Genomic DNA, 72,089 nt, shown 5'->3' with positions numbered 1-72,089 from the left:
CTCACCTCCCGCAGAACTGCTGTAACACAGCCCACGTGAAGGGATATTATGAGATGGTTTCTGTGAAGGACCCAAGTCGAGGGCTTATGGAACTGAATCTTAATTCTGACAGCACGAAGTGTGAACAAACATTACCATGCTTTATTGCTCCAAATCTGTTGCTGAATTCCTTGTTTCTGTACGAGTCAGAAGCCCAATAAACAATTTCTGCAAGGTTCCAACAAGCACTTTGTCATCCCGGAGGTTCTGAATGATCCGTAGTCTTTCTCCTGATCCCAACCCCAACCCCAGGAATATACTTTCCGTCTAAAGCATTAAACCTGAAAGTCCGTCCATACCTCTTAGGGTCATCAGAGGCATTTAAGAAAAGAAGAGATGCTTGAAGTCCTATCCGGAGTGGAAACTGGCAGCCTTAAGATCAAATAATTGCAACAGCATCTCTCTGTGCGGGGAGCATGAACACTGAGGGAGGGGTCTGTATGCTTATTTTCATACCTATCTTCACGTAGCTTCCAATTTCAAGGATGGAGGGAGGGGCTTACTCTCAAAATGGAGTGACTGTCTCCTTGGGAACAAGTTGGACTGGAAATAGAAAGGGGGCCATATTCCTCTCCAGTGACGCTCTCCACCAAAGATGCTTAATTTGTCCTGGGTAGACAATCATCACCCCTTCTGAATCTGCACTTCTACCCCGTGTTAGCAAATAAGTGGTAGGATAGTCCCTTGAATGTGCGTGGGTGTGTTGAGTGTTCAAATCTGTACCAAGATTTTATGAACAGGCTACTCTATGCTCTGGTCCTATATATAGGCCGAGGCGCAGGGCCCCGCCTGAGCGGGAGGATGGAGAACGCTGCTTGCATTTATCACCCAGGCCCACACGCCCACACCCAACTGTCACAGAGCCTGAAATTCCTACCATTAGAGTTGCTACTTTTGGTCGAGGCAGAGGGCTTCAAGAAAACCCTTGCTCAAATATAAATATAACAGTCAAGAACGCTTCCGTGACACTCAGTTGCAAGCAGCATCCTATTTTTTTATTTTTCTATTGCAAATAAAAAAGGGCTGGGTGGTTTTAGAAAAAGAGACTGGGGAACTGGGATTCGTAACTTGACAGCGGTGAAAGCTGGCAGACATCACGTCCACTGAGCAATGAAGGCTGACATGATCAGTGATGTCATGTGGGTGTCATAAACCCTCCAATGACAGGATGTGATGAGAAGAGCACTTCACCCTTGTGGGATTTTTTTTCCCCAGATCCCACAACCCCAGTCCAAGCATGAGAAAAATATCTGACAAACTCAGTTTGGGAGACATTCTACAGGATAGTTGGCCACTACTCCTTAGGACAGTCAAGGTCATGAAAAACTAGGGAAGACAGAAACGCTGTCATAGATGGGAGGAGACTGGAGAGGCTGATTAAATACTATGTGGCCCCTTTGATTGGATCCTGGAACAGAAAAAGGGCATTAGTGGAAAAACTGGAGACATCCAAATAAAGTTGGGGGTTTAGTTGGTATAATGAATCAATGGGCCCGAGCAGTTCAAACCTGTGTTGTTCCAGGATCAACTCTACGTGTGGCTATTGTCCCCAGCCGTCTGCCCGGGACTGCAGTTCCATCTGAAGTGAGCCTCGCTAGCTGCATGAGTCCAGGCCAACCGGTCCGGGTGCTGGCAGGCAGTTAATGCCCTGTGCACCCCTCCTTGCATGCCAGGCTCAGTAGTGGAGCTCACTTGCCTGGGCTGTTAGAGTCATGCACAGCAGTACCTGATCATTCTCTGTCCTCCAGGTGACCAGCCCTGGTGGTCCAAAGTGTCACCGTTCATCAGGTAGTGCCTGCAGACTGGGTTGGGTCTTCACTATTTCAAGATCTCCCCTCCTTCCCTCCAACCAGCCTTGGAGCTCCACCCCTACCACCTTCTTCCCCTCCCCTTCAACCCATGGAGCCCTCCTTACCCCAGTTCAGTTGAGTCCTGTCTCCTAGATGACTGAAAACAAAGGCATCTAATGCTCCCCTGAGACAGAAGTCCAGATATCCAGAACACAGAACCTGGTCCCTCTGTTGGGAGAAGGAAAAAAAATACCTCTCACTCTTTCTGATGGGCTTACAGCTGAGAAAAATAGGCATAGTTCATTCTCAAGCTCGTGATTCTGCTCCATTAGATGTTCAGTATATGGCCTTGAACTCATAAATGGAGGGTGACACATGACACAGTAATGGGAAGAAGTGGCACCAGGTCCCGTACTGCCTTCCACCCCTAAGAGGGAGATGGAGAACAAAAAGACGGATAAGTTCTCTCTATAAATGGTGAGCCAGGAGCACTTGCCAGGATGTCAATGGGACTAGCCAACAGGAAGTACCATGGGTTCTTTACTAGCTTGGACTACTCCAAGGTGGGACCACTCCACATAGAAATAAGGCTCGCTGTGTCAGAAGAGTACATTTCTCATGAAATGTACATGAGAATTGTCTCCCTCGATATGAGTCTATACTAGACTGCCCTGTGAGGCTTCTGTCCCTCCTTTGCAGCTATGCATGAGCTCGCTCTAAGGGTCAGGTAGTCACAGAATCCAGAGTGCCTGCCATGCTTATGGCAGAACTGGGAAAAAGGAGACCCAGCCTCGAGGATTCAGAGATCATGGGGTCTGGACCACCCCAGGTGCTACTCCAGACAGAACAACGCCAACCTGAGCAAAAGCAACCAGGGTGCATTGGGGCGGGTAGTTCTAGAGCATGAACCCCCTTCCACTGGACGAGGTTGGGTTTCCCAAAAGAGATTGGGGCTGGGGAAGATTTGCATAGCAATCTCTGGAGAAGGAGGAACAACCTGAGAACCAGAGGAGCTGGTTAGGATTTGGGGGCATGCTGCCTAGGGTGGTGGGCACTGCAATCAGGTCAAAGATGATTCAGAAGTTGGTCTGGTCTGAGAGGCGTCACAGTGCAAGCAACAATCCCTTTGCTCAGGGAGAAGGCAGTAGCACAACCCCTAGGAACAGCTCAAGGATTGATTTTGGGGATTGTTGTTGACTGCATAGCCTCCAGGCTTCATTGTCTAGCCCTCCTGGGATTCTAGAAGTATCTAACACACTTGGATAAATTCCTTTCTGCTCTAGGGGCCAGACTTGGCCTCTGTTACTTGCCATTAAGAACCCTGACTGACACATGTTAACTCCTTTCATCCCAAATTTACGTAGATAAATCACCAGAAAATGATTCATTTGAGCCTAGAAACAGTAAATGAAAGGGACTTTAGCAAAAAGAGACTAAAAATGTGGTTTTGTTTCCTCCTTCAGCAACGTGTATTAAATAAGACCATCTTATATTACTTCGGAGCCTCAGAGACTCAGAAACCACTAGTAAGCACATGAAGAAGGTTTGTGAGTTCATTATAACACCATTTGCTAAGTTTGGCCTGTGGTTTTCCTCTCATAATGAAATGTGAAGAATGGGGAAGGTGAGCTCTGTCGTGTGTTGCTGCTAATGTTTTTAACCAAGGATCTGAAGTTGTTTGATATTTTTGGCTTCATAATGCCCATGTCCAGTCCCGTTTTGGACATAAAGTAAGGTTGGAGTCCAAAGGAAAAGTGTTTCTGGGCTACAAAATACTCTGTTGGTCCAAAGTAAAAGGTTAAATTCCAGAGGTCCCTCTTCTTCCCATTCTTTGGATTTGGCTTTTTTCATGCAGCAAGCTGTACTTTCCCATGGTTCTCTTGTTTTTCCTTCCCACCTTGGTGCCAGGAGCCAGTATCTGCCTCAGTTTATCACCGGGTTTTGCTCTGTGCTCTTGACTTCCTGTTCCTTCCTGGACCTCTGGCACTTCAGAATGGGGACTGGGCACCAGAAAGAAATCAAGGTGTTGCCACTCAGCTCTTGGACACCCAAGGAGGATGTAGTTCCATTTCCCATCTTGCCCACACCCCATCACATGACATTGAAGCCAACAGACAAGGTGTTCCCATGGCTGACATAGCAGACTTGGGTATTATGCTCCTCATTCAGTTTTGAAGTTTCAAAATTTGAGAGAGAGAGAGAGATCAAGGGCAGTGACAGTATTATTTTACCCTCTATGTACAAAGGGCATTCTTCAGCACAGGCTGGGAATCCCTACCAGTAACAAATACCAATGCTACTTTCTTTATGCAAGGACAGGTACAAACTTTTCTGGTCTCTGTGCACTCGTCTGTGTGTGTGCGTGCACGTTGTGTGTGTATGTGTGTGGTGTGTGTAACTGGTGTGGGTAACTGGTGTGTGTAACTGGCTTCTCATTGAACTCAGGTTTGCCTCACTGTATCAGATGTTCAACCTCTAAAACTGACAGAATCTGCTTTTTTTTTCCAGACTCCGTGTAGCCTGTGTGGCCCCAGGCTCAAACCCAGGATGACCTCCTACTTCTTCTGAACCTTCAGATCCTGAATAGCCGTCTGTGATTGCGGAAGGAAGAGTCAGGGGGAAGTTGTTGAAGGCAAGAGATATTTTCAGCGAAGCTCCCCAGAAACTACATAGGAAGACAAATTAGGGAGTCTTCTCCTGCTTAACGAAATTTCCTATAAAATTCATCGGGCCGACTTGCTATTTTGCATGATCTGTAGATAATGGATTACACTGACCGCATACCCAATGGAGTAAATGATTACGTAAAAAGGGGGTTGTTAGGGTGGCCCTAAATCAATATGATCGGTGTCCTTAAAAGTAGAGGACATCAGGACACAGAGAGCAAGGTAGACATTAGGCATGTGCTCACAGAGACAGCAATGGGAGGGCCCAGCAAGAAGGCGGCCATCCCTGATCTCGTCTGATCTCTGAAGCTAAGCAGGGTCGGGCCTGGTTAGTACTTGGATGGGAGAAGGCAGCCATCTGCAAGGCAAGGAGAGAGACCTCACAAAAGAAACAAACCTACCTGCACCTTGATCTTGGACTTCAGCATCCAAGACTGTGAGCAAATAAATTCTGTCATATTTAACTGCCCACCCAGTCTGCGGCATTTTGTTAATGGCAGCACGAGCAAATGAAGATAGGCTCAAAGTGGAGAAAACCCAGTCAAGAAGCAGCGTGAACTTTAGTCCACAGGCCCCAATGCGAAAATCCTTTAACAAATAAAATGATTTACCTAAGGGGAAAAACCCCGTGCTCAGAGCTGCTAATGTGTAATGGGGCTCTGATTTACTTACTATTTCTTCTCTGTCGAATCACCCAAGGGGTTATGCACGCACACAGACACAAAGAATATTCCCTTCATTTCGGGTGCCTTTGGTTCCATTTGTATCTACAGCAAAACGTTCCTTTGATCCTAGGCAGCACCGGGAAATGATTCAGGGTCCCCTGTAGCCACTTTCTATTCGCCCCAGAGGAAAGCTAAAACATCCCTCCTTATCTGCCTTGATTTACCCAATATTCACATTTCCTATTTGGGACACACACAAAGAATGACATTCTGAGAAAAACTCGACTTCTTCAGGTGGACCAAATTCCAATTAAAACAGACCCTCGACTAGGACTCACCGCCTTCAAGGGTAACTGAAGGGCATCCCTCCCACTGCTGGAGCAGGGGGCCACCATTTTACTTCTTAATGCTCTCCCCGCCTCCTCCTTACCCTCTGAGAGCCTGGAGCACCCTCTGTCACTTTGCATTCTGAAACGGAAGTGAAATCTGGGTAGGAGCAATGTTCTGTTCGACAAGCTCATTTCCCCTTTCCTCCCTGCCTCCGGAGGGGACACTCACCGAGTTCCCACTGGGCCTGACCTCTGGGGACACTTCTTAAAGCAGAGGGAACAAGAGCCCCTCAATCATGAAGACTGGTTTGCAACTGGTGGCTCAGGAGCCAAGGTCTATTTTGGGCAGAACCTGTCTCCTGCAGAAAGGGCTAGAATTTGTCACTGCTGGGGGGCGAGGGAGACAGGAGGAAGGACGCTCGATGACTTTCTAGCAGGCAGAGATCAGGCACTAGCTGGTTAAAATAGTAACTGCTGGAAGTGGCGGTGACATAATCCATGTGTGCGGCCACAGCCAGGGGTGGCGGCGGGGGCGGGGGTTGTCGGTGGTGGTAGAATCACATTCTGGGTTCTCCATTTCCACTCTGGCTACTGGTGGGCCTCCATGATGATTTTGTACCCTGCACAGTTCTAGAACCCAAACCTGAGTGTTTTGAGAATGTGGGTTTCTGTTCACTAATGTACGTGCCACATGCTAGCTGGATTTATCAAAAATATGCCTTGGTGTCTTCTTTGGGATCATCTTGGTAGTTGTCAGGATGATTACTGGGTCTTTGTCAATACATGCCCAATTGGCAAAGATTCCAATCATGCCCATAAAGATTAACCTCGAACCTCTGAGCTTCATGCCGAGTGAAGTCAGCAGCCCGTACAGACTGTGACATGGGGGCTCTCCCCACAATTCCAGCAACCAATTTAAGTCTGTGGGTCCCCAAGCACCATGAAATGAGGTATGGAGACCTGGAGTGGGGGGTGAGTATCCATCTTCTAAAAAGCCCCCACAGAAGGGTACACTACCCCTTCCCAATGCAGCACAACTGAGTCCTTCATAGGAAAAACCATATTTTTCACTCACCATTGAAAGCAAGTTTGCAAATTTCTGGGTAAGCCCCAATGTTATTCTCAAAGCTTCAGATATGCACCTAGCCACAAAAGCAAATGTTATATACATGAAATGGCAATGGCTCCTTGAGGAAATTTCCCCCACTAACAAGTGAGAAACCATCCAGCACGGGAAAGACTGAAATGAGTATGACTTTATTCACAGGGAGGAAAGCACGGAGCAGAGCAGGCTCCCAGGGGCGGGAAGAAGCGTGGTCAGCATCCGAGTGGGACTCCAGCAAGAGGTAGACCTCCAGCAAGGGACTCCAGCCAGAGGTAGACACTGGCTCTGAGTGCAGCCAGGGGGAGCTGGGGCTCTAGAATAGGAAAGGAGGCAGGGCAGTGGTTCCAGCTTTGGGGAATCTACAAGTGACAACCTGGGAGGGGACAAGGACTCGCAGCCGGACCAGAATGAAGTAGGCTCCTGGGGGAGCTGTTCCCAGCTCACTCTCCACTTCATGGCACCTTTTCAAAGCAGGGCCTGGACACCTGGTCACCCAGATGGGAGGCTCAGAAGGGAGGGGATGGCTGTTCCCCTACCTTTTAGCTCTCCAGCCTGCACTCTCCGCCCTTGCTGCCCTTGACTGGGCTGCGTTTCCAGGAACCCCTTATGGGAAGCAGGAGGAACCCAGGACCCAGCTCCCAGCTTACCAAGGCAGAGGGGTTCTTTAAGGAAGGAAATGAGTATTCGACATGTTGGCTAGTTGAATTTAAATTTTAAAAAATAATAATAAAAATAAAGAAGGAAGTGTGTATGGACTTAATTTGGAAGCCCCTGAATTTAATTTGTCCTTTATTGGAAAGTTGGATTTTCTCTCCCATTTTCTCCCCAAAGCCAAGAAACAGATCCTTTGCTGGAAATCTCCACTCAGAGAGGGAGCAAATGGCCACTGACGAAATCACATGCAGGTGGGGCTGGATGGACAGAAAATGGTTTACCAGCATCTCAGCTAACATCAGAGGCTAGTGGCTGGTCAGTAAGAGAACATGCCTGTGTCAGACAAAGGCCTTGGACAGATCTGAAACACACTGAGGCCTTTGGACAGAGGTGGGAGGAGGGGGGTCCAGTGGGAGAACATATTCTTATTTGCCACCTCTGAACCCAACTCCCTGTCACCTCGAGAAGGTGTCCTTTGAGACTGTGAGGGCCTGATCATGTCTCTTTACATGAATCCTTTTCAGGCCACATTCTCCAATCTCCAGTCAACATGTGCCATGTGGAAAGAGAGGGGGAAGACTTGATTCTTAAGCCAAGGGCCTCAACTAGCTATCTTTGGTTTCTCTCCATAAATTAGAACAATTAATCAGTTGGTTACAAATAATAGAGGGAAATTATTGTTACTATTAGCAAATTATATTGGATATAATAAAATTACAAATCATAAGGCAGAACTTGCTGGATTTCTGCTTCATGTGGTGGTGACCTGACATTACAGCAGCTCTTTTTCCAGAAGGATAGTTCCTTTCTACTTATACAGGCTGCTTGATCAAACCCATCCTGAACTCTCTCCAGATAGAATACAGCAGAGCTAGACCCCAGGAATAAAAAGAATGTGTTCCAGCTCAGACTTAGGACCTTATCTTTTAAAAAATGAAAATAAGACCAATTGATTAAATCTCTCAAGTTTAGTCCAAACTAGCCTCCCAAATTTTGGAGCACTAGAAACATTGCTCAATATCCCCAAAGAATGATTTCTGAGGTTAAAAAGTTAAGATTTGTATAGAAATAGAGTTGGGGGAGGCGCTTAAGAAGTGGATCTGCCCAATGTCAGGAGGAAAGATGGTGTCCCAGTGTGTTGGGTTCATCCTTGTTAACAAGTGTCCGGCAATGTGCCTAAAAGAATGTTGCCCCTTCTTCCAAACTTGAAAATAAAGTTTTCAAAAGTTGGAAAGCTTTTGATATTTTTGGTTTAGGGATTTGGGCAACAGTAGAATTACAATCCTGATCTATTAGATGATGTTAGGGCCTGCCGTCCAAAGTCACAGACTCTTCTGGAGGCTGAGTATGCGGAAGGGCAAGGACTAAAAGTCTACGTTACAGGAAGGTCCTGTCAGGATCCCGCAGACAGGCCACCCACCCAGCTATGAGAAGGAAAGCAGGATGCACCCAAGTCCTCTGAGATGATTAGCTGGTTTCATAACATTCCTCTGCCACCTAGTGGCGTTTATAGCATACACTTCAGTCCCACCGAACTTTCCAGGAGCTTCTATGAGGACCAATCTGCAAGGCTTTGATGAATTGTCTTTATTTTTTACCTAAGCAATTTCAAAAAATACCTCGTGAGGCTCATCAGAGAGAACATCAATGAGAATGGACTCTGGGCCTGTGCTGGTGTGTTGGGTGATGAGCCCAAACCACCTTGCCAAGGATTCTGTGCCTGATATCTGGTAGCGAGCGGGTAACAGCTTGTTCTTTCGTGATAACATGATCCACAGCACAAAGACCCCCCACACACACACACACACACTCTCTCTCTCTCTCTCTTTCTCTCTCTCCTTGTTACCTTTATAACTAGACGCAAGGAGTTCTACAAGAACTCTGTGACTATGCCTTTATGATTTGTACTACTTTGGGAATTCTTTTCTAAGGATAAGGCCAAGTCTTTAATTACATCATGCCATTTGCATGATTGCAGCCTTTCACCTACTGCCTATGACCTTGCAAATTTCCCAAGCTTGGAAAAGCCATGTTCAATGTCGGTGTCCTTAATTCTCTATGTTACAACAGCTAACATTTACTCAGTGCTCACACTCTGGGACAGTGCATGGAGCACCCTGTGCTCATTATCTCATTTCAATCTCATGACAATCTCTCTGTCATCATCATTTTGCATATGAGGAAAGAGGCAATTAGATCAAGCAGTTGGATCAAGTGATCCAACCCAGGAGGTCTGATTCCAGAATGTACACTCTACCCATTTCACCACAGCTTCCTTCAAGTTCATATCATATCTCTGCTGTTAAGAGTTTTTTGTTTTGTTTTGTTTTTTTAAAGATTTTTATTTATTTATTTGACAGAAAGAGATCACAAGTAGGCAGAGAGGCAGGCAGAGAGAGAGGAAGGGAAGCAGGCTCCCTGCTGAGCAGAGAGCCCGATGCGGGGCTCGATCCCAGGACCCCGGGATCATGACCTGAGCCGAAGGCAGAGGCTTAACCCACTGAGCTACCCAGGCGCCCCTGTTAAGAGTTTTTGATGGTGCAAAACCTCTTCTTTCATTTTTCATGTTGGTCAGTTTGTCCAAGTGTGTCACTCCCCACAAATACAAGTTCTTGCACCAGAAGAATGCCAGCTTTATTCCAGGAGATGGCTGTCCTATTTGCATTGCATATCACATGATGTCAAGAACTTCCTAGCACAAAATCAGTAGCCTGGAAATAAACAACACACAGAAAGACCTGTTGCACATTTCTGAAAAGCAGCTCTGGCTTAAGATTTCCCAGAACCATTCCAGGCAAAAAACTTGTCAGTGGGAAATGGCATGAGGAACTGAAAACAAGCCCAGATCTGAAGACGAACACTGAGCCCCTTGTATGTAAGTGAACAAATTAGGAACTTAACTTCACTGATGACTAAAACCCATTCTTTTGACGAAACTAGAAAACAAAACAAAACAAACAAACATCAAAACTCAAAACCTTAAGCAAAATGTGACAGCATAAAAATAATACTTCAATATAAACATTTTGATGTGCACATAGGATGGTTTCTTAATGATTTGATATAAACAAAATGATTCAGTTTTGTGCTTTTCAATTTTTTAAAGCCACTTGAAGTTTTGATGTTAAGTGTCACTAATTCTGTTAGATATTCTTGTCATCTCAGGGTGCTCCTTAAATCATCTGAAATTCATCTGTATTTAGAGAAAGTAATGAGAATGGTCAAAATTAATAATATTAAGGGGAACATACTCCAGAAAAACTTGTACTTCCATCATCTGAGGTTGTTTAAAGGTTTTTCATTTTTCCCCCATTTTCCTCTTTAATGATTAGGTATCAGGCAGTAATTTGACACATTCATGTGATTAATCTATAGATCTATTTGAATATTTTTTGTACTTTCTATGCATCACTTACAACAGATATTTGATCCATGTCCACTAATTAGGTTAGAATATGAAATGTTAATATGTCAGCAACTGTACTTGGCCTTGAAATCTTGGGTCTATCTGGGCAATATTTTTATTTTACAAAATGGAATGAAATTTAGAAATGATAAACCATACTCCTGTCCTACCCAATGAACATTAAAGCCCAGAGAGCTTTTATAGAATGGGTGCTGGCAAATCAATCAACCAAAGCAGTCAACATAAGAATCTTCTGTGTGTCATCATGATTTTTAGTAGAATATCTGCCAAGGGAGGAAACAAAAAATTTTCAAATATAAAAATATATTTATAAGTAGAATATATAACTTAAAAAATTTAACTTGAAGCAGTCCTAAGACAGTGTGGTTTTCTACTGTGTATTAAAATGTGATGACAAGGGGTACCTGGGTGGCTCAGTGGGTTAAATCCTCTGCCTTCAGCTCAGGTCATGATCCCAGGATCCTGGGATCAAGCCCCACATCGGGCTCTCTGCTCACCGGGGAGCCTGCTTCCCCCCTTCTCTCTGCCTGCCTCTCTGCCTGCTTGTGATCTCTGTCTGTCAAATAAATAAAATATTTAAAAAATAAATAAAGTAAAATAAAATAAAATGTGGTGATAAAACTGTTTCCTTTCAGTTAAAATGTGGCCAATTATCAAAAGGCAGTCCACCACCAGGACAGGTCTTTGTCTTTGTGGAAGCCAGAGTCTACTTCCATATCCTCCTAGCTAAGAAACTGTCAAGGAGTGGAAAGCTTTCCTAGAGACTCTAATACATGCAAGGAATACATGCCATTTTTGTATATTATAATAATCTAGATGTGGTTTTCTTTTTCAGTTACCTGTAGAGTAAATTGTACCTTAGGCTACACAACTTGATCTGAACTACCCAGAGAGAATGTGACCAGTACAGAGATTTATTGTGATCTTGTTTATGGGCCCGTGTTACTTTTTCCTTGGCATTGTGTAGTTGGTCTTCCAACTGCTTAGATGAGTAGTAGCTAAGAGAACACTGAATAATTTATAATTCACTCACTTTCTTGACAAGTGGTGGTGGTGTGTTCTTTTCTGTTTCCTCACTGTGCTGGGACAGAGGATCTTGTTGAGGAGGGAGTTTGGTGTCCAGGCTGAGAGCATGCACCCCAGCATGGGGCCTGGGTGCAAATTCAGGCTCTGCCGCTGGTTAGCTCAGTGACCTCGAGACTGTTGCTTAAACTTACTTAGCTTGTTCCTCTCTAAAATAGTTTTTTTGTTGTTGTTTTTTGTTTTTTGTTTTGCATGAATGAAATAAGTTAACAAACGTAAGTTATCTAAAACAGTAACTGATTTAGGAGTGGCGTCTGCTATTCTCATGAATACAGCCACGAGTTAGCACGTTGGAGGGGTAGCATTTGGCTCTGCCCTTGCGTAAACCCTCGGAAAACGTAGGTAAGTGTGAAATTGTTCTAGTCCGTTGTCAGGGGTGTTCGGTTGCTAGTGTTGTCATATTTATTGATTTTATTAAAACTGACCTGTTCAGGGCACCTGGGTGGCTCAGTCTATGGGTGTCGGACTCCTGATTTCAGCTCCAAGTTGTGAGGTCCAGCCCTGTGTCTAACTGGCGCTGGAGCCTGCTTGGGATCTCTCTCTCCTTCTCCCTCTGTCCCCCCCTCCAACCTCTCTCACACCTGCTCTCTCTCTATATAAAAACAAACAAACAAAAAACTAAAATTGACCTGTTCAAGGCCACGATTAATACCTCCGAAGCTCTGATCTCACAGGAGCCTTCTAGGGTAGCGCAGGAGCCCTGGGCTCTGTAAGGCGCCCGTGGGATCGGCTCGGTTTGACCTGCCTGATCCGTGTCTTCTCAACGTGCCAAGTTCGGTCGGACTCCAGTCTAGGCCATTTCTTGGAGACGTCACCCTTGCTAAGCACCAAGATTTCCCTCAACACGTTTCCGTTTGGCTCACATGCTTCCTAGGTTTACCCAGACTCTGGTCCTTTCCCCGCATGGTCCTTAAAATAGCGGTGGGGTGGAAGGATGCTTGGGGGCAGGTTGTCAGAGACCAGATTTCCTATCGGGGCCCTGGGCTGCCTTTCACGGTTCCCTAGGTCCCCACAGTCTAGACCCAAGTCACTTTAGTGTCGTCTTGTGTGTTACCGTATTCACATTCTATCCTCCTTTTTCCTACTCCCCACTCCAGTGCCACTGAGGCTGCGGAAAACACCGAGCATGACAGCTCACAGCTCCCTGGCACGCCATCTCCGTAGCTGAAAGCAACCCAAGCCAGCACTCTGTTTGACATCAGGTGACAACTGGTTTCCAACTAAGAAAAAACCAATTCCTCTCTTTGGGGTAAAAATATTTTGAAATAATTCCTCAACTTGTTTTGAAATTACCCTTAGCCTGAATGTATTGCTTCATGCTCGTGTTTTAATCTTTACTAAATTGTCCACCGTTGGTGTTCCCAGTATCTAGAACAGTGCCAGGTGCACTTGACAAATATTTGTTGAATGAATTGAAGTGCAGTGGGCACGATTACGTAAGGTTGGAAATATGAGGTTGTTGGAAAAGAGATGAAAAATGACATCAAGGATCCCCTGATACGAAGAGGGTTCGCTGAACTCGAGCCACAGAGTTTACTCACTCCTTCACTCACACATGTATTCATTTAATAAACACATACAGTACTTACTTTTATCCTGCTCTTGCTGTGTCTCTGTCAAATAAATAAATTAAATCTTTTTAAAAAAAACTATGAGGGGCTCCTGGGTGGTTAAGTGGGTTAAGCCTCTGCCTTTGGCTCAGGTCAAGATCTCAGGGTCCTGGGACCGAGTCCCGCATCGGGCTCTCTGCTCAGCAGGGAGCCTGCTTCCCTCTCTCTCTCTGCCTGCCTCTCTGTCTACTTGTGATCTCTGTCTGTCAAATAAATAAATAAAATCTTTAAAAACAAATAAAAAAAAAACCCCTATGAAATAATCAGTTACACATTTCTTCCCACATACCCGGAGAGATCTATACACCTCTTGTTTTTCAAACTTCATTTCAATTCCTAAGATCTGATTATTCAGCCCTAAAGAGAGAAAGTATTGGCTACATTAGTACTATGTATAAATCACCTATAAAAGTGCTTGGCAGGGGCGCCTGGGTGGCTCAGTGGGTTAAGCCTCTGCCTTTAGCTCGGGTCATGATCTCAGGGTCCTGGAATCATGCCCCGCATCGGGCTCTCTGCTCAGTTGGGAGCCTGCTACCCCCTCTCTCTCTCTGCCTGCTTGTGATCTCTCTCTCTCTCTCTGTCAAATAAATAAATAAAATCTTAAAAAAAAAAAATCAGAGTGACTCAGTCGGTTGAGCATCCAACTCTTGACCCAAGCTCCAAAAAAAAAAAAAAAAGAGTGCTTGGCAAATATTAAGCACAGTGAGCTATAAGCTTGATTATGCTGATCTTTCCACACTGTATACATGTATTGAAACATCAAGCTGTACACCTTAAATATATACAATTTTTATATGTTGACATCTCCAGTTGTTTAAAAAAATAAAACTGATATATGAGCATAAAAATAAGAAAGGATCTCTGTTTTGAAGACAGGCCAACCTGGGATTAAGTCCCCCCCAGGCTTCATCCCCAGTAAGTCCTGGGTGGACCTCTGAATCTAGAGGGATTGCTGCTTTTTGTTGGAGCCCCAGAGACCAGTCTAACCCCCTTTACCTGGCAATTCTTTAGCTCTCTGCCAGACACAGTGCTCTTATCTCCCTGGAATCCTCCCTTTTCCAAATTAGAAAGACCTTATTCTTCTTAATCATTTCTTAAGAACACGGTTTGCAGAGTCTTCCTCCATTGGGTCGCCCACTCTGATTAGCTCACACATTTCAGCGTCCCCTTTAAAAAAATAATGTCTTTACTTGGGGCGCCTGGGTGGCTCAGTCGGTTGTGTCTGCCTTGGGCTCAGGTCATGATCTCAGGGTCCTGGGATCCAGCCCCATGTGTCAGGCTCCCTGCTCAGCATGGAGTCTCCCTTTCCCTCTGCCCCTCCCCCCAACTCGTACTCGCTCTGCCTCAAATAAATAAAATCTTTTTAAAAAACTAAGCCTGTGCAAAATAAATATTTGCTAGAATGTAGAGCAAGTGAGACTCTTATGCATAGCTAGTGGGTGTACAAATGGTACAACCACATTGGGAAAGTTGGATAGTTTCTACTAAAAATAGCCATGTGTGTATCTTGTGACTCAATTATTCTAGTGCCCGGCATATGTGCACTAAATATACATCCATTTGCTTTGCCACAGACGTGTACAAGCTTATCATTGCAGCTTTGTTCCTAGGATCCCCAGACTGGAAACTTCCCCAAAGCTCATCAATATTAGACTGGATACATTGTGACATACCCACACAGTGAAATACTATACAGCAAAGGGAATAAATGGCCTAGACCTACACCCAACAACTCCGATGATCCTTTAAACAGGATGTTGACTCAGAATACCTCCTACAGCAGCACCTCTGTGTTAAGTCCCGGAAAGTGAGGTAAAGGAAATCAATGCTATTAGAAGTTAGGACTGCCATTCTTCCAGGATGGCTAATCACTGGGGTATGAGGAGGGGTTTAGGGTGAATCAATCCTGATCCAATCAGGGCAAAGCAAACACTGGGTGTTGATTACACAGCTGTGTTTGGTTTCTAGCAATTTATCAAGTTGTATACTTAGGCTATGAGCACGTTTCGGAAAGTATCATTACTAAACCACAAGAAAAGAGATTCCTGTTGTTGTTAATATGATGACTAGTCAATATACTAATATGGATGGGACCCCAACTGGTGGCCTTCCACTGAAGCAACTTTTCTGGCAAACTCAGTTCTCAGTTTATTGTGTGTGGCATTCAAGGTCATTCACAGACCTTCCTAAGGTCCCTTCCATTCCTGTGGGTCTTACCATTGCTTGATAAATGTTTAGCATGATAGAGGTTGGCAATGCAAAATAGATTCCATCTTTCTGTGCCAAGCACATGGTCCAGATCGAGTTCGAGCAAAACAGAACCACAAGCTATTCCTTCTACACGTTTTCTGTTACCATCTCTGAGACACCTAGTGTCCCCAAGCAGAAAGGCGTGGTGCCTTCTTCCATCCGGATTCTCTAGCTTTCCTTCCAGATGCTGCGACCTATCCATGAAGGCCCTTCTCGAACGATGCCGTCCTTTCCAGCATGAAGCCGGTCCTCTTGCACCAGCCTCTGTGTGGTCTCAGATGCTGGTCTCTTGCCACCTCCTTCCCTTACACTCCCATGGAGCTTTGCCCATAAATAATGGTACTGGATGTATTTTTAGATGACGGAGAAGAAATGCTGTCTTTGCTCTGTTAAACATTAAGTTTCTGAGTATCAAAGGTCAACCTCTCGCCATTGGGCTTTTTCAGGAGATTGTAAGTTGTATTTCGCTCTTACCTTCAGGCCGGGTCCAGTCAGGAGAGAGAAAAAGCACAGTAGTTTTGGCCAGAGTTTAATACAAAGAATTATTAACTGTGATGAAAGCAATTAAAGAAAATTCTAGGTGGTACACTGGGACTGAGGGAGAGTAACTGAAGAAGCACAACCCTGGGAGGGGTTCAGACCTTGTTGGGGAAGTTGTGGTTCAGCCCACCGGCTAGCAGAGATGTTCAGTGGTTTGGCCCGCCAGGAGCTGGTCTGCAGTCCTGCGCCAGCAGTAGTAATTACGGTAATCTCCGCAGTTCCGGCAGGGAAGCCGGCAGGGAAGCCGCCAGCCAGCGGCCAGTGGTGGGCACCGGCACTGGCCACGCTGTGGGACTCTCTGGACAAGTGACTGTGTGTAGCCATGTGGGGGCTTCAGTTTCCGTATGGAAAAGGCCACGGAAAGGTTATCGCCAAGAGCTGTAAGATTGCAGAGGGATGGCTGGGGCCGTCTTCACTGGGCATCCTCCCAAGTCTGAAACCCAGCCTCTGCCCGAAACTTCCAGAAGCCTCTTTCTCCTGTAACGTGCCTCCATCGTCCTCTCCTAAGGAAGCCTGTCACTATGCTCAGTCAAAAGGACAGAAGGGTAAAGCGATTTTCTCGGAGCAGGTATTAAAGGATGCATTGGGATCCGAGAGGCAATAAATAATAATAAAAAATAATCCACATGTCTTCCACCTCAGACTTCCTGAATGCATTTGGTTCCAAAGATGTACTGAAGCAGGAGGGGTGTGTGGATTCAGTTCCCTGGGGCTGAGGTACCATCAGGGCAGCAAGGCTTGGAACAGCAAGGACGAGGCTTACTAACAGGTGACTTTGGGTAACTCAAATTCCACCGGCGGGCCTTTTCCCTGATTTTGTAGGAGGGGCCGCATGGGGTGGGTGGTTTGCCACCCAGGCTACAGCGAGCTGAGAAAAACAAAGACAGTGTGTTTCAAAGAGCTACACTCATTTAATTTAAAAGTTTGGACTTTTCAACTTTTTTTTACTGGTAAAATGTCTTTTATGATATTATGCTAGGAAGTGCTCACGATTTTTGATCCTCACTTAGCAAAATAGAAGCCAAGAAGGTCAAAATTTTGTTTTGGAAACTTTACTAGTCCATGGACTCTGAAAGTCTGGTCAGTCTGGGACTGCATATTCTGTCTCGAAGCCCTCTTCCGTCTCTAGAATCTGTGCTTCTGAAAGGCCTGCCCGTTGTTCCTGCTCATTGCCTACATGTAAAAAAGGCAGAAGAAAGTGGAAAGGAGTTCCCTTCGTCAGCAGCAAATTCGGGTCCATCCCAGATTATTAGCACGATCCCTGCACAACAAGGACTGATGAATACACGAAGCATTTCCTATGTTACAGATATTTTGTAAACCGTAGGGCAACCGTGAAAACATTTTAAAATGAGGCATAACTGAGAAGCCAACTGCAGAGATATAATTGCGTCATACAAAAAACTCGGTTAATCCAAAGGCAGGCAGAACATCTAGGAAAGGATGAAAAGAAATGACTTTGCCTGTGTCTTGCGGAGCGTCACGGCCTAGTCTTAGTGTCGCTGAACTGCCTGAGTTCTATCAAAACACAGATCACCTGCTTTGGGAATACGTGAGCTAGCTAGCCTGCTTTGAAAGCACTACAAAACCTCAACAAGAGTGACCTCTGGGGGCGCCTGATGGCTCAGCTGGTTCAGCGTCTGCCTTCGGCTCGGGTCATGATCCCGGGGGGCCTGGGATCCAGTTGAGGGTCAGACTCCATGGCCAGCTGGGGGTCTGCTGAAGTTTTTCTCTCTCCCCCTGCTTCTCCCGCTCCTATTCCCACCAATGCAGCCTCTCTCTCTCTCTCACAAAAATAAAATCTTAAAAAAAAATGAAATAAAATCATCAGTGGTGTTTGCACTTGACATCTTGGGCTTTGAGCGCATGAGGTCCCAGTATCAGCTAGGAGGTCGAACACTGTGAAACTGGATCACCCGGTTTCTCAGGAGGCGCCGGGGGCTGCAGCACAGGCAACGTCATCCCAGCACAGAGCCCGGCCGCGGGGCTTTCTGCCTCAGCAGTGTTTGAAAGTTGGTGCCTTGGAGCTTAGAAGACACCGAACCTCATAAAAGTAAAAGTAAAGAAAGAAGGTAAACATTTCTGGCAAGTACTCAAAGCCCCTTTTACCCATAAATTTTGAATAAAGTATTCCTTATTTAAAGTAGGATATTTATTTATATTTTTGAGAGAGCAAGAACGTGTAAGCCAAAGGGGGGGGGGCGTGGGTACAGAGGGAGAGAGAGAATCCCAAGCAGGCTCCATGCCCAGTGCACAGCCCAACATGGGGCTTGATCTCATGACCCTAAGATCACAACCCGAGCCAAAAATAGAGTCAGATGCTTTCCCAGCTGAGCCATCCAGGCACCCCTAAAATAAGATTTCGAAGATAAAGTGAGCTCTGAATCCCAATCAGGATGCCGGAAACGGTCTTTCTGGCCTGCTTGTCCCGCAGGGTCTCCCACCAACCTGGTCCCAAATTCACACAGTAACAATACACAAAATTCAGCAGCACCCTTCATTGGCACAGGCTCCTGGGGACCTGGTTTTTGGGAAGATGGGATCTAAGGGGGCTCTGGTGGAAGAATAAACACTGAGGGTGTTTCTCCCATGGGGAGGGCAGAACAGCTCAAACCTGCAGCAAGGGCAGCCGCTGTGATGGGCATTTGCAAGTGTCTCACCTAGTTAGAGCTCATAAAAAGAGCCCAAGAAATAACAGGTCGTGTGGCAAGTTTAACTGGTATTTCCTGGGACCAGCAAAGTGGGAGGCTGCTAAAAACATAGACACACACACTGCCCTTGGGCCTTTATTAAAGACAAAGACCATATAGTGAAATGCTGTGGAAAACCACTCCTGTATTTAATATATTCCCCAAGTTAATGCAACTAGCAGTCAACTATCGGTATATCTTAAGTTTTTTTTTTTTTTTTATTTCAGTGGATCCTAAATGAACAATTGAACTTTTTCTGCAATGTGTTAATGGCAGAGAGTTCTCTCCGGAGTATAACATCCTATCCCTCTTCCGGAAGTGGAGCTAGGGGCTGATAGTCTATCTGGCAAACAGCATGGCCTTTGGGCAACTGAAAAAGAAAAGAAGGCTGAAAATTCCTCAGAAATAGCATACTTCTTAATTCCATGCTTAAAAAAAAAAAAAAAAAGAATTAAGTCTCTTACGTATAGTGTAGGAATTAACGTTTCATCTCTACAGAGGCAGGAACATCAAGCCTGGTCACATTGTTCTCAAAGAGAATCATTAAAAACCACATTGGCCCTCATCAACCACAGGCATCCTCTTAAGCTCCTGGTCCTAATGAAGTATGTACTCCTTCTACATTCATTGCAGCAGAGTTTTTAAGAAAAAAAAACAGACATGGATGTTAAATTCAGTGGAATAGTCTTTCTAATCTCATGCCTGAGGGTCCTACTGACCAGTTAAGAACAACAAACCAAAACAAAAAAAAATCACCACAGCCAGTATCTCTTTCCCTCACTCACTCCCTTCCTGCATGCATTCCTTTCCTTGCAGACAAATCCGTAGGCTACCGGGAAGCAGATTCTTGAGGACCTCACAGAAGCTTCCCCTATTCTATTATTTCTACCCTTATTCCAAGGTTCCTATTTTAGGAGATTCTTTCTAGTAGTGAAGTCATGAAGGTACGTGGCATAATTTCAGTGTACCCGAACTGTGAGAGAAACGGAAAACAACACAGCATGATGTGAAATATCTATACAAGTTAACTTCATGAAATTAATGCCATTCCGATATCTTTTTATTGAACATATTAGATCTTTATTATTATGGCTAGATAATTTGGGCAAGTGAGTACATAGGTTTGTGGAACACGTGAATATATCACTGGCTTATCAAGTTAAATGGGAAATTTTCACACGCGCATGTGAAAATGTCTATGTGAAAACAGGCATGTGAAAATCTGCCTTTTGTAAAAGGCCAAATTTTGTTACCAATAATTAAAACACAAATTTGAAATAGAACGTGGCATTCAATTTAAATCTGCTTACTATTGTTCAATGACTTCTAATAATAATTGGTATAATAAAGATAACTGTGGAAAGCAAAAATTCCTACTGTGGTTTAAAAATGAAAATTCAAGCCATCTGAGGTGGCCTTGCCAACAGTCTGGAGAATCAGTCTGTTTAGCAAGTGGTGTATGTAAATAAATAATCAAAGATGCTACTAAAATACAACTTGGTAAACAGGCATTACCTATTTAATAAGTACAATATATACATAGAATTCTCTTGAAAAGCTTCATTTTATACAGAAACATATTTACAAAATGAACAGTGTAATCAAAGATTATCTGTACAACGCACATGCACACACACGCACACGTGTGTGTGTGTGTGTGTGTGTATGGACTGTTGGAAGATAAACAAGTTTCATCATTGTAGTCAAAATGGACAGCCATATGCGTTTTAAAAAAGGATTCCATCCCAGAAAATAACATCTTTATTATACAATTATATTTTTATCTTCCTGAAAATTCTTCATGTTTGGATACTTTTTCAAATATTTTCTCTTGTTCAGAGCCTTGAAAAATTTCAGGTTCCTAGTGCCACCAACTGGTGTTAAAAATTAACAATCTTAGTGTCAAAAAAAGATTATTTTGTTTTAAAAAAAGGATATTGAAAAACAGCCTACTAGAGTCAACATTCATAAGGCAAATTTACCATACTGAGTAGCAACATGATAGATAAAAAATATTTTCACCACAGTAGCATATATAACATTTACAATATTAATGGTTTTTAATGTTTTGGTTTCTTTCTACCAGTAAATCTTGGTCTAAATCTGTATGAAAAAACTCTTTAGAAAATAATATACTGGTAAAACAAAGTTTAGGAATACACACTAAAACATGATTAATCTCTATGAGCATCAAGTAGGCATTAACAGTTTACTAAAATGGCAAAAATCAAATAACTTTTGATGGTCTTTGGATTTTTTTTTTTTTTCTTAAAGAATAATTAAACATCAAACTCTGACAGTTAGGGAATGTGTAGACCATCGTGAAAACAGTAATCTGCTCTCAGCATACCCCAGAGCAAGGATTCATTTCCCAGAGTTCATGCCACAGTGAGATTTCTGGGCCATCACCTGCACAAGTGGATTGGCCTTCTTCCCCCAGCAGCTGGCTTCGAGCTACAGAGGCTCCAAGAGCTGCTCCTACTGCCTCCCCACCACTGTCACTAGACCACAGCACCAGGAGGACAGCAACTGCTCTGATTTGCTCACCAAGAAAATCACAGTACCCGGATGCTGCCTGGCAATAGCAGGTTTTCAATACATGTGTTTTTTTAAATGAATAAATTACATGGCGGTAGCCTGATAGAACTTAATTCAAGACAAATCACTTTAAATGGTGATGACAACAGAAAGTTAAAAAAGAAAGCAAAACACCAAAGTTCAAACCCATTTCTTTGCTCAAACCCACTATTTTCATTCCTTAACACTTAGCAGGCTAAAGTTTGAAGTGTATGGGAAAAAAGGGAGTCACAGTAAGAATTCACTTCAAAATTAAAACCTAGAAAAGCATACAGAGATGTACACACACAAAAAATAATTTCCTGCTCAAAGAAACCAAAATAGTGCTAACCAAAACAACCTCTGATGTGTACAACTAATAATGAACATATAAATTTTGCCCCTGATCTCAGGTTTATCCAGACCATTTTCCTCTTCCAGACACCCATTCTTCTCTCCATATATTCAATATATTAAGAGTAGAAGACCCTCTAAATCCTTACATTAGGAGCTTTTTGTGAACTGGTATAAAGATCTGATATATGCACATCTTTGTACATTACTTTGCTCAATTCTAATCCATACACAAAAAGATATGGTAGAAACTGAAGAACAAAAGGAAAATAAAAGCATTTTCTTCAAAAATTTCCATAGCTCGAAAAATAACAGCAAGTCAGAATATTTTTTATAATAGCTTTCCTCTAAAGTAGTGCCACCATTTGAGTTCTCCAAATGAATGGTGGTGGCACAAATGTTAATATTGGAATGTTTCACTTTTGTATGTAATAAAATGTATTTATTTTTAAAAAGTGTATAGACATAGGACACTATAGATCTGATCCCTATTTGGTCTCCATTCACACATTTTTGTGTCTTGGAGGAAAAAAACAAATATTGTAGTATATGAACCTCTATCACAGAAGTTACGAAATTTAGTTATGTTGGCTACTCTAAGTAGTCTTTATGAATATCAGTGGTATGTCTAGAAAAATGGGAAGGTAATTCAAATTTTATTGCACTTACCCTCTTACTTTATTTTGATAAATTGTTGGTAAAAAGAACAAGACACTTTATGGTAAAACTAACACTGCTTACGCTATTTTAAAAGGATGTTTTTGGACTTAGACCTTCATTCTGAAAAGATTTTGGTTTTGAATGGCAAAACATAACTCGATATACAGAAAAGATAAGATGCTGCATTGAAACCTTAGTAAAAATTTTGTAAATGATCGTTTTAAACAATGATTAAAAAAAATGTTAAAGCACATTAAAGGGATATTGCCACCACGAGCCCAACTTTTAGAGCCATACAATTCTTTAAAGGTTTTTAAACCATCATCCCAAAGCTTACTTCTCTAGAGAGAAAAAAGGATGCAAAAACCTAAAACAAAAGTGACAACTGGGGCAACATCTGCGTATTAGCCAAGGTATCCTATTACAGAAATGGTCTGAATATAATGAAATGTGAAAAACCACACTCAGAAATGATGGTAAGTGACAAATTACAAGAGGAAGGAACAAAATCCAATGATGTAGAAATACTGATACTATGGCAACATTTAAGTGCACGTCTTAAATAATTATTGTAAAAATCCACCAGGATACACAAACTTGGCTCTAAAATTCCTTTGGTTACAGGGATCTAATTATTTTACATTTTAAATAAATATACTGAAACATATCACTTTGGGAACTGTAAGATCCCTCCATTGGAATATATAATTGTATCAATGGTAAAGAATGGTATTCAAATGAAATGATTAACACAGCCATATGCTGGATTCTCTTAGGAACTGGTTCTTCATAAATATCTTAAACATTTATCTTTATACTTGATGTCACTAAAACTAAAGTATTTCAGTTTCAAAAGAATTCATCATTCATCTTTCTATTCTAATGACTAATCTCTTTCACATTTTAAAATACAACTGAAGTCCACAAATCTAAGTGAGCATGTTATTTAAAATCATATTTTGTGTAACTGAAAAATAAAAAAAAACCTCAACATTAACTCAAGCAGTTTGATTCGGAAAAAAATGTACCTCGCACAGATAAAGAAACCTGACAGAGGCATACGATGTCTGATCACTGCTAGCTACCAAGAGCTGGATCTCCTATTAGCTTCCATGAAAATTAAGAGATTTAAGGACTCAATGGCATCCCTAAAATACAACCAAATGTTATCCTGGAATGTAAAACAAAATTTTAATCACTTCAAGTTTTCTTCATGTTGGAGAAACAGCATTATTGCTGAATAATTAACGTGTGTCCTTTCATGCATAATTTTAAAAAGCTAAATCATTTTTGACATCATATATTTTCAAAGGAAGAAATATGGAGAAGGGCTTTTCAAAAGCCCTTGTAGTCCTGTTCAGCACTTCGTAGGACTATCCACGATTTCAGCTGTTCTGATTCAGTGACAGGCTGTCCCTATACAAACACAAATTCCATCAAAGCTTATTCTCTTACAGTATACACAGCAATGCATTCGTATTGTAAAAGGATACTTTTTTTATACAGATGAAGCAAAACAATTTTTTACTGGCTGACACACAAAGCAGGGAAAAAGTTTCCAACAATACTGGGCAGTGGCACCTGTTCCTTATGTGGCTTTTGTCTGTTTAGTGACCAAGAGCTGTGTGTTAGGTTTTCTTCGTCCTCTGTTCTAGTTCACGCTGGTGTTTAATAAGACGTTCTATTTCTGTTCCAAGTGTTTGCAGATTTTCCTTTACCAATTAGAAAAAGGGGAAAAGAAAACAACTATTAAGTATCGTAAGTCTATGGATTCAGTTTGAACTGTTTTTGCTTAAATTTTGACACTGAAGGGGTGAGGATTAGTCTTCAACGTTCTGTGGCATAAACTGGGTGCACGGCAGTTTTCAGTAATAAGACCTGCCCATTCTGGAATCTCTTTACCGAAGCTATGGCAAATTTTAGTGCACAGATTTGTTACTAGATTTACAACTTTATTTCTAACCCTCAAGGCCCAAACATAGCACAAATAGAATAGTCGGGGTTGGGTAAAAGCTGCAAGAAGTCAAGCTGGAAAATACATTAGAAAATGAATGGGTGCCTGGGCGCCTGGGTGGCTCAGTGGGTTAAAGCCTCTGCCTTCGGCTCAGGTCATGATCCCAAGGTCCTGGGACCGAGCCCCACAATCGGGCTCTCTGCTCAGCAGGGAGCCTGCTTCCTCCTCCCTCTCTCTCGGCCTGCCTCTCTGCCTACTTGTGATCTCTGTGTATCAAATAAAATAAAAAATCTTAAAAAAAAAAAGAAAAAAAGAAAAAAGAAAATGAATGTCTTAATCTTAAAATAGTCTCAGCAATCGATTATAACTAACTATACACATCAAAGGCCACCCACTGCAAAATAAACAACTGTCCAATAGCTAAGCTGCTTTTTTGCTTTCTTCCTTTCCTTAGTAGCTAAAGAAAAACACAAAAATTTTATCTCCAGGTAAAATGGCTACCTCGCATTACAGAACCAGTCCATTTACAGGCTGGCTCACACTAGGAGGGGCACCGTTATGCCATGCTTACCTACTGGCTGGTAAGTAAATGAGAAATACAGATACCTTCAGAGTAATATTTTTTAGTAACATATCCTCCAGAACAGCCTGTAATTTTCTGTTGATCTCCAAAGAGAGGTCCAGGGTTAATCCACTATCCGCTGGATGGGATGTATATAAGGATGCCATAATTCCACCCCGTCTACTTAAATGGACTTTGTTAAAATCAGATGCCTCTGAAGAAAGTGTGCCTGATTCTTCCCGTAAAATGTAGCTCTGAATTATTCTGCAAAATAAAATGACACTGTCAGTTATATACTTGCAGAATTAAAAACATTAAAATTTACATGTCAACTAATCATAAGCATGAAGATGATTAGCATAAAACAAGTACCTATTAGGTTAATAACAGTAATATGTTAGAAAATAATTTTTCTTATTCACATGGTATCTTTTTTTTAAAAGATTTTATTTGAGAGAGCGTGTGCCCATGAGCAGAGGGGAGGGGCAGAAGGAAAGGAAGAAGCAGACTCGCTGGTGTGCAGGGAGCCCCACTCAGGGCTCTATCTCAGGACTCTGGGATCATGACCTGAGGTGAAGGCAGGCACTTAACTGATTGAATCACCTAGGTGCTCCCAGATGATGTCTTAATCTCATTTTTGTTCAACATAGTATTTACATTAAAGATACACAAACATTGATTTTCTAGTTCTTTCCTTATTACTTTAATCAAAATATTTAAAAAAAAATTTTTTAAAGATTTTATTTATTTGACAGAGAGAGCACAAGCTGGGGGGAGCTGTAGGCAGAGGGAGAGGGAGAAGCAGGCTCCCCACAGAGCATGGAGCCTGAAGCGGGGCAGATCCCAGGACCACCATCCCAGCCAACAGCAGACACCCAACCAACTGAGCCACCCAGGCGCTCCTAATCAAAATATTTTTTAGTAATTTCTTTATTTATTATTTCTTTATTCCATTTGTTAATATCTTCTACTTTCTTGTTACTAAACTTAGAACTTCATTCATTTTCCTAGAAGATTCATTTTAGACACAGAGCGCATGCACACGCATGTGTGTACGAGCAGGCGATATAGGAGAGGGTGAGGCGGCACAGGGCTCAATCTCAGGACACTGAGATCATGACCTGAGCTGAAATCACCAGACACTTAACTGACTGAGCCACCCAGGCACCCCCTCTTTTTCTTTTAAAAGTCATGGGCCAACTTTTCTTTAAGCCTAAAATTATTTCAAAATAAAAATTATGGGTAAAAAGTTGCAATATATAAAAAATACCTCTTAAAAGAATACGGTATTTGTAAAAGGAATTTTGCACAGCAATTTTGTTTTGCTTGTTTTTCTTTTTACCAGGTGAGGAAAGAAGTCCCAAGGCCCAGAGAGCCCAGCTCTCAGGAAGGAAGAGCAAGCTATTGGAGGAATGAGGAAGAAAGGTTATAGGCCACAGGGTCAGGATGGAGAACCCGCAGGTGAGATGAACAAAAAAACCATGTCAGAGGCCAGTTAGCAGGGGGACAAAACAGAAAACAAAACTGCATGAAAATGTATCTCATAAATGTAACTGAGAAGAAGTAAGGTTTCATGTATAGTACCAGAACAAAGAACAGTAGAGCAAATTAAACCTGTACGGGACACACCGCACAGCAGATTCCAGGCTGTGCTGACCAGGCATCCCGCCCACCCCACGGGAGGCCAGCACCATCCCACTCGGGGGCCAGGACGCCCTAGGTTCAGAAGGTCACCGTTCAAAAGGCCAGTTATTAGCTTGAGGCCCCTGGTGCCCAACTACTGGAAGCTTGAGAATCCAGCTTTTGATTTTAGGTCACACTGACCTGGTCCCAGTTGGGTCCAAATCCCCAGTTCTTGGTCTGTCACCTACTGGATTAATGGCGACTCTGGAACATTTAATGACTTGACCTGAACACCACCAGTTAACTTATTTGTCCCTGAGTTTTAAGAAATCAGTGAAATTTTGTTAAGTCACAGGCACAGAATCTTGTACTTGCCAGGTGCCCAATAAATTACCCACTATGTCCTACCCAACAGGAAAGATAATCCACAAGCCCATATCTCTCTTAGAGCCACAGTCATGAAAATCAAAAGCTAAACCTGTGCTCTTATTAAAGCCAAAGTTATCTTAGTATCCTAAAAAAAAAAAAATAAAAGATCGAAGCGCCCGGGTGGCTTAGTCGGTTAACCGTCTGGCTTCGGCTCAGGTCATGATCTCAGGGTTCTGGGATCGACTCCCCCATCAGGCTCCCTGCTCAGCAGGGAGCCTGCCCCTCTACCATGCCCCCTGCTTATGTTCCTTCTCGCGCTCGCTCTCTCTCTCTCTGTCAAATAAATAAATAAATCTTTAAAAAATACAAAACAAAACAAAGATCTATTGAACTACAGATCACCTTAAAGACCTGTGTTTTCTTTCATCTCTGTATTCCCCAAACCTAGAACATAGTAAGTGAACAATAATAGACTAGGAACTGAATGACTAAATTTAGAATTATTTTTTGAAAGACTGGCTCTTGATATGATTAATTTTGAAAATAGCAAGTTTATATAAGTAATGGTATTTCAAACACAGATTGTGTTATAATAATACATACTTAGTTTTTTTCCTAATTTCTTCCACCAATTGTTTGATATGATCCTCCATAAATTCTATCTTTTCATTTTTCCGGGCATGTGCTTTTTGCAGCCTAACGATCCTCTCAATCAACATGGCCTTGTCCACTTCCGGGAAGTTATCCACAGCTACTGATGACCTGGTATTTTCTGGAGATCGATCTTCTGCACTGCTTCGAGCATTGAGGGACCCTGAAGAAAAAAAAAATCAGTTTAGATACTGTACTCAGTCTAGAGTCATCTGCTAATGTCACAAACTATTTCTTCTAGTATAACCTGCAAATGCGCGATCTAACAGAGTCAGGCACAGAACCCAAGTCATACCTGGCCTGAGTTCTTATTTCTGAATAAATGAATGACAGAAGTACCAAAAGGGCCTATTATGTCTCTCAGGAACAGGATGAGGAAGCAGCGAAAGAAAGAAGAAACTCAAGCAAAAGTAAGAACAAGAAGTCTGAAGTGAAACTGAGAGCCAAAGAGACAGAGAAGACAGAACACAGCCAGCGGGTTAAGTTCTGAAACTAGTCTCCCTAGGCTCGAATCCCACTCCTCTACTTTCTAGCTATGTGACATCGGACAAGTTATTTAACTCTCTGTGTCTTGGTCACTTCATCTTAAAATGGGAATATTATAATTTACCTCCTAGGATTCTTATATGTGAAGTGCTTAGAACAGTGCATATAAGCACTCAGTAAATGTGAGCTACTATTACTTTCATCAACATCAATTGAGAAAAATTTCTGAACCTCTTTATCTTACAAACATTAAGTCTTTTTTCAACTCCATTTTTTAGATTTAAGACAGTGATATACCCTATCCAACGTCACACACTAATAAATGACAGACCTGGGTTCTACACACTTATGTGGGGCTTCAACCCATGTTCTTTCTACTATGAGATTTTCCCACTACTCTAACAGTTGATGTTTCCCCCCTAGTGTGCAACTCCTGGGAGAAAGTGTAGTGTCATGGCATGCAAGGACTCCAGAGTCTGAGAGTTCTGTCACTGTGGATTTGGGGCAAGTCAGGTAACCATTCTGAACCTTTGTTTCCTCATCACTAAAATGCAAACTGTAACACTTCACAGGACTATTCTGTAGAGTAAATAATATGTTTAAAGTGCTTGGCATGATTCCTGGCATTCCAAAATGACAAATATACTGATATTTTGCTAATTACCATTTCCACAATGATATGAATCATAATTTTATGGACTCCATTCATTTTTACTTCAGAGCACAGACGTATCTACCATGGGAAAAGCCAAAAGATGTAAACATACATGTATATGTAAAAAATCTTGATCTATATTGATCATCTCATTAGTTTTCAGGTGTTAAAAAGTAATACAGAAGAGGTGCCTGGGTGGCTCAGTCGTTAAGCGGCATCTCAGGTCACGATCCCAGAGTCCTGGGATGGAGACCCACATTGGGCTTCCTGCTCAGTGGGGAGCCTGCTTCTCCCTCTCCCACTCCCTCTGCTTGTATTCCCCTTCCTCACTGTGTCTCTATCAAATAAATAAAATCTTAAAAAAAAATACAAAAGTAAAAAAAGAGACCGTATTATAACAAATCTCTCTATATGGATGGATACAAATTAAATTTAAAAATGGAAAAGGAAATTGTCACAAAGAATTTTAAAGAAGCAGTGGGTAAGATAAGAGGAGGTAGGGACACAGATCATCTAGAACCCCTTGACAAATATGAAACCCTGGATAATGATGAGAACTTATTTAACTAGAAATAATACTTTTTATAACTCAAAATGGAAAAAAAAAAGCATATCAACGCTTCCTAACACAAAAAAATGCTACTTCTTTTTACAATCAGTCACTAGATAACAACTGAAACCAGAAGTTTTTTACCTGATGAACTAGAACGACTCCCCATGCTGCTGACTTCTTTATCATAGCTTCCATTCTCCACCTGATCTAATTTCCTTCGTGCTACAGAAAAAAGAAACAAATTATTGTGATAATTATGACCATTTGCCCCACCATTCCTGATTTTAATTGCTAAAATCATTCAGGCAAAAATTGCTTAAACACAAGAGAAATTTGTGGAATACATACTTTAGACAGGAGGTTATAGCTGTCATTCATATAAAATGATATTTAGAAATGTACAGGTCAAATACAAAATACACAGAAACACTATGATGACATCACTTAGGCACAGCAATCTAATGTTCAGAGCCCTGATGGATTTAAATGATCTCTATGATACCAGAAATTTCCCTTCAATTATAGCTATAAAAACAAACTGAACCCTTATGGCAAACATCTGAATATATTCATATTAAGTAAATGCTAAATCTCTTAATATTATATTTCACCCTATTTTAACGCAAAGTAGTGAGAATAGTGGAGATTAGGAAGTTAGAATATATATCTTAGGCATCTTTGTATCCAAGCACACAGCACAGTTTAAATTTTTAAATGAAAGAAATCTGGGTTCCAGTCCCAGCTGTTAATCCTTGTGTTTGGGTCATTCATAATCTGTCTGGGTCTCAGTTTCCTCTGAGATGAAGTAGGTTAGGGCTCAACGATCTCCAAGGTAGAGGTCGGTAAGGTGGGCGCAGGTACCCGAGGTGCCACACGAAACAACTTGGTGCACGTGTGGGGAGAAAGTACTGAACTTCCACTTCCACTTGCATTTCATCTGATCTTTGAAAAGATTCTGTTTTTTTTTTTAATTTTTATTTATTTTTACTACATTTATTTTAATCAGATTCTATTTTTCATGGTTTTCTAAGGTAGAGAGATACATGTAAGATTTATAAATAAATATATATAAATCTGAGAACAAATGCTTAAATACTTTTTACAGATTGAAGTATGTGATCAAAAAAGTTTAGACACTACTGCCCTCAAGTATATTCCCAACTTTCACATTTTGGGATTTTGTGAATAAATGTCCTTTAAAGAAGATTACGTTATAAACTATTCATGGAACTCTAAGAGGTTTAACAACTTGGTTTGTAAACATTAATACATTAAGAACATACAGCACTAATCAGTGCGGTAGAACCTGGTGTAAAATATATTTTTTCTATAAATCCTTAATGACTAAATGATGCAACATTACGGTCTAAGTATTTGAGAATATTATACCTTGCTGGAGTTGTTTGGTAAGATCTTTGACACTGGAGGCATGTTTACGTCTTTGGGTTACTAATTCATCTTTTAGTTCTTCGACCTGGGTACTCAATGTTTTAACCTCTGTTTGTCTACAGGTGAGTTCTGCTTGCAGAGTCTGGACCTCCTCTTTTCGCAGTTCTTCCTCTTTTGACAATCTACTTTCCTAAATATCAAATAAGATCAAACAAAAAACACCAATTTTAAAACCTGTCTGTTTCCATTACCACTCCTAGTTCAGAACCTGAAAATAGGATGGTAGATTCTTTCAGAATTGCTCCTTACCAGGTTTTGTTTCCCACACTCCTCAAATTCCTTATATAGGAATGCAGGGGGCATATTAACACATCTGCCATTTTATACATGCAAAACAGTCTATGTCAGAGGTCTCTATTTTGGACTAACATCTCAAATTATTTTCATGAGTAACTTGAAGATACTCTGATAACTCAGAAATATTAAACTGTTTTAAACTATAAAAATATAGAAATTTGAAATACTTTAAAAAATATATAGTAATTCCAGGGGTGCCTATGTGGCTCAATCAGTTGACTGTCCAACTCTTGATTTGGCTCAGGTCACAATCTCGGGGTCATGAGATCGAGCTCTGTGTCAGGCTCTGTACTCAGTGGGAGTCTGCTGGAGATTCTTTCCCTCTGCCCCTCCCCTCTCACATGCACATTCTCTAAAATAAATGAATAAATCTTTTTTTATACACACACACACGTAGTAATTCCAGTTACTAAAGACAAAAACCATGGTTTTCTTATATTCAAAAGTGAAACACTTTTTCATAAGCATTTTAAGGAGGTATTTTGTTATAAATTATATAAATAGGAGGGGAAAAGGACAGTCTAAACCAGTTGGAAGGAAAAATGGACACTTCTCACAGCATTTGAAATTACCAGAAAATCAGACCAATTAAAAAAAAAAGAGTTCAACTTAACTACCAGTTGGTTAATGCTAACAGGAAAATTTAATTTGTGCTTCTTGTAGGTTGCTTTGAAAGTTAAATGTAAATGTGTACTTACCAAATTAGTATTTGTCTGTTTCATTTGTTCACATTGACTTTGTAACTGACTTTCACTATAGGAAAGCTTATTGAATTGTGACTGCAAAGAATTGGATTCAGATTGGAGTTGTGCATTCTTACTAGTGAGCTTTTCTGTAAATAGCAGCAACTCAGATTCTCTTTTCCTACTGCCTTCGATGTCTTTTTGTAGGTCATTAATCAAAGAATTAAGGCTTTCCACTTCTTCCTTCAAATTTTCAATTTCTTGTTTACCTCTAAAAAACAAAGTTTATACTTAAGAAAAAATAAACTACTAAAAGACATTTACATTAATGGTTTGGGATTTCCATCTAATAAAATACTTTATAAAGATACTTTTATTCATCCAAATTATTTATTTGGATTTGTAGGACTACCTAATAATATATGCTAGAAACTAAGAGCTGCGAGTATAAGTAGGACTGGCATGGGCCCTGCTTTCAAAGAGCTTTCAGTCAAGTAAGGAAATTACATAGGTGATAAAACGTTTTTGAAGATGAAAGCACGGAGTGGATTGCCTAACCTAGTATAAGCGATGTTTAAACTAATAAAGTATGGGCTAGCAAACTTCTCCTGTAAAAGGCCCAGACAGTAAACAATTTGAGTTTCTACGGCATATCGTCTTTGCAGCAAGCGTTCAACCCCGCTACTGCATCGTGAAAGCAGCCACAGATACTTCATGAAGGAATGAGAGTAGCTGTGTTCCAAAAAAAAAATTATTTACAAAAAAAGGGCAGGGGGCTGGATTTGGCTCATGGGCCACAGTTTGCTACTTCCTGATCTGAAGAAAAAGTAGGAGTGAGCGGGACAACAAAATATGTTCCAGGTAGAAGAGACAGGATGCGCTAGATCTAGGAGGGAAGGAGAATGACTTTCCTGTTGGCACTAACAAACACATGTTCCACGCTGATGAAGATTAGGATGGCACTATATTCCCAGCACTTAACACAGCACATGAGCACAGAAGACAACCAATCCACATTTGGAAACAACTATTGCTGAAACCCAAGAGTGCAAAAAGGGAAGGCACAGAGGGAGAAGCAAGGTCACTGATGCGCTTTCAAAATCATGCCGTGGCATCTGAACTTACTGGACAGTCCTTGAGGCAATGGGAAAGCACTGAAAGGTTTTAAGATTTCTTTTTAAAAAGATTATGCTGGAGCGCCTGGGTGGCTCAGTGGGTCAAAGCCTCTGCCTTCGGCTCAGGTCATGATCTCAGGGTCCTGGGATGGAGCCCCACATTGGGCTCTCTGCTCAGCAGGGAGCCTGCTTCCCCCATCTCTCTGCCTGCCTCTCTGCCTGCCTCTCTGCCTACTTGTGATCTCTGTCAAATAAATAAATAAAATCTTTGAAAAAAGATTATGCTAACTGCAGTGTAGGAAATGGATTACAAGGGAAGCAAAAAACAAAACAAAACAAAAACCTCAACAAAACCCAGAAGCTGTGGTAGTTTTCCAGATGAAAGGACAATGGCAGCAGCGGTGGGGGTGTGAAAAATAAATGAACTTGAAAGATACTGAAGAGTTAGCACCAATACTACTCTGTGACTGGTTAGATGTATGAGGGGAAGGAGAGGAGAACCAAGGAGGATGCGCAGGTTCCTGGGCTGGAAAATCATGTGGATGCTGCACTCATCACTCATCTTGGGAACCTCAGAGGAGTTTATTTACGGGTGGGACAGATGAGTCAGTTTGGGACATGTTAAAGTCTGAAGTGCTTTTGACACTTGTATGTCTAGGGCTGAGCCAAAAGGGCTGAAGATAATGACTTGAAGATCCTGTAGCACACTACAGGAATAGTTAGGACCACTCAGGGTATGACAAAATAGTGACAAAATAGTAACAAAATAGGTATATGACAAAGAGAAGGCTGCCAAGGAGACTGAGAAAAGGAGTGGCCAGAAAGTGGGGAGGAACACCAGGAAAGCATGATATGAAGCCAAAGGAACAGACAATATTAAGAAAGATAATGGGCTTAATGGTTTTAATACTGAAAATTCAAGCAAGGCTTAGTCCAAGAAGCATCTGCTAGATTTAAGGAGGCATTAGCAGTTTTTAATGGGATCTTGGGTAGAAGCTAGGCTGAAGTGAAGGGGGAAAAAGAGACAAAGGAAGTGAAAGCATGGAGGACGGGTACAGATTCTACAACGATGTTTGGCTCTGAAGGACAGAAAAAAGTGGGGGAACATCACAGCAGTTTTGACATTTCTAATAACAAAATGTAGAAAAACAAAAAGTAGAGAGAAGTAAGACATAAAGGATAAAGAAGAAATAATCCAGGAAGACCCCGAGAAGGCAAAAGAGCTTGGGATCCACAGAAGTAGAGAGAGCAGTTCCGTTTACAGGGAACAGGAACATTTATTCCATAACAACAGAAGAGAAAGAAGAATGGTTGCAGATGCAAGTTCATAAAATAGACAGAAGGAGGTTGTATGAACAGTTACCTACAACTCCCATTTCTCCTGTGAAGTAAAAAAGAGGTAACCTCCTGCCAAGAGTAAATACTGAGGAGAGGGAGACCAGAAGTGTGAACAACGAAGGAATGTCTGGAATAGATGCTTCAAGGTGGGGGAGAGGCTGTGACTAGAAAATACGGTAGGATTAGAGGTCATTTAACATTTCCAGTTGAGGTTGCTAACCATGGATTTATCACAGCACCAACCTGGATATGGTGAGGATTTTTAGGAATACTGAGCAGCAGCCTTTGGTACGATATGAAAAAGAAGGTATTTGGATTCAGGCTCAATCCAGGCTCTGCCAGGTGATGTCATGAGTAGTTTAGCTAAATGGCTCTACAAGAAGCCAAGGAATAATGTCAGCTCCTGACCTAGCGCTACAATACACACAAAGATACACATATACCTATATATCTACCTTTTAGAAATAAGTACTATAAGTAGCATAATTTGAACATTAAAGAATGGATTAAGAAACTAAAATCCATTGTTTTATAAATCACTACTTCCAATACTTAGTGAATATAAACTTTGATTTTTAGAAGCCGTAATAGGAACTTCAAAGATAACCCAAAAAGTTCAAATGAAAACAGGAATTTAAAATTTTTTTTTTTAGGAATTTTAAATTTTTTAGCTAGTAAAATTATAAAATTATTCTTGTTTAATGTAATAATTACATTTAATAACAGAATCTTGAGATAGAATTAAAAAGCCTACTGATTAGCATAAAACACAAGTTGCTCGGTTTATACCTTTGATGCTGCTCCTGTATCTGATCCACAATTTTCACTTTGTCCAATAAATTCTGAATTTCAGCTTTTTGGCGATTAATAATTTCCTTATATTTGGATAACTCATCTTCTGTTCTTAATCGTTCATCTTCTAGACATTTCACCTATCAATATCATAACCAAAGTAGACTATCAACAGTATTTTCTTGCTCCTTAATTACTTCATTAGTGATTATATATTAATAATCCAAGCTAGGGGCTCCCGGGTGGCTCAGTCAGTTAAGCATCAGACTCTTGATTTTGGCTCTGGTCCTGATCTCAGGGTTGTGAGACTGAGCCTCACATCAGGATCCATAATGTGTGAGCAGCTTGCTTAAGATTCTTTCCTTCTCTTTCCCTCTACCCCTCCCCCATCACTCACATGCTTGTGCACTCGTTCTTGCTCTTGCTTAAAAAAACAAAACAAAACAAAGAACAACTATGCTAAATTCTGGAACAGGATTAATTAATGTGAAGAAAATGTAATGGGACGTTAACAGTCCTGGGGTTCAGTCTCTGATTTCTTGTGATTTAGTCACAAGAGTTTTAGCGTGTCACATTATTTTTGCTGAATCTCCATATCCTCACCTGAAAACAACATATACCTTCCCCATCTACCTCAAAGAACTGGCACAGAGAACACATGGAAAGGCTCATGAAGGACACTCTGAAAATTATTAAATGATGGCAAATTCAAGGTGGAAACTTAAAAGCCTATTTCTAAAGAAATGAATGATATACAATGATATTTCACATTCATATTAAAAGGAATGCTATTTTTGCAATGAACACTATACTAGATGGTTAGAAATTAAAACTGTACAAGACTATACAGGAGAAATATAAAGTCTATTATTTTCTGTCACATAACATTTCTAAAGTCCAACTACCTCACCAATTAATTTGCCGGAAGATTGCCTTGCATTAGGGGCCCAGGAAAAGTGAAAGAAACAGCAAATGTGCTATAAAACAGGAATGTCTGGCAAATACTTCAAAGGGACCAAAGTGGAAGACATTTTCATTTCAACAAAGAGTCCATTTTACTGTTAGGATTGGTATTCTACTCCTCTGAGTTCTTTCTTTCAGAATGAAAGTGTTTCCCCAACACTTAAAAAATCAGAAGGAATCTAAAATTAAAGATATTTACCCTTCCTCTGAAATCAAGACTACAGGTTTCTTTACCTTTGTTCTCAGTGTTCGTAGTTCATCCATACCCTCCTTAAATGTCCTCTTCAGATCTTCCAGTTCTTTTATTTTGGCGTGATGCATCTTTTAAAAGGTTTAAAAGAAACCACAAGTCATTATGTACTAAACAAGACCTAAAATTTATTGCCTATTCCTTCAAAAAGGCCTTCAAAGTGGGTGACACCACTCATTCTTTCTCTCCCTCTGTATTTATTGCCCAATTCAGGGTTTGAAAAGAACAAAGCCACTCACCTCTAGCTGGTCGGATTTTTCTTGCATTTGTTTTTCAAGTTCTCCTTTTGTGACTCTAAGCTTGGCATCAAGCTCATTGGATTTAATTTCTTCTGACTCCTAATGGCAAGGAAATGAAAATGTGGGGCTGGATTTTTAAAGTTTTACACTTTGGAAAGTGAAGGCGTTTGCAGTTAAGTTTACAAATTGTGAAATGTATACCTTAGGTATTTAAAAATTACTAGTACTCAAAGATTTTAAATATGTCAATTCTTCATGAACAAGAATAGCACCTAAGATATATAACATAATACAGAATGGGTTTTAGGTTACACATTTCCTTGTATTCTTCATTCTGCTGATATTTTCTAGTGTTTTTATTTGGTTAAAAACTTCTCTAATAAAATCTCTAGTTAAGCTGCAAGTACTTTACCACAGGAAATAACCTGCCATTTATTTAACTGCCCTACCAAATCCATTCCACACTTCAAATATTACAGATACAAAACATTAATGAAGCAAGAGTACTGACATTTGGTGCAATTTTGTTACTAATCTATTTGAAAAGTTAAGCATACCTGATATGTTTTTATCATATCCTGACAATTTTTTCTTATCTGATCAGCTTCTTCCTTTGCTTGAGTTAGCTTTGTTGTTGTTTCTTTGAGTTTATCTTTGGTTTCCTGCATTGATAAAAAGATAGTGTGAGATAAGAAAAGATACATTATTGGTCTCTACCCCAGTCCCTTACACAAAGTTCCTAAACCCCTTGTCATTTCCTAAGTTGTAAGAACACTAAGAGCATCTCTTATTGCAGTACTGGTTTTTACCTCTGTTCCTGACACAGGTTCTTGAAAACCTTGTGATTCCCTGGGTGACAAGAGTGTCTTTTGTTCTAAAGAGGCGCCTGTGGGTAGGCTCCCGCATGCAGGCTGGTCACCAGAAAGACTAACTCACGATTAGCACTCTGGAATCCAGCTCCCGAAGGAGTTGATGATTGATGATTGATCATTCCTTCATAATGAACCCTCCATAAAATCCCAAAGTATGGGGTTCGGACAGCTTTCAAGCTGTCAAGTACAACCACGTTGAGAGCGTGATGTACCCCAACTCCACAGGGACAGAAGCTCCTACGCTTGGGATCCTCCTAGACCCTGCTCTATACATAGCTCTTCATTTGGTTGTTCATCTGTATCCTTTATCATACCCTTTAATAACATGATAAATATAAATGCTTCCCTGAGTTCTTTAAGCAAGTCTTAAACCCAAAGAGGGGGGTTGCTAGAACTTGTGTTCTATAGCTGGCTACAGATGCCTGGCCTTATGGCTGGCATCTGAAGTATGTGCGTGGCAGGGGCCTGGGGGGGACCTTCTTGTACGAATGAGCCTTAATCTGTGGGATCCAATGCTATCTCCAGGTGGATGTGTCAGAGTCAAGTGAAACTGTAGGACAGCCAGGTGGTATTGCAGAGAACTCCTTGTGGTGGGGGAAAACCTCCACACAACTGGTGACCAGAAGTGTCAGAAGTGAAGTGTTCTGTGTAAAAGTAAACGAGATTCACAGGGAAGAAACACACAGTAGGGAGAACTGGGTTCTTCCCTAAACTGGAGAAGGAAAACAGTCTGTCCTTTGTAGACAGTGACAAGGTTGGGCCCAGTAATGTGATGATGGTTAAGAACAACGACCAGAGTAGTCCTGGCACTGCCATTGAAGGGTTGGATAGTATTCTAGAAATAACACTTAATGCTTCTTTTTTTTTTGTTTTTTAAAGATTTTATTTATTTATTTGTCAGAGAGGAGCAAGAGGCAGAGGCAGAGGCAGATAGAGTGGCAGGCAGAGGGAGAAGCAGGCTCCCTGCCAAGCAAGGAGCCCGATGTGAGACTCGATCCCAGGACGCTGGGATCATGACCTGAGAGGAAGGCAGCTGCTTAACCAACTGAGCCACCCAGGCATCCCAACACTTAATGCTTCTGACAAAAAACCGAAGTGAATTGTGCGGTTAACTGATAGCCATTAAGTTAAATTTGATAGTTTTCAGTAAATCACTAGAAGTAATTAAGCTGGTAAGACAAGAAGAACAAATTGTTAATAGCTCTTCCATAAAGCCATGTGTGAGTGGTAACAGCTCACACATAAAATATAATTCTTTGCTTTACGGCCATAGTATTTATTCGAAAATGTCTTTTTTTTTTTTTTTTTTTTTGGATAGAGAGGGAACACAAGCAGGGGGAGTGGGAGAGGGAGAGGCAGACTTCTTGCTGACCATGTAGCCCCATCCCGGGCTCAATCCCAGGACCCTGGGATCATGACCTGAGCCAAAGGTAGATGCTTAACAACTGAGCCACCCAGGCACCCTATTCAAAACCATCTTATAGGTCGATGCTGCAATTTGGTTTCTGTTCCTAACCACTCCCCTAAAATAGCAAATATGAAGGTTTTCTAGGGATTATTTTCTCATCAAGTTCAATTACTCTCTCTCATTTTCTATTCTTGACTTACTTGCTGCAGTTCTGACCACTCCTGACTCTCTGGATATCCTTCCTCTGTTTCTATTATAAGACCACATACTACTGTTTTTCGCCTTTCCATTGTTGTCTTTTCTGCCTCAACTGGCTTTCTGATTCCTGTGGCAATTTTCCAGATAAAGCCCTGCTCTGCAGCTCTTTTTCCACAGTTCTTCAGATCACCCCCCCAGTCCCATGTCCTGGGCTGTCACGTGGATTTGAAATGAGGGTTTAAGTACCACCGCCTAGTAGTTGCCCTTCAAAAAGGGTAGAAGCTGCTATACTGCCTTCCACAGACAGAGTCCAGGGCAGTCCTGGATCAGAATAACTGATACTCTGTTCTGCAGCTTACATGTTTCCCCCACTGAGGACACAGCTTCTGGACAGCACCTAGCTTAGCACTTAACACATATTCATTGTTCATGTATTTGCTGACTCTATGAAGGAATCACTAATATAAGCCTTTGGTCTAGGGAGGCTGGTCTTCCTGAACATAAATACTCATCTCCCATTTTTCCTTTTCTCTTAATGTTCCTCCACTTGGAATGTTTCTCTTCATCTTTTGAACCATCTAAATTGCATCCATATTCACACACTACTTCTTTTATGTCATTTTTTGATAAGTTTATCATACAATTAAGTACTTCTAGTTGCTGGTCCTTTAATCAGAACTTATGGGTTTTTGTTTTTGTTTTTTCTTAAGATTGTACTTATGTGTGAGAGAGACAGTGCATACAAACGAGCAGGGGGAGAGGGAGAAGCAGACGCCCTGCTGAGCAGGGATCCCAACGTGGGGCTCAATTGTAGGACCCTGAGATCATGACCTGAGCCGAAGGCAGCTGCTTAACGACTGAGCCACCCAGGTGCCCCAAATTTATATGGGTTTTTTTTCCCCACTTCTGTATCATCAATAATTAAAACAGCTTGACACACAGTATGTACTCACTTCATTCACTCAAAAAATAGCAACTGAGAAATTCCTATAATGCTGAATAATAAGTAAATGACTGAATAAAAGAAAAGTTTTGGTTAAGGGACTATGTTTCATTTATTTACTAAGCACCTGCCATATAAGGCACTGTTCTAAGCTTTGAGGAAATATTTAACTGTAAGATAAAATCTCCACTCTCATAAAGCTGGTCATTCTAATGATCACAGATAATACATAAAACACGTAAGTAAAAATATGTTACATTAGATAATGACAAGTGCTAAGGAGTAAAAACAAAGTAAGGGCATAAGAGGGTTTGAGGGAAAGTATGCAAATTTAGAGAGCCAGGGAAAGTGTCAATGAGAGGTGAGAGATGTGTAAAGACTTGAAAGAAATGAGCAAGAAGGGGCGCCTGGGTGGCTCAGTAGGTTAAGCCCCAGCCTTCGGCTCAGGTCATGATCTCAGGGTCCTGGGATTGAGCCCTGCATCAGGCTCTCTGCTCAGCAGGGAGCCTGCTTCTCCATCTCTCTCTGCCTGCCTCTCTGCCTACTTGTGATCGCTCTGTCAAATAAATAAAATTTTTTAAAAATCTTAAAGAAAAAAAAAGAAATGAGCAAGAAGATTTGCTAAAGGACTAGATATGGTGACTGAGAACTGAAAGATAAACCTAAGGTTTCTGGCCCAGGCAACTAAAAGGATGAACTACCATTTATTGAGATGAGGGAGCGATGGAGGGCAGGCACATTATCCACTCTGTTTTACATATGCTCCGTTCAAGATGCCTGTGAGTCACCCAGACACCAGATGTCAAGTAGTCACCTGAATATAAGAATCTGGAATTCTATGTAGAAGTTATAAATCAAGGAATCACTAGCATAGTTTTCTATGCTATGTTTCTAAAACATGCTATGTTTTTCTACGTTTAAAGTTACATGTTTTTCAAGTTCACTAATCTTGTCTTCTGTAGCATCTAATCTTCAGTTAATTCTAATATATTTTTCATCTCACTCAGTATATCAATCGGGCCTTTTTAAAATCTTCGATGTTTTTCTGTAACACAGTCATACCTTTATCTATCTTTCTGAATATCTGGAGTATATTTTTTATAATAGCTGTTTTAACATCTTTACTGACTTCTTTCATCTATGTCATTTCTGACTTTGTTTCTATCAGTTGATCTTTCTTTTCTTCTCATTATAGGCTATATTTTCCTGTCTCTTTCTATGTCTGGTAATTTTTTATTGGATATCGGACATTGTGAATTTTATGTCTGTAGGTCTTGGAGATTTCTGCACACACCTGAGTATCTCGGGCTTTCTTCCAGCTACTCTGTGGGCTATTCTTCAAATAACATCATCATTTGAAACAATTTGATTTGAGGCTTTCTTTCAAAGCTTTGTAAGATGGGTCCATAACAGACTGTAGTCTCAGGCTAATTAGTCCTCATTGCTGAAACAACACCCTTCTGAGGGTCACTGGATGCCCCATATGTTAAGAGGGCTTTCTCTTGGCTGGGGAAACATGAACAGTTCCTACCAGCCCTGTGTGACCCCTACGGGACTGTTGCCCCTACTCCTTTCTGATCATTTTTTCTCCACCTCTAACTTTCTCACACACATATACTGATCAGTAAGCAGTGAGCTAAATAAAGAACTGAAGGGAACATACTGCAGCTCTCCAAATCTTCCCCTTCTGTGGTATTCTTCTGCCCAGCTTCCTATACTTCCGACTCTGTCTCCTCAATTCCTGGAGATTTCTGGGATCTGTCTGGGTTCCTCTTCTTTTGCTGCAACCTGGAAACTCTCCAGGCATTACATCTTGCTTGCTTTCCTTCATTCAGAGATCACTGCCCTGTCCTGCCTTTGTTGTCCCAAGCCTAAAAATCTTCATTTATTTTCTTCTTTTTTTTTTAGGTTTTTTAAGGTGGGAGGGTAAACCTGGACCCTGTTATTCCATAATGCAAACACAACAGTCATGGGAGACTTATAGAACTGAACATAGAATACAGTTTTACTAAGTGAAATAATAGCATAGTTAAAGGAAGCCCTAGCTTCTAATAAGTGGGATTTATGAGTTAACCATTTAAGAGTGAGGCTATTGTTGACAACGTGATAACTTTCAGAGAAGAGCACAGATAATAAGTAGCAGTGTCTTGTTGAGGGAATATATCATAAAATATACCAACCCCTAGTTGCCCATTTGGTCTACAGCATATTACAGTCTCTTACATCCTACCGGCCTGGATGCTATCTTAATACCCCAGACTCTATTCCTCAAGCTTTCTCTGAAGCAAAAATGACTGGCAAGCACCCAGCAGAGTCAAACCACGGTTTACTACCACATCTCTTTCTGGCCGTTATCTATGATCCAGTGAGATTATTTTATCCTAGGACCAAGTAGGTAAATAGGTAGCAACCACTAGGTGAACAAGTATATAAGGTACACTGGGGGAAGTTCTTTACCACACTCAAAATGAAAGGGTTTTTTTTTTTTTTTCTTCAATATTTTATATGACAGAGAGAGAGATCACAAGTAGGCAGAGAGGCAGACAGAAAGAGAGAGGGGGAAGCAGGCTTCCCGCTGAGCAGAGCGCCCGATGTGGGGCTTGATCCCAGGACCCTGGGATCATGACCTGAGCCGAAGGCAGAGGCTTTAACCCACTGAGCCACCCAGGCGCCCGAAAGGCTTTTGTTTTTATGGGCTAGGTGTTAAAAACACATTTTAGTTTAACTTCCAAGGGAATTTAGGAAGGGGAATAAATGAAATTTTTTCTATCGTTTGACCCAACTGATAATTCTACTGATGACAGAGCTATCCAATCTACTTAGTCTAAGACTTAAATTCTGGTAATCAGGCCTGGAGGCCTGATCAGAAGTTAATGATCACAATAAATCCACTAGCCTCCAGAACCTCAGTATAAACACCTAGGACTGGGTGTGCAGGGACTGGAAACTAGAGGATACCTGGAGAAAAACTTAAGAAGAGTCCTGGCTCTTATCCACATTTTAACAGGTAGCCAACATTGCTTAGTCTTTAAATCTTGTATTCTTTGATCCAGAGACTCCTTCTCACATGTATTAGGTAACTAGATAAAACAGATAGCCAGGATCTCATCCCAGATACTCTCTGAAAGCAATTACTCTGTCCTCTATGACCTTTAGAGTATTCATACTATTTAATACATGCTGTTCACAGGGGAAAACCCAATAAAACACTTGCTGGTTAATAAATGCCTTTAAAAAGAACTGGTAAAGGCGTGCCTGGATGGTTCAGTTGGTTAAGCAGCTGACTCTTGATTTCAGCTCAGGTCATGGACTCAGGGTCCTGGGGTCAAGACCTAATTTGGGCTCCACACTCGACAGGGAATCTGCTTGAAGATTCTCTCTCCCTCTCTCTCTGTCAAAATAAATAAATAAAAATCTTAAAAAAAAAAAAAAAGATTAGGTTGGAGGAAACATTTTTAAAAAATGTATTTACTGAGATAATCTATGATTACGGTTTGAAACAATACCATTAAGCCTATTTTTGAAAACTTGGGAGCTGTTATAACATTGATCTTCTATTTAAATATTTCAGAGTTGTTATTTTCCTTCACATTCTATCATCTTCAGATTTTTATTAATTCTTATACCAGGTTCAGTTAGTGCCTAAAATGGCATCAGGTACCAGCCTTTATGATCATTTTTCATTACATTACTTTTTTTTTTAATGATATTCATTAGGCATAATACCAATAGAATTATATTTATAATAAACAGATATGGAAACACTCTTTTAGCATCACTGATATTTTTTAAATTTCCAGAGTTTAATTTCTATTTTGACAACCTACAGACTCTCCTCTTTCCCCCAAATTTCCGACAATGTGTAATATAAAATATAGATACCAAGAATTACTTGAAGAACAAAGTCAATTTTGGAATTGTAAATAATGAATGATAAAATTTAATATTTTTTTACAATTTATGAAAAAATTTAACATTCTAATTTAATATGTAAATCAAACAAGGAAATACCTTTTCACAATCACCAAATATTCAAGCCCAATCTATCCCACAGAAGTCACTAAATTAAGCTTTATGCCTTATTAACTTTACTGCATTTGCTTTTTAAAAGATTTATTCATTTTAGAGAGAGAATGCATGTCCACACATGCAGGGGTCAGGCAGAGGGAGAGGGAGAGAGAGTCCCACACAGACTTCGGGCTGAGCATGGAGCCTGATATGCAGCTCCACCTCCTGACCCTGAGGATCACCGCCTGAGCTGAAATCAAGAGTCGGTCACTTAACTGACTGAGCCACCCAGGTGCCCCTGCATTTGCTCTTAAAACTGGTTCTGATAATTTCTCCACTGCATTACAATACTTACCTTGTGTGAATCCATTTCTGCTTTTAATTTGTTTTGTGCCCATTTTACTTTAATGACATGAGAGTTGATATCTTCCTTTAATTTGTCAATTTCTCTGGTGAGTCTAGTAGTTTCACTTTCCTAAAACAATATCACTAGGTCATGTTTTTTCATTTAAACCATCAATCAATTACTTATCTTTTATACATCCTCAAAATAATCAGTTTAATAACACTATATTTGAGGGGTTAGCATACTATGACCACCATAAAATTAATTCAAAGTTCAAATGATAAGAGAGTAGCAAAATCCTAAATCCAATCAATAGACATAAGATGATTAACATTTATATTTCAAACAACCAGATATGTTGCAAGAACAAGTACACCTTTATGATTCTTCTCACTGGCTGGCATTAGGTGAAATACAAATTAAATTTTTCTAGAATTCCTGAGAACAATGACAACCTTCCTGGACTAAAAGATAATTAATAAAAAAAATAACATTATCAAGAAATGATAATTGACTAGAAATAAGACCATGCCATGAGGCTGCTAGTTAAGAGCAAGGACTCTGGAATGCTCAGTAATTAAATTTCTTTGGGAAGCATCTAAAAAGAACATGTTTTTCTACAGAAAAAAAAAAAAAATTCTATTCTATGATAAATAAGTGTTACATTAAGATTCCAGTCAAATTACACAGTTCTCACTGAAAAACTATTCACATCTTGATCCTACTATGTATGTATTTTACCAAAATAAAATGTTCTTTTGGAGCAGAAACTCATTTCTTCAATAGATAGATATTAAAAGAAAGTTTTTAAAAAAATATCTATCAAGAAAAAGTTATTTAATAAACAACATGTATCAATAGCTCATTTTTTCCCAGCAAAAACCTTTTCCAGACATGTAACAAGATACTAAATTAGATGCTAAATATAAACTATAATATATATATTAAAAATATAAAATATATCAAATATATCAAACATAAAATATAAATAGGTAATATAATATAAATAATAAGATCCTAAAGCCTTCATGTTCTCAGAAGGTAAACTAACAAAAACAACTTTATCTGTAATAGTGACTTTAACCACATAGTTATGATTATTTGATAAGGAAAAGCAAAAAGAATAAATTTTAACTCAAGTACAACACCACAATTTATACCTTTGTCTCATACAGCTGGTGCAACCGTCCTTTCTCCTGAGAAAGCTGCTTAATTTTGTTAGTGTTTTTCTCAGATTCTTTATTCGCATCTCTGAGTTTTCTTTCAAGTATCTCTTTTTCCTTTCGAAGATCTAAAGATTCCTTCTCCCCTCTTACGTACTTCATTACCATTGCTTCTTTTTCCTGGCGTGCCTCTTCACATTTTTTGTTGGCCTTTGAAAAATATCCAGCATTAATAAAAAATTTTTTCAAACCAAAATAAAAATAAATAATATTTTTTGTAATATTACCAATGTATTTTCTGTTTTTTTGTACAACATTCCCAGGACTTGTGCCATGAAATTTTTTAATGAAAGGAAAAATTAAAAATCATAGGAAAATGATACGGTGAACAAATTAGTATCACTAATACTTGTTTTTACTTTTTTTTTTTTTTTACACTTTGGCTGACATAGTTGGTACTTTCTGTTTACTCCTCCAGATCCACTTTTCTACTCTTCCCTATCCCACACTGTGCTTTAGGAAGATGGCTACCATGGGCTGTATCAATAAGGCTCCTTGCCCCTGTAACTTCCAGCCAGCCAAAAAGAAGGCACCAAGAGTGAGATCTGGCTCCTCCATAATCACAACAGGTTGGCTCAAGGCCACTGATCAAGTCAGGCGCCTTCACTATACAATTAGCCACTCTAAGTAGCACTATCTGTTCCCTCTCCTTATTCCTTTAGCTCAAAGAGTAACAATGGCTTCTCAAGCACCACAGGACCCTGCATTTTTCCCTTTGGGCGCCCTATACCTTGTCTATACCTTTTGTAAAGAGTCCTTTAATTAAATTTTCAAATCAGCAGTTTCTGTTTTCTGTAAGGACCCTGACTGTATGGCTGACAATTCCTAAAATCTAAAAATTTTTAGCTCCCTTGCAAAAAGTAAGTAACTGTATGCTAATTAACCATTTGATTTCATGTATATGAAAAACTTTCTAAAGTATTTCACTTAATGGGGTGCCTGGGAGGCTCACTGGTTAAGTGTAGGTTCATGATCTCAGGGTCCTGGGACTGAGCCCACATAGGCGGGCTCCCTGCTCAGCAGGGGGCCTGCTTCTTCCTCTCAGTCTCTTCCGCCCCCATGTGCTCTCCCGCTCAAATAAATAAAATCTTTAAAAAAGAAAAAATAAAAAGTATTTCACTTAATAAAAAAAATACCTAATTGGACTGTGACATCTATACACTCTTAAAATTCTGTTTTAATATAAGCTGATACTCCATATTCTGAAGTTCTACGCAATGAAACTTTTACAGATAACCCTTCATTTAACTACATTTAAATTCACAATTTGCAAATATGATGGAGCACATATTTACATTATAAAAGATGGAACCTTAAACTTCAGGGATTTTCAATGGTATCTAGTAGTAAATGCCAACTGACACTATAACTGAATTGAAGATGGTATAATGTTAAGAGAATGTAGGAAAAGCTCCCATGCTCTGATGAAAACTGACAATAATGTCTCATGAAGTTCCTGTAAAGCTGATGAGCATATCTAGTCAACACTCAGAACACTATACATAAAGGTACCTTTTTAAATTGTACAATTGGGATGTTTCCCCCCACTGAAACAGCTTACTAATTTTCAAGAGAAATTAAGGGAAACATTGGAATAGGAATGTCAGAGATCCCTGAGGGTTTCACAATGTAATTGTGAGCAAGGACTGAGAAAACGGTACTGGAACTGGTTAAAAGAATTAGCTATATTTTTTAGATAACTGAATAGCTATCTTTAGAAAAGGTAATTAATTGTAACGTCAAATTAAAAAGAAGTCTGGATTCATAGGCTGATGCTTGGAAACATACTGGCTTTTAGAAATAAGGTAAGTTGTGGTTTCTGTCCCAGAAGAGCTCACTCCCCAGTATGAACAACATATAAACAAAACATCTACACATTACATTCACAACATATATACATAAAATGTACAAAGAAATGTGAAAATGCCTAAAGGTATAAAATAGCATGACTTTCTGGAGGATACCAAGACATTCTGTAGGATTTAAATTTGGCCTGTTAGTTGGACTGGGGAGGAAGTAGTTTGAAATAGCGTAGTACAGATTAAATCTTCAAAGGAAGAGGGGCTCCTCTTATTGTGCTAATGAGTTGAGATTTTATCCAATAGGCAACGGGAAGCCAAAAGATTTATAAAACGGAAACTTTTATTAAATGTATGTTTTAGTAAGATAAGTGGGGGCAGGATGGAGGCATCACTGAAATTGAGAGGCAGAAAAACCAGAAAAGGGACAGAAAAAGTAAAATATCACGAGGTTCTTGACTATAGCAGGGATGTCCTGTGACTCAGCCATCCATGGATCAGCTGCAAACGAATAACCTGGGGTGCTAAAAAAGTTCATGTTTCTAGGTTTCAACCCAAACAATGGCAGCACCTGCCTCCCAGAACTGCTGGAGTATTGATACAGTAACTACTACTTAAGCTTCCACAGAAAGTCAGTCCATTTACCATACAGATAAAGGAAGAAGAGCCAGTATATCTTTGGATTTGACCAGTTTAAGACGTTTACCATTGACTTGGAAGAACATAAAGAAAGCATGAATAAGATAACAGGATTCAACAGCCGGTTAAAATTAAAATAATGAAATACGGCAGATAAACTATCCCCATCAAAATACCAAAAGTTTTAGATGAAATATAAGAAACATCCTTTTATTTTTTTTAAAGATTCATTTATTTGAGAGACAGGGAGACCATCACACACGTTTGGGGGAGGGGCAGATGGAGAGGGAGAGAAGCAGACTCCCCACTGAGCCTGGAACCCACTGGAGGCTCCATCCCACAATCCTACATCCCTGAGACCACAACATGAGATGAAACCAAGAGTAGGACACTCAACTGACTGAGCCACCCAGGTGCCCCACAAACATCCTTTTAATAAACAGTTGAGCTCTCAAGAAAGTATGAGAAACTCCCCAGGGCCAAAGAAGCTACGAGGAAGCAGGAATCCAGAATGGAATGCTATGCGCCTGAACTCTTCATTGCCCTGCAGACATTTCTCAATACCAGGCCATGGGGAGATAAAGGGAACATGCCATAAATTCCCTGAGAATTTATAAATTTATACTCTTGTAAGTCTGAGATTCAAATTCATTCTACCTATCTAGTCTGAGAAATGGAAAAACCTCAAGCTGGAAAATTAAACTGGGGAATGTACTCTGTGTGTGTGTGTGTGTACATATGCACACTCATACTTGGAATCTATTTCTAAGTAAAATTTACAAGGTTTAGTGACTCTACGTGAAGGATAAACTAGTGTTCATTTTGCTATTCTTTTACCTTTTTACGGGCTTGAAAACTCAAAAAGTTGAGAGGAAAAGGTAGGGCTAAAAAGGAAGGAAGGAGATGGAGAAATATTTAAATGAAATAATCTCGAAAATCTACATTATAATACCCACCTCTTAGCATCATTGTGAAGATGAAATAAATTGCAAAGTGTTTTTTAAACAAGGCCTGGCACATAACTAAATCTCAAAACAGTAGCCTCTATTAGTAACTTCACCTAAATTCTTCATCATTATAGAAGCAACAATTACATAATGGTGAATGCAACATGCTGCCATTTATTAAAAAGGAGTGGAATGGAAGGAGTAAATCTGGGAATACATATATGCTTGTCTATGCAACAAACATTTGGGGAAAAACACACAGGGAAGTGGCAGTAATGGATACCTCTGGGAAGGGGGAAAATGGAAGAAAAGGTTTGGAAGAAGACTCATTTTTTTACTCTTTGAGTTGTTACTGTGTATATCCAACTACTATTCTGTTTTTATTCTAAAACATAATAAACTTCAAAGAATATATTGTTTAAAAAGCTTACCAATTGGTTCAAATTAGCGGCTATTTTTGAGTTTACTGACATCGTAAGGTCTCATCTTTATTTCTCTTCAGTTAGTACAAAAAGTTTGAGAACCAATAGCATAGGTTTGAAATCATCATATTGAAAATAATCACTGAAATAAAGGTTGAGGATCATCTGTTTCCTAAAGTCCTTCCAGAAAGCTACTTATGGGGCACCAGGGTGGCTCAGTCGGTTAAGCATCTGCCTTCAGCTCAGGTCATAATCCCAGGGTCCTGGGATCGAGCCCCACATTAGGCTCCCTGCTTATGGGAGAGCCTACTTCTCCCTCTCCCTCTGATCTGCCTTCTTGTGTTATCTATCAAATAAATAAATAAAATATTTAACAAAAAAAAAAAAAAAAAGGAAAGAAAGCTACCTGTGATAGTAGCTTCAGGGTAGAAAGGACAGGATCCATCTCACTAACAGTGTTAGCAGTCAGTTAATACTTTCTGACTCAATTCACCATAAAGACTAACAGTTAGTCAGGCATGGTGCTAGGAAATGAAGATGACTAAGATTACACACTTAAGGAGGTGTTCAGGGGAAGCTCAGTGGTTGAGGATCTGCCTTTGGCTCAAGGCATGACCTCAGGATCCTGAGATTGGGGCCGTGGCCTCCAGCTCCCTGCTCATCTGGGAGTCTGCTTCTTCCCTCTGTACTGCCCCTGCCCCCCTCCAACTCCTGCATCCACATGAGGCTCTGTCTTAAACAAAATCTTAGGGGGAAAAAAAAGGAGGCGCTCAGGTAATAATAATACAAAAACAGTGTTTAAATGATCTCTTCTGATGCAGCCATCAAAAGAAATGAAATCTTGCCATTTGCGATGACGTGGATGGAACTAGAGGGTATTATGCTGAGCGACATAAGTCAATCAGAGAAAGACAATGATCATATGATCTCCATGATATGGGGACGTGGAGATGCAACATGGGGGGTTGGAAAAGAATAAATGCAACAAGATGGGATCAGGAGGGAGACAAACCATAAGAGACCCTTAATCTCATAAAACAAACTGAGGGAAAGGGGGATGGGGTTATGGACATTGGGGAGGGTATGTGCTATGGTGAGTGCTGTGAAGTGTGTAAACCTGGCGATTCACAGACCTGTACCCCTGGGGCTAATAACACATTATATGTTAATTTAAAAAAAAATTTTTTAAAAATGATCTCTTTGGAAATCCATATATACCAACTCAAAAAGATGACCAAGGTGTATTAAGTAGGGGAAAAAACCCAAAGAGATGCAAAGTAAGATTCCAATCAAGTAGGAGGAGAGTAGTTATATGAATACATACACAAAAGCTTGTGGGACTTATACATGTGTATGTACTCAAATACATAACCAAAATACCAATAACTGGCCTCGGAACAAGGAACGGAATAGCAAGGATTTGGGTGTAGGAAGAGAGAAGCACAAATGAAGGAGCATTTTCACTTCTTGTTCTGTACACTTCCTTACTCTTTTTTATCTTTTGAAGATTTTATTTTGACACAGAAAAGAGAGAGAGAGAGAATGTGCACAGGCAGGGGGAGCAGCAGAGAGAGAGGAGGAAGCAGGCTCTCCGCTGAGCAGGGAGCCTGATGCGGGGCTCGATCCCAGGACCCTGGGATCATGATCTGAGCTAAAGGCAGATGCTTAACTGACTGAGCCACCCAGGTACCCCTGGATGCTTCCTTAATTTATTAAAAATATTTTTGTTATTAGCACATATTTATGTATCGCTTTAGCATTTTTAAGAAAAATTACCTATTCTTAAGATACCACTGATACCCAAAACAGTCTAACAGATTAGTTTATATTAAACAGGAAAAAATCACCAGAATATAAAGTTAATAATGATAATAATTTGAAAAATACCTGTTCCATCCGATGGGCCATCTCTTTATGCAACTGCTGAACTGCATTTTTAGCTGCGATGTCTTGAGCTACTAGTTTATCTTTGGAAGTTTTAACTTCTTTACTAAGTTCTTCTATTCTTGATTCTAACTGTAAAGAAAATTATTTCCAGATTATTTTTACAGCTATACCAAACAGACCACCAATATTTCAAATAAATATAAACAAAGAAAGGGAACACAAAGAACATATACCTCAAACAGAAATCAAAAGTAAATGGTAGTAATGCTTCTGAATCTCATCAGAACTAAGGCAGTATGAAGCTGATGCAGATTCTGATAAGATGGACACGGTAAGCTCTAGAACAATCACTACGGATATAACTCAAAAAAATATAGTGAAAATATGAAAGAAATTCAAATGTTACATATTTACTTAATACAAAAGAAAGCAGTAAGGGAGGGAGAGAGGAGCAAAACAGACATGAGACATAGAAAAAAAGGCAAACATAAATGTACTGTCAATAACAACATTAGATTGTATTAAATAACCATATCAAAGGCAGAGATTGTCAGACTGGAGTAAAAAAACAAGATCCAACAATACACTATCTATCTGTAAGACATGCCTTAGCTTCAAAGATACAGATCAAAGAAAAAGGATGGAAAAAGATACAGCAAGCAAGTAACAACCATAAGAAAACAGGAGTGGCTATACTAATATACAAAATAAAAGACAAAAAAATGTTACCAGACAGAGAGAGGAATATTTCTTAATGCTTAAATGGTTAATTTATAATAATTCTAAGTATATAAGTACCTACTAACACAGCACTAAAATACATGAACCAAAAAGTGACAGAAATGAAGGAGGTGATTCATAGTTGGGAAACTTTAGTATCTTTCAATAATGGACAGAACTAGACAGAAGATTGACAAGCAAATAGAGGAGACTTGAGGCAAAACTATGAAACAACTGATCTAACACGTGTAACATTCCACCCAACAAGTGGAGAATACAGATGCTCATCAAGTACACATGGAATATTCTCTAGGACTGAACATATGCTAGGTCATAAAATAAACCTCAATAAACTCAAAAGATTGAAATCTTATGGACTTTGGGGAGGATATGTGCTATGGTGAGTGATGTGAATTGTGAAAGACTGATGATTAATAGACCTGTACCCCTGGGGCAAACAATACATTATATGTTAATTAAAAAAAAAAGATTGAAACTTTATAAAGTATGTTCTTTAACCATAATGAAATGAAACTAGAATCAGAAGCAGCAAGAAATAGGAGAAATTCACAAATATGTAAAAATCAAACAACACTTCAATAAATGGGAGAAATCATAAGGAAAATTAGAAAATATGAAGAAATTAGAAATAGAAAGATACAACATACTGAAACTTAGAGGATGTATCTAAAGCAGTGCTTAGAGGGAAATTTATAGCTATAAACACCTATATTAAAAGAGAAGAAAGCTCTCACATCAGTAACTCAAACTTTCATCTTAAGGCACTTGAAAAAGAAAAGCATACTAAACCTAAAGCCAGCAAGAGGAAGGAAAAATAATAAATACTAGAATGAAAATTAAATAGAAAATATAAAAATGGAAAATTCAACAAAATGGTTCTTTGAAAAGATTGACAAAATTGACAAGACTTTAGGTAAAAAAAAGAGGGTGGGGGAAGACTCAAATTTCTAGAATGGAAATAAAAGAGGGACATACTGACCTTACAGAAATAAAAACAGTATAAATGAATACTACGGCCAATTTAACCTGGATGAAATAAAAGGACAATTTCTAGAAGGATAAAACTACCGAAAATGGCTCAAGAAGAGACAGAAAATCTGAGTAGACCTGTAAGTAAAGAGATTTAATTAGTGGGGCGCCCGGGTGGTTTAGTGGGTTGGGCCTCTGCCTTCCGCTCAGGTCATGATCCCAGGGTCCTGGGATTGAGCCCCACATTGGGCTCTCTGCTCAGCAGGGAGCCTGCTTCCCTTCATCTCTCTGCCTGCCTCTCTGCCTACTTGTGATCTCTGTCAATAAATAAATAAAATCTTAAAAAAAAAAGAGAGAGAGAGATTATTAAAAAAAAAAAAAAAAAAAACAACCTACCAAGAAACAGTCAAGCCCAGGAGACGCCACAGATAAATTCTACCACACATTTAAAGAATACCAATTCTTTTTTTAAGACTTTATTTTTAAGTAATCTCTATACCTCTATACCTAACACAGGGCTCAAACTCATGACCCCAAGATCAACAGTCACACACTCCTCAGACTGAGGCAGCCAGGCGCCCTGAATTAATACCAAATTGATTTTTCACAGACTCTTCCCCAAGAAAGAAGAAACACTCCCCAACTCATTCTATGAGGTCAATATTACCATGACACCAAAACCAAGAAATCACAAGAAAAAGAGCTATAAGACCCGTATCTCTTATGAATACAGACAAATTTTCGATCAATAGAAATTACAGTACTAGCAAAACAATCCTGTAATATATAAAAAGAATTATACACCATGACCCAAAGCTATTTATCCTAGCAATGCAAGGCTGGCTTAACATCCAGAAATCATTTAATGTAATGCACCATATCAACAGAACAAAAACACATAATCACTACAATAAATTCAGAAAAAGCATTTAATAAAATTCAACTCCTTCATGATAAAAACAGAGTAGGAATAAAAAGGTACTTCTTCACAACTGACAGCATCTGTGAAAAACCCACAGCTAGCATTGTAACTTAATCGTAACAGGCTGAATGCTTTCTCCCTAAGATCAAGAACAAGAGGAGGATATCCATTCTTGCCACTTTTACTCAACACCATACTGGAAGGTCAAGACCAGGCAATTAGGCAAGAAATGAAATAAAAGGCGCTTGGATTGGAAAGGAACACATAAAACTCCCTATTTGCAGATGTCATGATCTTGTATACGTAAAATCCTAAGGACTGATAACTAATGGATATGGGGTTTCTTTGCAGGGACAGAAGTGATAAAATGGTCTAAGATGGTAATAAAGGTTATACAACTAAAAACCATTAAACAGTAAACTTTGAAATGCGTCAATTGCATGGTATTTAAATTACATCTCAATAAAGCAATTGGAAAAAAAAAACCCTAAATGTTAGCTTATAGAACATGTGTACTAATTTTCCTTGTGACAGAATTACCTAGAGTGACACTGTCCAAAAAGATACAAGCCATATGTATAATTTATATTTTCTACTAGACACATTTGAAAAGAAGCGAAACATGGAATGAATACTAAACTTAATATATCCAAAATATTATTTTTGACAAATAATCAACTTGAAAAATTGATAATTTTACTTTTTTTATACTAAGTCTTCAAAATTAAGTGCGTATTTCATATTTACAGTGTTTCTTAATTTGGACTAGCCACCTTTCAAGGGCTCAAAGGCTATCTAGTAGTTGCCATACTGAAAGGCAGAGATCTAGAGATAAAATTAAGGAAAAAAATCCTGCTATACTGGCTAGCAGAAGAAAGAAGAATCCAATTTTCTCCTTTGAACAGGCACAACCACTAACAAGCTTATGAAAAGAACAGCCCTGGTTCTCTCCCATATACTTGCTCTGAAGTTTCTGGTCATCAGCAGAGACCTGCCTACCAAAATGTGGCTTCCATCCATTATTAAGCTTCCCTCACATTTTATTTTTTTTTATTTTATTTTTTTAAAGATTTATTTATTTATTTGACAGAAATCACGAGGAGGCAGAGAGGCAGGCAGAGAGAGAGGAGGAAGCAGGCTCCCCGCTGAGCAGAGAGCCAGATGCGGGGCTCGATCCCAGGACCCTTGGATCATGACCTGAGCCGAAGGCAGAGGCTTTAACCCACTGAGCCACCCAGGCGCCCCTTCCCTCACATTTTAAAATTCTAAGTTTGGTTTATTGTAGTATAGCTCTAAAGCACATAAAAATCAGGATTAAGTAAAATTTACAAATACAATCACCTTCCAACCATGTAATGGTGTGTTACGTATACCAAAACATAAGCAACTAAAACTTGGTTTAATTTTTATTATCAATTGTTTACTGGGGTTTTTTTTTTCCCCCATTATATAGTTTTTGGTGAAGGATGAGACAAAAGGAAGACTTTTAAGGCTAAAATGCTTCTAATCCTGTACACAGAAGGAAAAAAAAGCAACTCAGAAAAATAAAGAGTTCACAATAATACAAGAATGGAATCATCTTAAACTATAAGCTTATAAATATTCTAATGCTAGATATAACCTTTAAGGTACATATTGCTTCTTCTTCCTTTTAGGGGTAGGAAGTCTGACTGCCAAATCAAATCTTTTTCCTCAGACTTCTATTATATATAGTAGATTACGCCACATGTATCCTATAAAAATACAAATTTTCATAAGAGAATAAAATTCAGGCTATGATTCCCATTTCATTAAAAAAGAATGCTTTACACACCAAACAATCCTCTGCAATTAAAATACAATTTAGGTTACAGACCTTCAATTTATACACAAATTTTCAAGAATGTATTTATTTTAGAAATTGAAGTGTAGCATTTAAAGATTTTTGTCTTTTTACCTGTTTAATTGTGCTCATATGCTGCTTCTCTGTTTCTGTTCTTTTTTTTAGTTCTTCTCTTAAATTGTCTTTTTCTGAACAAATGTCTAAGATGAGCTCCTGATGCTTCTTATTTTCTTTAATTAACCTAAATATAAAAAGACCAGTATAAGTAATACATAATTAAAAATGGAGATGTGAAATATATTGTTTACAGATTATAGATACTTATGATTTATACATTAACATTTCTAAGCAGTCCTTTTGTAATCATATATTATACTTTACAAAACATTCTCTGGCAATCAGGCTATTAACTTCCTCCTAGGAATCTGTGTATTTCAAATCAAGTGAATTATAATCAGATAAAGAAAACCACACTCTCTTAAATTTACCACTTTGGGTATCTCAGCTATGCACTTCTTCCCTTCAGGATGTGAACTCCCCCAGATCAGTAGTTCTCAGTCTGAGGCAAAGCCCTTCCAGGCATTTGCCTGGAAACATTTTTGGTTGCCACAACAGGGCTGGGGGGTTGCTACTGGATTCTTTTGGGTGGAGATGGGGGATGTTAAACATTTTACAGTGCACAGTACAGACAGTCCCACCAGCACCAAAGAATGATCTGCCCCAATGCCAACAGTGCTAAGGGTGAAAAACCTTGCTTTAGATTTTAAGAATATTCCGTCTACGGCCATACCACCTGAACGAGCCTGATCTCGTCTGATCTCAGAAGCTAAGCAGGGTCGGGCCTGGTTAGTACTTGGATGGGAGACTTTAAGAATATTCCAGTAACATTCTAATAATAAAGAAATCAAAATAACATAAAAAATATAAAAAATATAAAAGTTTGAGCAGAAATATCATTTTGTGTCCCCTAGAAAAATATAAATAAGACACCTAAAGAGGTTAACAAAACTAATACTTTGGAATTATTAATAGCAATAGCTATGAGTTAACACTTATTGCACAATTATATTCACTAAGTTTATCTTTTTAAAAAAATATTTTATTTGAGATAGAGACAGAGAGTGAGTGAGAGAGAGCATGAGAGGGGAGGTCAGAGGGAGAAGCAGACGCCCCACAGAGCTGGGAGCCAGACGCGACTCAATCTGGGAGTCCGGGATCATGACCTGAGCCGAAGGCAGTTGCTTAACCAAAAGAGCAACCCAGGCGCCCCTACTAAATTTAAGTGCATTATTTAATATTCAGGTTTATGAAATAAGTCTATGAAATTAACTGTTTTTTTTATGAATTAAAGAAACAAAAACCCTGAAGCCCGCCACTTGTTCCAGGTCACAGAGTTAGTAAGTGCTTCAACTGAGATTTGGGCCAGAGTCTAGCTCCATAGCCTACATCTTTCTCCTACTTTGAGGATCATTCATTCACTGGACAAATGCTTACTGGGTACCTACTATGTTCCTATACTCTTCTGTGTGAAGTAGGTCAGCAAACCATCCCTCCCCCCATGGTGCTTACATTCAAAGGGAGAAAATGAAAACAAACACAGTAAAATATCAGACAGTGATCCCATCCTATTAAAAAAAACTAAAGGAGGGCAAGAGGACAGAGTGACTTAAGCAGTGATTTTTTTTTTTTTTTAAGATTTTATTTATTTGTCAGAGAGAGTGAGCACAGGCAGACAGACTGGCAGGCAGAGGCAGAGGGAGAAGCAGGCTCCCTGCTGAGCAAGGAGCCCGATGTGGGACTCGATCCCAGGACGCTGGGATCACAACCTGAGCCAAAGGCAGCTGCTTAACCAACTGAGCCACCCAGGCATCCCTAATTTTATTTTTTTCAAGATTTACTAAATTTATTTGAGACACAGAGCAATTGCGAACATGGTCTGGGGTGGAGGGGTGGGGGGAGTAGAGGGGTGGGTGCCATAGAGGGAGAGAATCTCTAGCAGACTCCCCACTGGGCACAGAGCCTGGCAATGAGGTAGATCTCACCACCCTAAGATCACCAGTGGCGCAAAAGCCAAGAGTCAGATGCTCACCCAACTGAGCCACGCAGGTGCCCTTTGAATGGTGCATTTAGATAAGGCAGTCAGGGTGGGCCTGAGGAGCAAAGGACCACAGCGAGGAAGCAAATCACGCAAATGTTTGGGAATGAGAAAAATGTAACATGCAAGTTTATTCAAGCTTTTTGGCACAGTGGTTTAACTGAGATTATTTGATTTGGTGTACACTCAAGTTGTTGCAGAAAACTACCTGCAGCACAAGGATCCTGGCTGTAGTTCACAAGTAATCAAACTGTTACATCCAATGCACAACTAATCGCTCTTAATTAAGAATTCCGGTTAGGGGGCGCCTGGGTGGCTCAGTGGGTTAAAGCCTCTGCCTTTGGCTCAGGTCATGATCCCAGGGTCCTGGGATCGAGCCCCACATCGGGCTGTCTGCTCCGCGGGGAGCCTGCTTCCTCCCTCCCTCTCCGCTTGCCTCTCTGCCTACTTGTGATCTCTGTCAAATAAATAAATAAAATCTTTAAAAAAAAAAAAAAAGAAGAATTCCGGTTAGGACCCTGGACAACACACTGATGTTAGAAAACAGAGGAATGGATATGTATACAAAGACATCTGGAAACAGATGCATTCAGGAAAATTTAAGACAAAGGTATGGAGTTTCAGATTTGCAAGATGAAAAAGCTATACAGATTGGTTGCACAAAAATGTGAATTAACCTAACATTACTGAACTGTACACTTAAAAATAGTTAAGATGGTAAACTTTATGTGTATTTTGTTACAATAAAAAACAAAAACAAAAACTAGGAAAAAAGTGGGGTTCTGAATGCTTGAGAGATTACAGTTCACCGAATAAACCAAAGATGGTTTGGGGAAGACTGATCAACTAAGAAAGTCTAGAAGAGAAAACACTAGAAGCAAGGAGATGATTAAAAGCCAGTTACATGGGGTACTTAGGTGGCTCAGTCAGTTAAGCATCGGTCTTTGGTTCATGTCATGATCCCAGGGTCCTGGGATCAAGCCCTACGGGTTCCCTGTTCTTCAGGAAGCCTGCTTCTCCCTCTGCCTCTGCCAGCCACTTTCCCTGCTTGTGAACATGCTCTCCCTATCAAATTAATAAATAAAATATTCAAAAAAAAAAAGCCAGTTACACATCTAGTAATAGCTGGATTATGGTATATTTTTTTCTGTCAGCCTCCTCTACTATATAGACTTCCTCCTCCACTTTCTCTGTATACGTACCTGCCATTCCAAATCTCTTAAGTATTATGCAAAAAAAAGAGAGAATCAGTCTGTATTTTAGTAAAGGGTAGCATGTTTTATTTTCCTTTCTTAAAGGTTATAAAAGACTACCTATGGGTGTCTGGGGGGCTCAGTTAAACACCTGCCTTTGCCTCAGGTCATGATCCCGGGGTCTGAGATCTGTTCCACTCCCTGCTCCGTGGGAAGCCTGTTTCTCCCTCCCCTCCCTGCTTATGCGCTCTCTTTCAAATAAATAAATAAAATCTTTAAAAAAAGAAAAAAAAAAAAGACTAAACATTTGTCACACTTAGATATAAAAATCCAGACTAAAATACAGGATGATATAATACTATCAAGAAAGGATAAAATAAAATTAAACTATCATTAAAACAGAAATTAACCCCAAAATCCAAGGGAAGTCTAAAAATATATTAATTACTGATAACCAACCAACTCTTCTCTAAATTTTCATTCTTAAAAAAACCAATGAATTTACAATGGGAATTTTAAGAAATTCTGAATTGCATGACTTCTCATTTTCTTTTGAATTTCCCATAGTTTTGACATTATGCTCTATATTCTTTTGAAACTGAGAAACTGGAGTTATCTTTATAAATATTTCTAGATCTGTAATGAAATCACATTAGTATTTATTCCTTTAGGCACATATTGAATAACTAGACAAACCTGATATTTGCTCAATTATTTAAATGCATTATTTGTTGATCAACTACAACATGCATGTCTGTTGTGGAATTAAAAATGGCCAAGGGGCGCCTGGGTGGCTCAGTGGGTTAAGCCGCTGCCTTCGGCTCAGGTCATGATCTCAGGGTCCTGGGATCGAGTCCTGCATCGGGCTCTCTGCTCAGCAGGGAGCCTGCTTCCCTCTCTCTCTCTCTCTCTCTCTCTCTCTGCCTTCCTCTCCATCTACTTGTGATCTCTCTCTGTCAAATAAATAAATAAAATCTTTAAAAAAAAATAAAAAATAAAAATGGCCAAGATGATACCTTCCTTTAAAGAATTCAATCTTTAACCCCAGAAGGGGGAGAAAATCCCCCCAAAATTAAAAACTTACTTCTTTATGGTGTGCTCTTGTTGTAAGTACTTCTCTTGCACACACTTTTCAAACATAACTAATGCGTGTTCTCCCTTATTCATTCCATTTGGTACTCGGTATTCTTCTGCAAACTTCGTAGATAAGAGCTCAGATTCTATTTCTTCCAACAAATCCTCTGATGCTGAAACATTCTTTATTTTTGAAATAAGTTTTTTGGTGCAGTCTGTATCATAGAGACTTTCTGAATAAGTCTCTTGATTCGCTGCTTCTGTAAATGTAGGTGACCTTAATTCCGCCAGTATTTGTGTTACTGTCTGTTCTGCTTCATTTGTTTTTAAAATTTGCTTTGTAAAATCTCCACCAGGAAAATTACCTAATTGTTCAGAATTTTCTGGGCATATTTTAACACAAGAATCCTCATCTCCACCATGATCCTGAGTACAATTTTCCTGTGCTTCAATTTGATTATGTTCATTAGGCTGACATGAAGTTTTATCAAAGTTTAATGATGACAGTTTAGACTCATTTTCTAAGCTGCTGCTTTCATCAACAGAAAACGAGTTGCAGAAGTCTTCCTTTAATTCATATGTTTTCCCAAGATTTTCATCAGAAGAAATGGAGGCTATGTGTTCTGTCTCTGACATGCTGATTGACACCACTTCTCTCTGCATTTCTTCAAATCTGTTCCTGATCTTCGTTTTACATCTAAAACAAAGTCAAAACATCAAAATTTTAAAAAATAAAGTTTTTTAAACCAAGACATTATATGTATTTGCACAAACTCCATGATGATGTAGAATAACTAAGGCCACGAATTTTACCACTAGTAACTCTTTTAAAAGACTTTCTTTTGTGGGAGGGCGTGGGAGAGACCCAAAAACCGAAGAGGACAGCCAATCCAAGTGTGCCACAATCAGCAGGGTGCAAAAGTCCTACTCTTCCCTCCTTTAATTCATTCACACAACTTCACTTCAACTACAATTTGGCATTCCTTGATTAAGGAATACCCCCACAAGATGCTGGGTATGAAATATCTACAGTTTAAATTGTTAGACTTCAACTGAATTGTTTAGAATACCTTCAGCTCCATGAGGGGAAAAAGACAATTTCAAGAATCTATAAGAAAATACTGGGGAAATAAGACAGCAGTGGAAACACTAGAAGAGTAAGATTATAAAACAATACACATTAATGATGATAAAAATTTACTAAGAAGGTAAACTAAGGGGCGCCTGGGTGGCTCAGTTGGTTGAGCGACTGCCTTCGGTTCAGGTCATGATCCTGGAGTCCTGGGATCGAGTCTCACATCGGGCTCCCTGTTCAGTGGGGAGTCTGCTTCTCCTGTTGACCTCTCTCTTCTCATGCTCTCTCTCTCTCAAATAAATAAATAAAATCTTAAAAAAAAAAAAAAAAAGAAGGTAAACTAAACAACAAAACATAACTATCTATAGCCCAGGCACCTAAAGCTGAGCTAAAAGAAGTCTGGGTGTTAAAGATCCCTGACAGGAATTTGTTTTCCATCCAGGCAAAAATCCAGGAGTACCATGGTATCTCCAAACATTCTCATCAAGAATAAACAATGTTCAGTGCAACTCAAATGAAGCCAATATGCACTGCCCGGGACATACCGGAAACACTGACAAAACTAATTCAACAACCAGAATACATTTTTAGACTGTTTATGATGGCTACTATATAGTTGTGTGTATTTATATACTATAGTAGTATACATATATATTATATACACTATACTTACTATATATATATAGTAGTATATAGTATATACTATGTAGTAGTAAGCATGTTCTGAAAATTGCTCAACTTCAAAAATTATCCTAAGAAATAAAAATAAAATATTAACAGCAATCTTGATGAAAAATTGTCAACTTCTTTCATCATATCAACAAACCACATATAAGGTCGATGAGTCTTATAAGGTTGGATTAAAAAAGGGGCAGATCAAGGGCACCTGGGTGACTCAGCTGATTAAGCAGCTACCTTCAGCTCAGGTCATGATCCCAGTGTCCTGGGATCCAGTCCCACATTGGGCTCCCTGCTCTGCGGAAAGCCTGCTTCTCCCTCTCCTTGCCATTCTGCCTACTTGTGCTATCTCTCTGTCAAATAAATAAATAAAATCTTTTTAAAATGGGGGGGCAGATCAGAGTTTTGACAAACTAGAAAAGAAAGAATTTCAGATGGAAGGTGTACTTCTGGAAAACAAAACAAATATAAAAATTTTTAATAACAGAAACATACATGTTTTCATTAGCATGTGAAGTCCTAGTCGAGGGGTGGTGAAAAAGGGTAAAAGAAGACTGTCAGGTTCTCAGAATGATATGTACAAGTGAATTTTATGACAATAAATCATGATAGATTTGTATACTTTTTATTATACCATAGTTTCTAGCACATAGTAGATTCTCAAGTATTGAATTAAAGTACAGAAGTGATAGGATAAAACTAGTATTTGGGGAACATTATTCTAGGAATGCAGAAAATGGGAAAGAGTTATTCTAAGAAAGGTAGTATATAGACTTCCTCCTCCTCTCTCCCCCTTTGGGGCAACTAGTAAAGTGATTAGCCTTAATACTACAAATTACTTATCTGTATAACATATTTCTAAACAACCAAACAGAAATTACCATTATCTTGCCACATATGTAATCCTATATATAAGACAAAGCCCCCACTAGTATTAAAGGCTTGGTTTAGACAATACAAATTAATGCAGTAAGTTAATAATAGGCCTCATAAGCATGCTGTATTCCAAAATCTAGGACAAAGTAAAATAATTTTCAAATAGGGGTATTACCCTATATAGTTCTTCCTAAAGTCAGTCACTTTAAGATATAACTTGTGAATGTATTGCTGAATTTGAAATCTTAATTTAGAAATCTAAAAATGAATGGTTTTAAACATCATAACCAATGTTACAGCAGCTGACCAAAACAGAGAACAAAGAATCTATTTAAATTAGAATATATAAAGGGATTATGACTCTCCAGCATAAAGAAGACACTTTATCATTAGATAACGTAGGCCATGCTTTGTCAAGACTTATCCTTTTATCCAGCTTTCATATTTTCCACAATTCAGTTGTCAACTTTATTTTCCCTTCTAGAATTCAACCACTTTGATAATTTGAACCAACAACTCCTAGCTGATATCCACATTAGTTACTTTCAGTCTGGTGTTCTTGAGTTCTAGATAACAAATTACCTGTTTGCTTTCACTCTATGTCCATATTAAAATCTTCACCTGAATACAGACATTTCAAATGGATGTTCCACGAAAACCTCAAACTCAAAATGGCATAAATCCCAAATCAAAATTATAGCTCCCATAATTGAGCAATTCCAGTTAATCCTTTTAATTTCTGTCAACAGTATCATTTTTCTTTTTCTTTTTAAGATTTTATTTATTTACTTGACAGAGAGAGAACACAAGTAGGCAGAGTGGTAAACAGGGAGCAGCAGGCTCCCCAGTGAGCGCAGCGCCCAATGTGGGGCTGATTCCAGGACTCTAGTATCATGACCTGAGCCCAAGGCAGACGCTTAACTGACTGAGCCACGCAGGCACCACAATGGTATCATTTTTCCTAGTCATGACTCCTTTCTTTCCTTTGCCCTCATACTCTTTTACCAATTTCATGTCTCCAATTATACCCTCTTTTCTACTGCCATTGTCCCCTACTTGCAACCCAATCCAGGTGCAATCACTTCATACTTGTAACACTTGAAATGTTGGTTTCTCAATCTTACTCCATGAAATGGGCATGTGACTTGAGACAGCACCAGCCCAAGTGTCACCCAATCCAGAGAAGAGGTTGAAGTGTGTACTACAATGGCTCTGCCTACAGGGAACAGGAGCTGCCCTATGAAGTGGGCTGCCCCTCCATGGCAGAAGGGCCTAGGAAGCTACAACACTGCCCCTAAAAAAGCCACACAGTACCTCCACAGAGACCACCACCAAATGCAATCAGACGAATGTGAATGAGGCCAGGACTATCTCTTCCCTCTTTAGAGGTTCCTATAATAAGAATTCTGCTTCCCTTGGCTGGTCTTCTTCCCCCAACTCCAAAAGGGCTAGCTAGGGAAAAAAAGAAGGGACATATTTTGAGCTAAATTACCTCTTCTTTAATCGAAGCAGCTGGGAACTAACGCCTTCAATCTTTCTTTAGGTAGAGCAAGGAGTTTGTGATTAATGTTTTTGGTTGCTGGGTTTTTTTATGATTGAAATCTTTCTTAATTTCTGGAATAAATTTTCTCTTGTAATCAAAAGTGGCAGAAAGATAAGACATCAAATTAATACATTCTTAGGGGACTGTATTCCAGAAGGAAGTGGAAAGGATGAGAGACCTAATACAGAAAAACTAAAACCATTTTGTTTACACCTCAGAGCTGCAATTCCTGGGTAAACCAATCATACTACTTTCCCAATCTTCTCTCTCAACACATTCCTAAAAACTTAGGACTTCAATATAATCTACCAGTCCCTGACCAGTCTACTCAAGAATCCTCCAATTTTCACATTAACATTTCCATGGCTTTGCTCCCATCTACAATGTCCTTCTCTTCAGTCTATCTAGAGTCTAATTATTTTTAAAGGTCCTATTTTAATGCCTCGTCTTCCTTCAAATTTTCTCTCATTTAAGTACAAAAATACCCTCAGTAAATGAAAATATACCGCATTTACACTCATGAAGCACACAGTCACAGCCTTCCTTGGAACACTTTTGAACAGTCTTCAGTTTTTTAAATGATCTCTGTATCAGCAAGGAGGAACATGACTCTGAACTGACTCTGAACAAGACTCTTAAATCTCCAGCAATAATGATAATAAATCAACAAATATATTCTCTACTACATTTGCATTCATTCTTGCAAATGTTAAATGCTGTTCAGTTCTCAGTGAGGTGGGGTCCACTGGGTTTATACAATGATTTGAGACTTGTAATGTGAAGAATAAAAGTTTGTCTTATTCCACTGAATATTCACTTAGGTTAAAAAAACAAAAACAAATAAACCTGTGTTTATGATTACCTCAGCTTAGACTTTTTTACATATTATCCTTCCGTACATTAAAGATAGCTAAATTTAACTTCAAAAGACAAGTACTTTCTATACTGTTGATCATTGATATGTCCCTGACCTCTGAAAGTCTTCACATAAAAGGACATCTGGTAACCACTGAGCTTGCAAACTGAGCTTTCTGATGCTCAGATGAATACTAATTGGACACAAAAGGAAAGGTAGAGGGGTTAAGGAAAATTTACGTGTATATATGACATGTATATATGCAACAAAGCCATCACCAAAGATTAAGTAGCTCAATTGTAAAAGATTGGTGGGGGGGAGGGGCACCACAATGAGCTTATATCCACAATTAACCAGGTAATTGTGGGGGGAGGGAACAGCTGAGTCCTTTTGTGGGCCTCCAGTTGGCCATACAGATGTGGGCCAGTCTGGCTGTTGTCCAAGTTTTTTCTTTGGGGGGACAGGGGTAATTGTCATCAAGATTCCTGAGGATCCAATAACCTAAGGGTAGTTTAAAGGGAAAGGATATAAAACTAGACATTTGTTTATAAGACTGTTTTAAATAAGAAGTGCTTGTATAAATCAAATCCCCACTCATGTATAAAGATATAGTGATTATATAGATTACAATATCTATTCCTTTTTTGAGGTTAAAAAAAATAACACAGGTTATCTGACTTTTTAGCATCTCTTACTCATTAGGAGAAAATACTGTATTTAAAACCTAACAGTCACAAAATTCCTCTCAGTTTAAGCACTTTTTTCCAGAGTTGTTTCTGACACAGTACTACAGGACCAATTCACACTTCATACTGTTTCAGTGAAGTGAGAATTGGTTTCGCTCTTACTGGAGCTCATCAGCTGTAGGCAACTGGTCAAGAAACATTTTTTACTTGCCTTAAAGCCAACCATTATCCACCTGTTTTACTTCTTAATGCAAGAACTCACGTTTCTACAAAATTATTTCCATATTAAGAGCCTTACAAATAAAAACACTGTCTTTAACAGCTCTTAGTACAGTTACTTGTTTTCTCAGTAATTAGCAGTATAAATAAAAAGCTTAAGTTTAATCAATAAACTGCAAATACGAATGAATCCAATCCACAGATATTTGGCAACAGCTTATCAAACAAACACGCCTCATACAAAAGTACCAAGCCACAAATACATTTCCGAACTATTAATTCATTCACCAAACATGTACTGAGCACGTGCAGGCACTATTCTATGTGTTGGGAACACGGCAGTGAAGAAAACATGCATCCGCTAGGCAGTTTACATTTGGGTATAGTGGACCAATATATTTAAAAGCTCTATGTTTATTAAAAAAAAAAAAAGGCTCTCTCTTAAATCTTTTACTCTTTGTGTTTACAGCATTTTAATATGAACATCTGTCAACATTCCCTCAGAAGCTATGTAAGATACACATAAATGTTTTAAATCCAACAGAAAAATCTGGCTCAGTGCAGCATAAATATTATTTACAAAAACAAATTTTTAAATTACAAACTATACCATATGAATCTCAAACACCACCTGTGTATTTCTCAAAATCATGTCCACTAAGATAAACAAGTTGAGTCTGTGAGAGCACTCCTGTTCTTCACTATAATGGTTCCCTGTCCTTTGTAGGCCAATTACACTAAACGCTTTTTCACATATTCCCCACATACTTTAAAAGCAGCATGAACAAAAGAATAATTTATCTGGCCAATCCTAACAAGGCTGTGATATGGCAATTAAAATCAGAAGCAATAAATTACATCAAAAATGCATCCACAGGGGCGCCTGGGTGGCTCAGTGGGTTAAGCCGCTGCCTTCGGCTCGGGTCATGATCTCAGGATCCTGGGATCGAGCCCTGCGTCGGGCTCTCTGCTCGGCGGGGAGCCTGCTTCCTCCTCTCTCTCTGTCTGCCTCTGCCTGCTTGTGGTCTCTCTCTGTCAGATAAATAAATAAAGTCTTAAAAAAAAAAATGCATCCACAGTCCAACATAATCTGACCACAAACCCCAATAAGTAATTTTTGATGGATGTCACCTTTAAAATATAAACACGTTCCTGGATAACATTTTTAAATGGAATAAACTAATAGAACAGAAAGGAACCTGTGCAAAAAACATGAAAACCTTGTTTCACATGATGAAAATACCAGACACTGAAGTTCACAGAAGGTGAATTCATGCAAATCAGATTAAAACCTAAAAAAAAAAAAAGACTAAAAACTAAGCTAGCTATCTCAAAGAACTCTAAGTTCTTTCAAAAGGGAGAAATATCCTTTATGGTACTTACATTCTAAGTTTGTAGGTAAAATTTAACTTTAATGAGTTTTCTTTACGTAAAACATATCAGTCAATTTTTGCCTTTATCCTACCAGTTTAAAGAGTATGAAGCCAAAGTCAATTATCCCCTTGGGGGTTTGTTTAGCTTTGCACCTAAGCCTCAGGGCAGAGTAAATTTCACAGTTATGTGCATTACAAGAAAAGATGTTAGAAAGATAAACTCAGGGGGTGCCTGGGTGGTGCAGTTGGTTGAGCGGCTGACACTGGGTTTCATCTCAGGTTGTAATCTCAGAGTCCTGAGATCAAGCCCTGAATAGGGCTCCGCCCTCAGTAATGAAGTCTGCTAGAGATTCTCTCTCCCCATCCCTCACATTCCTATGCTCGCTTGCTTGCTCACACTCGCTCTCCCTCCTAAATAAATAACCAACCAACCAATCGATCTAAAAAAAAAAAAAAAAGACTCAGGGCAACAGATGCAGCAGGAGTGCCCCCAAAATAGCACCAAATCCTATGACAGGATAACAGGAGAAAGAGAAATTATGGTTCATCAGGATTCCAGGAAAAAGAGGTAAATGGCCATTCCATCTATCACATTATCAAGTCATCTGCCATATTATGTTTACTCTTAGACAATGCAATTTTTTAAAAAGATTTTATTTATTTGATAGATCACAAGCAGGAAAAGAGGCAGGCAGACGCGGGGGCGGGGGGCCAGGCTCCCTGATGAGCAGAGAGCCCCATGAGGGGCTCAATTCCAGAACCCTGAGATCATGACCTGAGCCGAAGGCAGAGGCTCAACCCACTGAGCCACCCAGGCGCCCCTCTTAGATAATGTAATTTTATAACTCTAACAAGTTTTTGTTTTGTTTTTGGTTTTTTTTTAAATATTTTATTTATTTATTTGACCGACAGAGATCACAAGTAGGCAGAGAGGCAGGCAGAGAGAGAAGAGGAAGCAGGTTCCCCACAGAGCAGGGAGCCTGATGTGGGGCTCGATCCCAGGACCCTGGGGTCATGACCTGAGCCGAAGGTAGAGGCTTTAACCCACTGAGCCACCCAGGCGTCCCAACTCTAACAAGTTTTAAAGCAAAAAGTTATTAATACAGAAATTTTATTTTGAACGTATCTATAGAGCACTCACTATATAAACTTTAAGGAGTCTCAGGAAATATAAAAAGTATTTTTGGCTATTATTTTCCCAAATCTGAAAATTAAAAAAAAAAAAGACTGACCTATAGTTCCCTTTTCAAAAAGGGAGACTAATATAAAAAATTAACGGTAAGTTTTAAAGATTTTTTCTTATTTATTTATTTGACAGAGAGAGGGAGAGATCAAAAGTAAGCAGAGAGGCAGGCAGAGAGAGAGGGAGAAGCTGGCTCCCCGCCAAGCAGAGAGCCTGATGTGGGGCTTGATTCCAGGACCCTGAGATCATGACCCGAGCCAAAGGCAGAGGCTTAACCCCCTGGGCCACCCAGGCACCCCTATAAAAGTAAGTTTTAAGTCTTCCTTTTATTAAGGGGTTCTGGTTAATGTTTAAATTTTGAAACCAACTTTGGCCTGCATTCAGTTAATATTCACATGATACAGTTTACTAAAAACATTATTCATTAGTACTGACTACATAATCATCCCTAAAGCAGACTATCAGTTCATGTGTCTTAATGACAGACAAATATACTCACAATCTAATCAATACTTTGTTTGGTGGGTTTAATTTTGACTTTGTGTGTATTGCCCCTTCATGCCAATATTTCTCCTTGTTTACTTAGTCCAAGTAGATTTTTATAATCTAAGTAGCTAAATAATAACGCTCAAGAAGTCTGAAAAACTAATAGAGGGTTATTTGTAAATTTAAATGATCTATACTCCCACTGTTGCCCTGAAATACTAAATATAACATTTACAATACCCCAAGCCCAGTGAATGTTTATGAGAAGTTCAAGAATCAGCTTTGTTTCAAGATTTTATTTGAGAGCGAGCGAGCATGAGCACAAGCTGGGGAAGGGGCAGAGGGAGAAGAAGAGGGAGAAACAGACTTCTGGCTGAGTAGGGAGCCCCAGGCTGCCTCAATCTCAGAACCCTGAGGATCATGTCCGGAGCATAAATCAGACACTTAGCTGACTTAGCCTCCCAGGTACCCCTCAGCTTTGTTTAAAGCCAAAAATATGGGATTAAAAAAACAAAAAACAAAACCCTGAATATTACTGGGGGGAAAAAAAAAAAAGAAAAACAGAACTTGAGGTCACAGATTCTTACTTTAATATGAAATTGTTAGATAAATTTGGAAAATACAGATTTCTAGTCATTCTTTAAAGAGAAAGACAATTTTTATGAATTTCTAAATGCGGCTGCTTCAAACTATTATGAGTATTCTGTACTGTTTTACCTTCACTTGGTGATGTCAGCATGTAGCTGTAAATAGGCGTTTTTAAACTGAATATACTAAGCAACTGACATCAGTTATGCTGTCATTGAACAGCCCTAAAGGACAACTCTTGCATTTACAGGTGAAGGAACTAAAAGGTCAGAGTAGTTACTGTTATACCACTCCTTTCATGTTAGCAAGGAGACTCTGAAATACCAAAGACACTCTCTGAAACCTTCACTGTTTCAAGAAATCTCTAGGTTTATATGCTGGCATTCTGAATTTGACAAGGATTCAAAATAATAACATCAACATAAACACAATCCATGCATTTCCAGGAAAAAACACAAACATAAACACAAGCCAGGCATTTCCAAGTAGATTGAGTATTTATATATGTTTGCCTATACTACAAGGCAAAGTTTTAATTCTTTTTAAGATTTGTGAGTTACTCAATACCTTTACTAAATTTTAAATCAAATGAAAAGACCAAAAAGGAAAAAAGGAATGAGGCCAATCATCACTTTTCTATTTTTGTAATGATGAAAGTTGAAAAGTAGCTGTACAGATAAGAGACTTTATTCACAAGGAGACAGTTCAGTTTCACCATCAAGGTCTCTTGAACCTTTACCTTCCACACAAGATTAACTCCGCGAATATGAAGGTGTAGTTTGTAGTGAGGAAGGCTACACCCACAATTAGAATATCTGAGCAATCTTTTTTTTTTTTTTTAAAGACTACCGGCACACCTTTTGAAATACTGTTCCACTGATTTACTGCACACTTTTCCTAAAAAAAACTTCCAGCCTATCGTTTAGGAAGAAGTAAAACCACCAGGCATCAAGGAACATCACAAACACACACGGAGAAAACTGCCAAAATGCCTGCACATCATTATTTTTACTATACTAATCCCCACAGGTAACAAAACTATCAAGTGAAACAGATTCTAATCCAGACGCTCCGACTCCAAATCCAGACCTCTTTAAACAAAACCAAGATGGGAATATTAGCTACAGTGGTTAAACTGCTAACAGCTAAGCATCAATTACACCTGCGCTATCCCCAGGCTTGCTGCTGGAGGACACGCACAAGAGGCTTTCCCATGTTACAAGTATGATAGACACAAATTTGAAATATCCCTGCCAGCCAAGGTTTATCAATGCCTGATGTCCTTGGAAGAAAGGCAACATAAAAACCAGTAACAGTATCTCTCATAACCAAAATCCCAAACAAACGCCTTCAAGTTACTTAGCAATCACATTAAAATCACAGTAACGGAAGAGTTCGTAAGACGTCAAAAAGTCAGCACAACCGTAAACATAAAACACACACACAGTCAACTTGAAACGGAAGGAGAAATAAGGCGAATGAGTCTGAGAAACAGCCGAGCAGGTGGGGTTTAACCGCAGCTCGCGCTGGGAGACCAGGCATTCGGCCCAAATTAGGCAGCTCTCCAAGCACCGCTCCCGAGGCGCGGCCCCCGGCCCCCGGCCCCCGCCGACCTCTCGGCCGCCGCCTCTCCAGCCGGCCCGGGACCCAGGGAACAAGGCAGGGAGAGAGAGGGGTTCCTAACTCCGTCCCCCCAGCGCTCGCCAGCCTCCACTGCCCGCGAGAAAAGCCAGGCGGAGAGCCGACCCGGGACCCGCAGTACCGCGGGGGAGGTGGGCAGTCCCTCAGCGCCGCCACCGCGACTGCAGTCAGCTCCGGGCGCCCGTCGAGCACTCACCCCACTTCTCCGAGCCTCAGGCCGCACCCCTAACGAGGCCGCTGAAGCTCAGGCTCAGGGCCTAATTTCCCCATAGCTGGGTCCGGCAGATCAGGTCGGGGGTGGGGGGTCGGGTGTGGAAACTGCGACCAGGGACAGGGCCGACACCGCGCTCTCCCCTCCTCCTCGGCTTCCCCAATCCCCCGCGGAGCTGACACATCAACAAAGATGGCGGCGACGCCGTAGCCGGCCCCACTACGGCTGAGGGGGCGGGGCTCCCTGGAGGAGCCAGTCAGCGAGGGGAAGGCGGTGTGACGCGACGCACTTCGGGGCGGGTGTAACCTGTCTGCAGTGGGCGGGGCCGGGCCCGGGGCCGCACCGCCTCCTGCCCCGACTGCGCCCAGCCCCGCGCTCAGACTCGCTGGGCACCCACGCCCGGACTGACTCGGCTAGCCAGCCATCCTGCTAGTCCTGTCCAGTCTCTCACGCCATTCCCACCCCAAGCGTGTTCTTTCTGTAGGACGCTCTCATTGGATATAACCCTTTGACCCTTCTCATATTAGTCAGGGGCATAAAGCAATAAAAGAATTTCAAATTGTGACTTCCCAGTTCTGACGCGCAAACCTTGCACCTGACGTAGACGCAATTAGCAGGAGGAGCCTACCTGTCGGTCTGACACTTCGTCCCTGGAAGAGATACTGGGGGTTTCCATAACGCCGCGTTCGCATCTTCAGCCTGGCACCCACTGCCATTGTTTAATAATAAACTGTTCGTGCGTTCGTCCCTGGCACCAGTCTGTGAGCGC

General features: G+C 39.9%; 1 protein-coding gene across 1 annotated transcript; it reads right to left on the bottom strand.

The window, feature by feature from the left end:
* Nucleotides 1-20,812: 20,812 nt before the first annotated feature.
* CCDC186 (coiled-coil domain containing 186) lies at nt 20,813-71,437 on the bottom strand. Its single transcript, XM_032879105.1, has 16 exons — nt 71,306-71,437; nt 59,916-60,602; nt 55,658-55,784; nt 51,090-51,218; nt 45,333-45,545; nt 44,182-44,301; nt 36,955-37,059; nt 36,398-36,496; nt 36,143-36,229; nt 34,943-35,085; nt 31,716-31,971; nt 30,661-30,850; nt 29,413-29,493; nt 27,530-27,740; nt 24,979-25,198; nt 20,813-24,130 (listed from the first exon to the last, which is right to left on the bottom strand). Exons 2-16 carry the CDS (start codon nt 60,566-60,568, stop codon nt 24,047-24,049), a joined length of 2,718 nt encoding a protein of 905 aa, XP_032734996.1. The 5' UTR covers nt 60,569-60,602; nt 71,306-71,437; the 3' UTR covers nt 20,813-24,046.
* Between the last annotated feature and the right edge of the window lie 652 nt (nt 71,438-72,089).

Source organism: Lontra canadensis, unplaced genomic scaffold, assembly GCF_010015895.1.
Source record: "Lontra canadensis isolate GAN:19392208 unplaced genomic scaffold, GSC_riverotter_1.0 scaffold3, whole genome shotgun sequence".
NCBI lineage: Eukaryota > Metazoa > Chordata > Mammalia > Carnivora > Mustelidae > Lontra > Lontra canadensis.
Note: the sequence above shows the minus strand (reverse complement) of the source record. Positions and strands in the feature narration are given on the sequence as shown.

Coding starts and splice junctions, on each gene's coding strand:
- CCDC186 (XM_032879105.1), bottom strand. CDS start 60,568: ATGCAGAGAGAAGTGGTGTCAATCAGCATGTCAGAGACAGAACACATA. Junction 36,230..36,397: donor AAAAATCCGACCAGCTAGAG/GTGAGTGGCTTT, acceptor ACCTTTTAAAAG/ATGCATCACGCCAAAATAAA. Junction 24,131..24,978: donor TAAAAAATATTACTCTGAAG/GTATCTGTATTT, acceptor TAATTGGTAAAG/GAAAATCTGCAAACACTTGG.